This window comes from Hypanus sabinus, chromosome 4 (assembly GCF_030144855.1).
Source record: "Hypanus sabinus isolate sHypSab1 chromosome 4, sHypSab1.hap1, whole genome shotgun sequence".
Classification (NCBI taxonomy): Eukaryota; Metazoa; Chordata; class Chondrichthyes; order Myliobatiformes; family Dasyatidae; genus Hypanus; species Hypanus sabinus.
The window spans coordinates 169,108,906-169,173,472 of NC_082709.1; the positions used below are offsets into that span (position 1 = coordinate 169,108,906).

A 64,567-nucleotide genomic window follows, 5' to 3' on the forward strand; every position below is an offset into this window, starting at 1 on the left:
AGAGCCTGATGGTTCAGGCTGCTGTCACCCAAACAGTTCATAAAAATTATACCATCATCAAACAATTATGTAATCATCACCTAATAAGGAGGATGAATGGCATTGCACATCGGAGAAAATGTCACAGCAGTGCTCCAAGGGAACTTATTGGAGGGCTTGTCTACTGAGACAATATGAGCGGAACTGAGGAATAAGAAAGGTTGACATGTTAATGGGTGTATGTTATAGACTTCTCAATAGTCAATGAGATTTAGAGGAGCAAATTTGTAGAGATAGCAGACAGTTGCAACAAGAACAAGTTGTAAAAGCAGGTGATTTTAACTTTGTATATATTGACTGGGTCTCCATGCTGTAAAAGGACTTGATGGGATAGAGTTTGTCAAATTTTCAGGGAAGTTTCCTGAATCAATCTGTAGAGGTTCCAACTAGAGAGGGTATGATACTGGATCTCCTTTTAGAGAATGAAACGGGACAGATGACAGAAGTTGTGTGCAGGGTAACAAGTGTTCAGAATTATAATGGAGAAAGTAGGACTGGTCCTCAAGTTGAGATTCTAAATTGGAGAAAAACCAATTCTGAAGGCATCAGATGACATCTGGCAGGTGTGCTAAAGGACAAGCTGTTTTCCAGCAAATGGATACTTGGTAAATGGGAGGTCTTCAAAAGTAAAATTTTGAGAGTACAGAATTTGTATGTTCCTGTTAGAATGAAAGGCAAGGCTAACATGTTTAAGGAACCTTGGTTTTTGATGGATATTAAGGCCCTGGTTAAGAAGAAGAGGTGCATAACTTGTATAGGCAGTTAGTATCAAATGAGGCACTTGGGGCATACATACAATGGAAGAGAAGGGCCAGAAGAGGACATATGGTTCATCTGGCAGAGAAGGTGAAAGAGAATCCCAAGGGCTTATCTAGATATATTAAGGCAAAAGTATAGCAAGTGTCAACACTGATCCTCTTCTAGATTAGTGTGGTTAGAAACATAAAATAAGTATAGCGCAATACAGGCCCTTCAGCCCACAACGCTGTGCCGAACATGTACTTACTTTAGAAATTACCTAGGGTTACCCATAGCCCTCTATTTTTCTAAGCTCCATGTACCTATCCAGGAGTCTCTTAAAAGACCCTATGTATCTGCCTCCACCACCAATGCTGGCAGCCCATTCCACACGCTCACCATTCTCTGCGTCTCACTTCCAAGCACCTTAGAACTCTGCCCTCTCATGTTAGCCATTTCAGCCCTGGGGAGAAGCCTCTGACTATCCACATGATCAATGCCTCTCATCATGTTTTACACCTCTATCAGGTCACCTCTCATCCTCTGCTGCTCCAAGGAGAAAAGGCCAAATTCACTCAACCTATTCTCATAAGGCATGCTCCCCCATCCAGGCAACATCTTGTGTATGGTTTCTACTGGTATGTGGTTCATAACCACTTTGTATGTGGTTATCAATGCATGGAGATGGAAGAGATCTTAAATGATTTTTTTTTTGCATTTATATTTACTCGGGAGATAGACACAGGGTCTATAGAACTGAGGCAAAAGAGGAATGAGGGCTGGACCATATCTGGATTACAGAAGAGGATGTGCTTGCTGTTTTGAGCCAAATTAGATTGGATAAATCTGTAGAACCTGACAAGGTTTTCCCTCGAACCTTGTGAGAGAGGCTAGTGCGGAAATTGTAGAGATAATTAAAACATCCTTAGCCATGGGTGAGGTGCTGGAGGATTGGAGGATAGATAATGTTGTTCCATTATTCAAGACAGGCTATAAAAATAACTCAGAAAATTACAGGCCAGTGAGTCTGACATCATTTAGATTATTCTAAGTTATCATAAGGGAAAGGATATAAAAGTCTTTGAATAGACAGGATCTGATTAGGCATAATCAGCATGCCTTTGTACATGGTAGGTCATGTACTTGATACAGACAAGCATGAGATATGTTAGGACAGCTTTTGTTAGAACCAGATTATTTTAAGCACAAATGGAATTTGTCAGACAGCCCTAAGTTTAAATGCTGAGAAGACATTTTGAAGAACTTGCCACATACTTCAGAGAAAGTGGACAATTGATCTATCCATTCTTATACACAGGGGTATCACTATGAGTCATGAAGTGCTTTGGGTTGGGATTACTACTTCCGTGTAAAACTGGTTATTCTTCAATATGTTTGCAGGTACTGACATGTTAACATTCTGAGTATTTACTGGAAATCATGTCATATTTCCTTTCTTTGAAAATCGGAGAGATTTCACTTTCCAGTTCTGGTTTCCAAAATGCTCATCCAGTTTCCTTACCACCACATCTAGGTGTTCAACAGAAAGGCATGCAAAAAGGGTAAAGTGGCAGTAGACACGGGGGATTTCAATATGGATGTAGATAGGGAAAATCAGGTTGGCACTGGTTCCCAAAAGGATATTTGTAGAATGCCTCTGAGATGCCTTTTGGAGCAGCTTGTGGTTGAGCCCACGAGAGTGTTATGTAATGACCCAGGTTTGATTAGGAAGCTTAAGGTGAAGAAGTACAGTTGGCCCTCCATATCCACGGGTTCTGCATCCGTGGGTTCAACCAATCACGGATCAGGATCGAGGAAAAAAGCCCCGAAGTTCTCTCTTCAGCACTTGTTGTTTGATCATTGTTCGCCTCGTGAGCTGTATAACAATACAGTATAACAACTATTTACATAGCATTTACATTGTATTAGGAATTATAAGTAATCTAGAGATGATTTAAAGTATACAGGAGGATGTGCGTAGGTTATATGCAAATGCTACACCATTTTATATACGGGACTTGAGCATCTGCGGATGCAGAGGGCCAACTGTACTTCCAACTGCGCGGATTGGAGACTTCCTAGGGTATGGACTGACAAGAGGTGAATGTTTTTCTGGACTCAGGGGTAGTGGGAATTTTCCTGGACTTGGGGTCTGCCTATTGGCTCAACATGTCACTGCAGGAGCTGAGCCAGTCCATGCCTGCAACCCTCTTGGACGGCTGGTCGTTTGTTTCCAGGCAGATTCGGCAGCAGACATTGGCCTTGCAGATGAGGATAGAGGATCAGGTGGAGGACATTTCTTTCTCTGTCATTGACTCTCCTCACATACTGCTGATCCTCAGGCACCCATGGTTGTCCCAGCATAACCCTTCTGTGACTGGAAGGAAAGGAGGATCATTGTGTAATGCGCTGTAAGGTTTCACTGCTAAAGTAATGGTTTCTCTGTAGCAGCAATGTTATGTTATGACTAGAGATAACAGAGCTTTGGAATGTATGCTATCCTATGAGATGCATGTTGTTTCTTTCCTGTGGGTCTGGGAGCAGGGATTTGGCGATCTTTTGTCGGCAAGAGATGAAGAGAGAAGACGCAAATGGAAAGAGTTGTTAGACTGATGGACGGCGTGAACTAGGAGCAAGGGTACATTGGTCAACGGTGCTGGGAGGAGATCAATGGGGAACAAATGGACGAATCTGTGAGCTCCAACATGCACATTAGACTGTTTCATTAAAATGGGCTTTTTTATTTTTATTTTCTTTACTAAACCGATTTATAAAGTTCAATCATTTAATTGCATATGGTGTACAGTCTGATATTCTGTGGTTCAGATTTGTAACTGGGCAACACATCATGCAGCGTCCACACAAACAAGATTTCTCAGTTTGGCTGGGCCAGAGGCTGTCTTACCCTAGACGGACATGCTGGCTGAACCTGAGGGCAGCAATTGTGGGGGTATTGTTCCAGGATTGATTCTGTTGGGTGCTGTGTGATTGCCCTGAGCATTGAACCAGTGGGTTGTGTGTTTAAGTCTGTGCTGGTACGGATGCTGGTGCAGTGGAGTGGTGGTGTGCCTGTGTGTTACTGGTAACTAATGTGTGTATGTTGAGTAGGGTGGATATTCATACCCCAGATGAATTGTTAACTTCATTTTTGAGTATGGTTAAAGCTGTTAGCAAAGTTGTGGTTGTAGCGTGGAGGTGATAAAACGGAGGGTTCAGACCTTGTTTTATTTCAGGCTAGCGCTGACGTAATAGCAGTGGAACTGCCCACTTCTATCGGTGCCCCAGGTGAGGTGGGGCCATGGCCTGTCCATACTGTCAGGGAGGAGGGGAGCGTAGTGGAGCGGGCCGAGTCAGAGCTCGAGTGGGAGAGGAAACTTCAAAGACAGGGTTCTGTCGTTTCTGAGGAGTGAGGGGAAGGAGCGGTCAGATTTGGAATGTCTAATTAGTCCTCTTCCCTCAGTGAAAAGTGAGTATTCTGAGGCAGTCTTACTTCCTACAAAGTGAAACCTAGTATCATGAATGGCAGTGATGCTTCCCTTCTAGATGAGTCAAAACGTCTTTTATGCACGCTTTGAAAGGGAGAATAAAACTACCTGAATGAGGATACCAGCAGCATCTGGTGACCCTGTGATCTTTGTTTCAGAGGCTGACGTCAGAAGGTCTTTCAGGAACGTGAGCACTCACAAGGTGACATGCCCCAGTGTTGTACCTGGTAGGATCTGATAGCCTGCACCAACCAATTGGTGGGTGTGTTCAAAGGCATTTTTTAATGTTTCATTGCTATAGTCAGAAGTTCCCACCTGCTTCAAAAAGGCAACAATAATACCAGTGCCCAAGAAGAGCTAGGTGAGTTGCCTTAACGACTATCATCCAGTAGCCTCACATCTACAGTGATGAAGAGCTTTGAAAGGTTGGTCATGGCTAGAATCAACACCTGTCTCAGGAAGGACTTGGACCTACTGCAATTTCCCTATTGCCACAAAAGGTCGACAGCCAATGTGATCTCATTGGCTCTTCAGCTGGCCTTGGATCACCTGGACAATACTAAGACTTACATCAGGCTGCTGTTTATTGACTACAGCTCAGCATTTAACACCATCATTCCTACAGTTTTGACCAAAAAACTCCAAGACCTGGACCTCTGTACCTCCTTCTGTAACTGGATCCTCAACTTCCTCACCAAAAGACCACATCTGTGTGGATTGGAAATAGCACCTCTATCACTCTGATAATCAACACTGGCGGATCTGAAGGATGTGTGTTTAGCCCACTGCTCTACTCTATCAAAACCATGACTCTGTGGCTAGAGGCAGCTCAAATGGTGTTTATAAATTAGCTGACGACACAACTATTGCTGGCAGGATTTCAGATAGTGATGAGAAGACATATAGAAGCAAGGTTGATCAGCTGGTTGAGTGGTGTTGCAGCAACCACGTTGCAACAATGTCAGTAAGACCAAAGAATTGATTGTGGACTTCAGAAATAGTAAGACGAGGGAACACACACCCCTCCTCATCGAGAGATCAGAAGTGGAAACAATATGCAATTTCAAGTTCCTGGGTGTCTGTGGATATATCCTGGGCCCAGTGTATCGATACAATTACAAAAAGAACGGATGTATTTCATTAAGAATTTGAGATTTAGTATGTCATCAAAGACACACAAATTTCTATAGACTTACCAGGTAGAGCATTCTCACTGGCTGTGTCACCCTCTGGCATGGGGGCACTGCACAGGGTCAAAATAAGTTACAGAAAATTGTAAACCGAGTTAATTCCATCATAGGCAAAAGTTTCCCCAGCATCCAGGATGGCGGCATCCATCACTAAGGACCACCATCACCCTGGACTTACTTTCTTCTCATTGCTACCATCAAGGGGGAGGTACGGGAGCCTGAAAACAACACACACAACATTTTACGAAAAGCTTTTTCCCATCTCCTGTAAGATTTCTGAATGGACATTGAACCCATGAACACCGCTTTTTTCCCTCTTTTTGCACTACTTAATTTAACTTTCTATACGGTATATATGTGTATGGGTGTGTATATACAACATACTGCAATTTACTGTTTTAATTATTATGTATTATTTATTATTATATCTTTTTTCTCTTTTCTATTTGCACAGTTTGTTGTCTTTTGTACATTGTTTGTCCAACCTGTTGGGTGTTTTTTTTAATTGATTCTGTCACGGTTTTTGGATTACAAAAAAACAGATCTCAGGGTTCTATATGGTGACATTGATCAGAATCAGAATTAGGTATTATATTGCTGGCATATGTCAAGGAAGAACGAATCACCATCACAGCAGTAAACGTCCAGGAAGAGGTAACAAGTATGAAGAACCAGACATTACCAGGGCCTGGCATGATCCACGCCTATTGGCTGAAGAAACTAACAAGCTTTGCATACACGGTTGGCAGCTCGAATGAACCAGCTGCTTGAAGCAGCCTCCCACCCTAAGTGGATAATTCAAAGAAGGACAGTACTCATAATGAAGGATCCTCATAAAGGAGCAACACCATTAAACTATTGCCCTATAACCTTCCTGTCAACATGGAAATGAATCTCAGGGTTGTATATGGTGACATATATGTTCTTAATATTAAAATTTACTTTGAATTTGAATAAACGTTGGTCACTGTCTCTACAAGGGAGTCTGTCTTCCCTCTGTACTCAGGTTCCAACATTGCCAGCGCACATTGTGATGCACGTGTAGGGGTCCTGAACCTAATGTGAAAGAGTGATTGTATAAGGTGGTTACACTGTTTACATCACATTTCTCATCACAGTGTGCCATTATAGACAACCACATTGACATAATATCCTTTACTTACCTGTCAAGACAAGTCAAGCAGAATCTTACAATTATTGTGACATTCCTAAACACACTACTGAATGCGATAGTACTGGAAATGGTTTAGGGGAAGTCTACACAGACAAGACCAGGCATGTTGAAGTTTATGAGGAAAGGCTAAGGCTGGTTTTAATTTCTTTGTAATAGAGGAGAATGAAAGAAACTTGACTGAAATGCAATTTGAATGTCAGATGCTCTTTGATAAGTCATCACTGACAACGATAATGTTAAATACAAGAGATACTGCAGATGCTGGAAATCCTGATGGGAGACTTGCTCTAAAACATTTACTTTTTATTCTTCTCCAAAGAGGTACCTGAGCTGCTGAGTTTCTCCCGTATTTTGTATCCATTGCCCAATGATAATGGGTTAAACTAGAACTGGAGGTCATGGGTTAAGGGTGAAATGTGAAATATTTAAGGGGAACCTATTCATTCAGAGGGTGGTGAGAGTGTGGAACAAACTGCCAGTGGAAATGATGGAATTGGGTTCGATTTCAACATTTAAGAGAAATTTGGATATGACATGGATGGGAGGGATATAGAAGGCTATGGTCTGCGAGCAGGTCAATGAGACTAGGCAAAAAAAATAGTTCAGCATGGACTAGAAGGATTGAATGGCCTGTTACTGTGCTGTAGTGCTCTATGACTCTATAATATTCTTGCAGCAAATCTCATTTGTCACTGTGCATAGGAGTCTATAACTTGAATGGTGATGCACAGGAAAATACGAAACATTTTACCGTAACATTTGAAACTGTAGCTCTGTGCAGTCTGGGGTGAATATTGTTAATCCAGCTATTGTGTTTTTTCACATTGATATTTTTAGGAACCTCTCAGTGTGACCTGCCTCTGGTTGTTTGCTTGAGATCCTTATGATTGATGTGCATACACTGAAAGAATACACTCTTCTGCTCTTGTTGAAGCAATTGACCCTTATTTTTTTCTTCACAGTCTCAGCTCCTGTAGAAATATTTTGGTAGCTGATAGCCTTCTTTCAGAATGACATGTGTGTTTTCCCTCAATGCTGGCTATGTTTACACTTTCAAGGATGCCAACATTTATCACCTGAACCTGCCAGCAAAGCTCCCTTTGATTGACAGATATTGTGATTAACCTAGACACAATATAATGAAGCATAAACAAGACAATTATATTTTATGCACATGGGTGATATTCCTTCAGCTGGTCCCAGCTCTGCTCTTGGAGTCTGCTCACAATACACAGATACAAAGTGTCCTATTTATGTATTTATTGAGGATAAACCCTTTTCCCTCTCATGTATTCTTTACATGTCTTTGAGCCAATTCCAGGTACAGAGGAGGGCCACAACTTGTCCCTCAATCCCTTACAGTCAGAATGTTCAGAGCACCCCTTCACCCTTTAGTTCAGTAGTTTGTTATTATTTCCAGGGATGATGCTTCTCTAAGTGAAATTGAGGGAAAAGTTGAGGGGAAGGTTCAGGGAAATCAAAGCTAGTCTGCAGTCAGTACTGAAGATCAAAGCTTCAATCGAAAGTCCAGAACTCAAAGTCCATTGACCAAAGCCTGGATACTAAGAGGCTGGAGGAACAGAGGCCTGTCCTGGGGTTGGAGGACTGTTCATGTGGGTGAGGAAGAGGGCTTGTTATTGTTTTGTTGTTTGCTGTCCGTTTTGAACATTGTGGGTATGTTATTTTGCAGAGTTGGGATGTGAATGAGTGTTTTGGTGGATGGAAGGGAGGAAAGGGGCTTGTTTTGTTGCTGAAAATTGTGTGTATGCTCTAGTTGGCACCAGATATCTCTTCTTAGGTTATGTTGGTCATTATTGCAAATGACACATTTCACGTTATGTTTTGATGTACATGTTACAAGGCTGTGTCTGGGACTGCAGGACCTGAGTTATAAGGAAAGATTGAATATGTTATGACACTATTTCTTGGAATGCAGAAGATTGAGGGGAGAGTTGATAGAGGCTTACAAAATTGAGGGTTATTGATTGGGTAAATGCAAGCAGGCTTTTTCCATTGAGGTTGGGTGGGACTACAACTTAAGGTCATGTGTTAAGGGCAAAAGGTGAAAATTTTAAGAGGAACATGAGGGGAAACTTCTTCACTCAAGGTGGTGAGAGTGTGGAATGAGCTGACAGTGCAAGTGGTGCATGCAAGCTCAATTTCCATGTTTAAGAGAAATTTAAGTAGGTACATGGATGGTGGGAATATGGAGGGCTATGGTCCCAGTGCAGGTTGATGTGAGTAGGTAGTTTAAGTGGTTTCGGCATGGACTAGATGGGCCAAAGAGCATGGTTCTGTTCTGTACTTATTTTAAATGACTCTGTGATAAATAAATGAATCTGAATCTATAAAGATTAACTATCTATAATCCACTTAAATGGCACCAAGTCACTTGGCGTGATCAGCCTTGTTAGGGAAGAGACCAGCTAAAAAAATTAAGAACTACTGTAAAGCTGGCTAAGCTTTATTTTGAACTGGCAGATCAATATAAATGGAATTGTCATAATGGTGAAATCCATTCAAGGGTCGTTTAACTTTCTGTAACAAAATAACTTAACTTCTGATCAACTAGAGTTTCACTATCTGGGACTGAAAGTGAATGCCAATGGGTTATAGCCTGATAAGAACAATGTTGAACCCTCTTTACAGTGAAGAGACAATGAGATGTGGCAGAGCCCAAATCATTCCCAGGTTTATTCCATAGTTATTCAAAATTCTTACTGAGTTTAGTAACAACGGTAACACCGATTACTCAAGGAAAAGGACCAATGGCGATGGAAAGAGGGCTACCTTTGAGCTGATGACTAATAAAGACAAAGCAACAGTGAATTTTAAAGTCAATATGCTAATCTGTTATCATGTGGGTGAAATGTGTGGTTACACCATTCAAGTATTGCTCTTCAAAACAAAACACAGTTGATGGTGCTTTATCTAAATTACCACACAAAGTTCTAGTGGAGTTAGTGAAATCTCAGCTTTTACCTTTATGGATGATAAGTTTTTAATTGCAGCCCTACAAAGGATTCTTTCCCCTAATGTTCTAAATATACTTAATGACTAAGCCTCCATGATCCTCAACGGCAGAGAATTCTTTGAAGAAGAAAATTTTCGTCATCTAGGTGCCAAATGGCTTATCCTTTATTCTGGTTCTGACTCCTCAGTCAAGAGCAACATCTTTCCTGCTTCTGGATGGTCAAACCTTGTAAAAATTCTGGAGGCTTCAATGCAATTTCCTGTCATTCTTCTAATCTTTATATAATACAGTTCCAGTCTACACATCCTCTGGTTATACATCAAACTCACCATCTCTGAATTTTCATTCAATTCTCTGAAGGTAGAGAGAAAAATGTGTTCAATAGTCCAGATATGGTCTCACTGAGGTCCTCATCTTTATGAAAGACCAGATACAATTATCCCCTTAAAATCTCTTTGCATCTTTCACCTTATTCACCATCCCATTTAATTTTGCATCATCAGCAAACAGAAATTTGAGAATTATTTTTATTTGAACATAGAACACCTACAGCACAATACAGGTCCTTTGGCCCACAATGCTGTGCCGAACATATACTTACTTTAGAAATTACCTAGGGTTACCCATAGCCCTCTATTTTTCTAAGCTCCATGTACCTATCCAAGAGTTTCTTAAAAGACCCTATCGTATCCACCTCCACCACCGTCGCCGGCAGCCCATTCTATGCACTCACCACTCTCTGCATAAAAAATACCCCTGACATCTCCTCTGTACCTTCTGCCAAGCACCTTACAACTCTGCCCTCTCATGTTAGCCATTTCAGCCATGGGAAAAAGCCCCTGACTATCCACACGATCAATGCCTCTCATCACCTCTGTCAGGTCACCTCTCATCCTCTGTCACTCCAAGGCGAAAAGGCCAACCTCATTCAACCTATTCTTGTAGGGCATGCTCCGCAATCCAGGCAACATCCTTGTAAATCTCCTCTGCACCCTTTTTATGGTTTCCACATCCATCCTGTAGCGAAGTGACCAGAGCAGAGCACAGTATTCCAAGTGGGATCTGACTAGGTCCTATATAGTTGGAACATTACCTCTCAGTTCTTGAACTCAATCCCATGGCTGATGAAGGCCAACACACCTTCTTAACCACACAATCAACCTGTGCAGCAGCTTTGAGTGTCCTATGGACTTGGACCCCAAGATCCCACTGATCCTCCACACTGTTAAGAGTCTTACCATTAATACTTTATTTTGCCATCATATTTGATCTACCAAAATGAAACACCACATACATCTGAGTTGAACTCCATCTGCCACTTCAGCCCAGTTTTGCATCCTATTGATGTCCCGCTGTAACCTCTGACAGCCCATCATACTATCCACAACACCCCCAACCTTTGTGTCATCATCAAATTTACTAACCCATCCCTTTACTTCCTCATCCAGGTCATTTATGAAAATCATGGAGAAGGGTTTCCCAGAACATATCCCTGAGAAACACCACAGGTCACCAACGTCCGTACAGAATATGACCCGTCTACAACCATTCATTCTCTTCTGTGGGCAAGCCAGTTCTGGATCCACAAAGCAAGGTCCTCTTGGATCCCATGCTTCCTTGCTTTCTCAATAAGCTTTGCATGGGGTACCTTATCAAATGCCTTGCTGAAATCGATATACACTACATCAACTGCTCTGCCTTCATCAATGTGTTGAGTCACATTCTCAAAAAATTCAATCAGTCTCTTAAGGCATGACCTGCCTTTGACAAAGCTATGCTGACTATTCTTAATCATATTATGCCTCTCCAAATGTTTATATATCCTGTCTCTCAGGATCTTCTCCATCAACTTACCAACCACTGAAGTAAGACTCACTGGACTATGATTTCCTGGGCTATATCTACTCCCTTTCTTGAATAAGGGAACAATATCTGCAACCCTCCAATCCTCTGTAACTGCTCCCATTCCCATTGATAATGCAAAGGTCATCGCCAAAGGTTCAGCAATCTCCTCTCTTGCCTCCCACATTAGCCTGGGGTAAATCTTGTCCAGTCTTGCTGACTTACCCAACTTGATGCTTCCCAAAAGCTCCAGAACATCCTCATCCTTAATGTCTATGTAACATGCTGTAAGGTTTCACTGTTAATGTAATGGTTTCTCTGTAGCTGCAATGTTTGGCTCATGACTAGAGATAAGGGGTTTGGAATGCTGTTGTTCTTTCTTGTGATTCTGGAAGAGAGATTTTTGTGGTCTTTGGCCAGGGAAAGATGAGGAGAGAAGATGGGAATGGAGAGAGTTGGTAGACCACTGGATGGAGTGGACTTGGAGCGAGGGTCAGACGAAGTCGATGGTGGACGACCGGCTTATCACTGACCTCCAACTTTGCATAATAGGCCATTTCATAAGATTGGGCCTTTTTCTTTTTTTTCATTTTCTTTACTAGCCATATAATCAAAGTAAAAATTGTAAAACTTAGTCGTTTAATTGCATATTGTATACTGTTTGTTATTTTGGGGTGCTGATTTGTAACAGGGGACACACCTCACAGCATCCACCCAAATGAGATTTCTTAAGTTTGGCCGGGCTGGGGTCTATCATCCCTATATGAAGCTGCAAGCTGAAGTATGAGTTACATCTATATGATCAAGCTTTTCAGTCAATTGCAAGTCATCCCTACAATCACCAAGGTCCTCTTCCATAGTGAATACTGAAGCAAAGTATTCATTAAGTACCTCCGCTACCTCCTCTGGTTCCAAAAACATTTTTCCACTTGTTTGGTCCTATTCTGTCACGTCTTATCCTCTTGCTCGTCACATACTTGTAGAATGCCTTGAGGTTTTCCTTAATCCTGCTCGCCAAGGCCTTCTCATGGCCCCCACTGGCTCTACTAATTTCATTCTTAATCTTCTTCCTGCTAGCCTTATAATTTTCCAGATCTCTATCATTACCTAGTTTTTTGAACCTTTCATGAGCTTTTCATTTCTTCTTGATAGATTTATAACAGCCTTTGTACACCATGGTTCCTGTACCCCACCATCCTATCTCTGTCTCATTGGACCATACCTATGCAGAATGCCACTCAAATATCTCCTGAACATTTGCTACATTTCTGCCATACATTTCCCGGAGAACATCTGCTCCCGATTTATGCTTCCAAGTTCCCGTCTGATTGCTTCAATTAAATACCCCTTAAGTAATACTCCTTACTCCAATTAAATGCTTTCCTAACTTGTCTGTTCCTATCCCTCTCTAATGCTATCATAAAGGAGATACAATGCTCTCCCACTGAAAGACCTGACACCTGACCAGGTTTGTTTCCCAATACCAAATCAAGTACATTCTCTCCTCTTGTAGGCTTATCTACATATTGTGTCAAGAACCCTTCCTGAACACACCTCACAAACTCCACCCCATCTAAACCCCTCACTTTAGGGATATGCCAATCAATATCGGGGAAATTAAAATCTCCCGTTACGACAAACGTTATTATTACACCGTTCCAGAATCTATTTCCCTATCTGCTCCTCAATGTCTCTATTACTATTGGGTGGTCTATAAAAAACACCCAGTAGTTATTGACACCTTCCTGTTTCTAACTTGCACCCACAGAGACTCTGTAGACAATCCCTCTATGTCTTCCTCCTTTTCTGCAGTTGTGACACTATCTCTGGTATTATTTCCTTATTTCCTGTTTGTTCAAACTACAAATGTGTTGAAGTTAATCCACCTCCTCCTGACACTGTTGGCATTTTCCACAGCAGCTTTCTTTTTGACTAAGTCCATACTTCTTGTTAGCGTAATTATTTTTGTAAAGTAAGTCATTTTTCAAACTCAGTGGCGTAGCTTGTTTTTTGTACACTAGCGGGTGGCATGTAGCAGTTAGCAGGCAGTGTAATGCTTTACAGCACTAGTGATCAGAAGACTGGAGTGCCCTTCTCACTGCTGTCTGTGAGGAGTTTGTGTGTTTTCCCTTGACTGTGTGGGATTCCTTTGGCTGCTCCAGTTTCTTTCCATATTCCAAAGACATGTAGGTCAGGGTTAGTTGTGGCCATGCTCTGTTAGCACCAGAAGCATGGTTATAATTATGTACTGCTCGCCAGCACATCCTCGGATTGCGTTGGTCATTGACATAAAGATGCATTTCACTGTATGTTTCAATGTACACCTGATAAAACAAGAGAAATCTACAAGATTGGCTTTATTTAAGTTCTTCAGATATTAGGTAACAGCTGTCGGGACTTCCAAAGTGCTGCAATATTATCACCTCCAAGAACTCTGGCTGGCTCAAGCTGGAGCTGAGCCCAGCACTGAAAGTACAGAGATGTCCCTTTGAGGCGGGAAATGAAGTAATCTAGATTGCTCAACCAGAGCACTGACCTTACTCTCAGAAATCCTTCCAAAAATTCTATTTGTGCTTCACTATTATTCAATTTATTTCAGAAACGTCATACCTGTGAGCAATAAGATCAGCAGCTGGTGAAGAGTGAGACCCAGTTTGTTTGTGGGACCATCAATTTCCTTGTGAGAAAATCTGACTGTGTCACAGATTTGAGCAACTCAGAGAACTGAATGGCAATTTTAATTCTGACACACCCAGAGATCTGGTAGCATGGCATGCAAACTAAATGATGGGGTACGTTGAAATGTTTTTAATATTATTTTATATGGTTAAAATTATATTCTTGATACAGTTTTACTTTCATTTCTTTTACAAGCTAACTGATTGTTAATATATTGTTCAGCCTGCTGTTGTTTCCTTTGGCAGTTTGCAAACTGCTGCAGTGAATGGAGCAGACAGTTCAGCTGAGCCTGACACAGGAACTGAGCCAGGCTCTGTCCAGGCTGAGAGGCCAAGGATGTCTCCTATAGGTAGTCTGTCTTTGGTGAAAAGCAGCCAAGAATCTGGATTTCCGATGGCCACACACTGTATTTATTCTTCACTTTCTGACAGTTGATAATCTGTCCAAACACAAAGGGAAAAAAATGTTTTGATATAGAAGTATGAATTCTCTTCCTCCCTGGTCCCTCATCCTGACAAAGAGGAAGAGAAATCCAATCCTTCAATCGTTATTCCCTCAGAATTACCCAGCTTTCCTTTAAAACAAAAACAGAAAATGATGGACGCACTCAGGTAAAGTCCAAGTGTAAAGAAAAGAAACAAATTTATTGTTTCATATCAAGGAACTTTAATCAGAACTGAAAAAGTGAGAGGACAGAAGACCATGGAAGAAAGGGAAAGGGGGGGAGCACCAGAGGGAGGTGATGGGCAGGTAAAGAGATAAGGTGAGAGAGAGAGAGAAGCAAGAATGGTGAATGGGGAGGAGGGAGCCATTACTGGAAGTTTGAGAAATCGATGATCATGCCATTAGGTTGGAGGTTACCCAGACAAAATACAAGATGCTGCTCCTCCAGCCTGAGTGGAGAGGTGCAGGATGAAACTAGTAAGCTTCCTGCCTATCTCCTCAGTCTGGTCCCCTCCTCCTTTCCCTTTTTCCCCACGGTCTATGCCTGTTTTAAGATGGAGGCCAGGTCCCTTAGTCCAGAGATTTTGAAAGTATTTACATATTATTACAGTTTTCATTTTTCATTATCCTTTAAAGATCGCGAATCAATGGGTCAAATAGGGTCAAATCAATGGGTCTAATTCTGCTGCTATATCTTATGGTCTAATATGATCCACAGAATAAATACCTTTGGGCTCCTTTCCCTCCCCTAACAATCTAGACATCCTGACTGGGTATCTGCTTAACTAGTAAACACAAGAGGTTCTGCAAATGCTAGAATTTCAGAGCAGCCCAATGTTCTGGAGGAACTTAGCAGGTTAGGCAGTATCTATGGAGAGGAATAAATAGTTGACACTTTGGATTGAGACCCTTCATTGTGATTGGAAAGGAAAAGCCAGAGTAAGATGGTGGAGAATGGGAAGGAGTACAAGCTGGAAGGTGATAGGTGAATTTAGATGAGGGACAAGGTAAGTGGTGGAGTGAAGTGAGAAGCTGTGAGGTGATAGGTGAATTTAGATGAGGGACAAGGTAAGTGGTGGAGTGAAGTGAGAAGCTGGGAGGTGATAGGTGAATTTAGATGAGGGACAAGGTAAGTGGTGGAGTGAAGTGAGAAGCTGGGAGGTGATAGGCATAATAGGTATAGGGCTGAAGAAGGTGGAATCTGATAGAGGAGAGTGGACCATGGGAAAAAAGGAAAGCAGGAGGGGCACCAGACAGAGGTGATAGTAACCCTTCCAGTTTCATCTTGCACCTCTTCAAATATCTGCAGTAGCAGGGTCAGGATTCATGTACCTCCCATCCCATGGCTTAGACACTGCCCAAGACTGGCTCCATTGACTTCTACTACTTGCACCCTTCCCCTCTATATCTTTAAAATTAAGTTCCTCTTTGCTATTTCATGCTGCACTATAGATTCCAGTTGGCAGCCTCCGTATGCCTCTGAGCTGTAACCTCTAACCCAAAGTCAACATTAACCGTATCTTCACAGATTATTTCCTTTTCCAGAATCCAAAGTTCCACCAATTCTGGGAGTCAGAGTTAGGAATAGGAAATGCTGAAATATTCAGTAAAGTGGCTCAGGCAGCACCTGTACAGAATGCTTCAGTACTGTCTGTATGCGTGCTTGGTTGGTTGGTAAGTGGGTACGTAAAGGGCTTGTTTCCTTTATTCCACACTCTGACCTTTTACGTTGTCTCATCTCCCTATTACTTACCCTCCTTCCCTTTCTCCTATGGTCCACTCACCTTTCTTATCAGATTCCTTCTTCTCCAGCCCTTGGCATTCGCTATCTATCAAGCTTCACCTATCACCTTCCAGCTAGCCTTTTTCCCCTTCTTCTCACATTTTTATTCTGGCATCTTCCCGCTTCCTTCTCAGTCCTGATGAAGGGTCTCAGCCCAAAAAGTCAATTATCTATTTATTTCCCTAGATGCTACCTGACAGTTGAGTTCCTCCAGCATTTAGTGTGTGTTTCCCTGAATGAGACTTGCTGATTTGTTAGTAGAGTCCAGCTTGAAGTGTTCAAAATGATCACTTGTTAGTACTACAGAATATAGCTGCTCACCTTTAGAGTCTGGGCCACTGTGGAATCGTTCCAAAGAGTGGAAAACCATTTCCTATATGCCATCTGATAAACTCCCAATTAAAACCATTTCCTAATAAAGGGGAAATAAACTGGACAATTTTAGCAGCCAAACCTTTAGTAATCTTGAAGTTCAGTTCCAGACATTCTTTTATTTGGTTTGCCATTTTATCATTTCTTTCAACATCTTTGTTGAAATGTTTCACTTTGCTTAAGTAATTCCTCCATCAGCTTCCAGTCAATATGGCACTGAGCCTGTCGAGGTTGTGGCTCAGTATTAGCTGTTGGTTTTCTTGTCTCTACTCTCTAGCCTTCTCACCATTACCAGTCAGCAGCCTATCAATCTCGAGCTTAAATGCACCTAATAACTTTGCCTCTACTGCCCCCCAGTGGCAATGAATTCAATGGATTCATCCTCCAGCTGAAGAAATCCCTCTTATTTCAGTTTTAAACAGCTCCTTATTCTGAGGCTGCACCCTCTTAGACCAGGGGTTCCTAACTTGGGGGTTCAAGGACCCCTTAGTTAATAGCAGGGGTCCATGGCATAAAAACGGTTAGCAACCCTTGTCTTAGACTTTCCTGCAAATGAAAACATCTCCACATCCATTCTATCCAGACCTTTTAGTATTTGGTTGGTTTCAGTGAGATGCTCCCCTCATTCATACTCTATCCAGTAAGGGCCCAAAATCCTCAAAAGTTCCTCTAGGACATCTCCAGGGCATCTGTGGCTAGTAATGCTACTTTTTGGGTGCTGCATGATGAACAATGTAATTTGAAGTAGGGCTGATTCAGAAATGGTTCACGTGGCTCATGAAAGGACATGCTCAGTTGAATTTCCGGAGTGATGTGAAAAGCTGCAGAGGAGGTTATCATAGCTCTTCACTCAGAGAAGATTCCACTTTAGCCCTAACCCTGTGTACAGAAATAATTAGAAATGAGAACACTTCCCTTTTGAAGGGTTGCATAATGCTTGAAGTGACCAACCTTTTCCCTTTCATAGTCCTTTGGCAGTGTGAATCCTTTGGTGCCAACAAAGACCCAGTTACCCCGGAAAGCCATTTTCCGGATTTCCTTGCTGCCCAGCCCCTCAATGTATTTCTTGGCATCTTCTGTCATCCTTGGAATAAGCAGGAAAGGCAGTTATTCAATTATAAATACAGTATGAGTAGAAAGTAACTAATTGTCTTCTTAAGAACAAAATATGACTTTTCAAGATTTTTAGAGCATAGAACATTACAGCACAATACAGGCCCTTCAGCCTACAATATAGTAGTGACTTTTTAAACCTACTCTTAGAGAAATTTAACTCTTCCCTCCCTCGTAGCTCTGCATTTTTATATCAAGCATGTATCTATCCAAGGGTTTCTTTAATGTCTCTAAAGCATCTGCCTGTATCAGCACACCTGGCAGGGCATTCCACACATCTGCTATACATTGTACAAAAACATACCTCTGACATCTCTCCCACATCTATACTTTCCCACAATCATCTTATAATCATGTGCCCTTGTATTATCCACTTACGCCCTGGGAATAGATCTCTGACTGTACACTCATCCTTTGCCTCTTATAATTTTTACCTGACTACTTCATGCTGTGATTATTCATTTTCAAACTGCTTTAAAGATGTATTTTAGTAAAGCACTATCTGAGAAGGAATACAGTAGGAAAATCTCAAAATCAGAACGTACAAGAATAACTCAGATAACCTTTGACGCTGTTCCACCATTCCACAAGACTACAGTCAATTGCATCACTTTCCCTCTCATCTTCCAACCCCTGATTTCCACAGTGCCCAATAATCTAAGAATGTCAGTCTTGAATACAGTCAATGATTGAACAATTGGAACAGAAAATTCCTAAGATTTACAATCTCTTAATAAAATTTCTCTGCAACTCAGTTTTCCACTATCTCAAGGCCAAGTCCTTTAGTTTCTGGGAGAGATGGAGTCTGGATTGGAAATGAAGTGGATAAGAGAGGGTAAAAGGACAGAAGGGGGTTATCCTAGAGAAAAAAAGAGAGTTGGAGATGGGGGAGTGAGTTATCAGGGCAGCATTAGTGTAGCAGTTAGCGTAATGTTTTAACACCAGCCAGTCAGGTTCAATTCCCACTGCTTGTCTGTAAGGAGCTTGTACATTCTTCCCGTGACTGAGTGGGTTTTCCCCTGGGTACTCCAGTTTCCTCTCACATTCTGAAGACAGTAGCTTAATTGGACATATGGGTGTAATAGAGCTGTGTGGGCTCATTGGGCCAGAAGGGCCTGTTAATGTGCTGTATCCCTGAATAAATAATAGAGTTAGGGACTTCTTACCAAAGGAGTAGGCAGATTGCCTGAGGAATGCAAAAAGATTGAACATCATGGCTGGCCTGGAAACCATTAAAGTGTGGGATCAGAGCTACTAAGATGAGGTCTCCACTGAGGACAGAGAGTTCTGCACCAGAGAGGCTGGTAAAGACACAGCAGGGGTTAGGTCAGGATCAGAAGGGGGCAGTTAATTGGAGAGCTCACTGGAGGTGAGGTGGTGGTAGGAGAAGGACATTCAGAGGAGCAAGTGGAGGGTGAGGGGTTTGGAGGTTGTGCGTGAGATGGGGAGAGTGGGGGTTAGTGACGTGATCAGTGGCAGAGGAAGAGCAGTGGGGCCCCAGCATGGATACAGACAACACACACAAAATCCTGGAGAAACGCAGCAGGCCAGGCAGCATCTATGGAAAAGAGTACAGTCAATGTTTTGGGTCGAGACCCTTCTTCAGGATTCAGGCATTTGTTTTGGTCTGCCCAGCTTGGGAAACTGGCTTTTCTATAGCTATCCCTGTTAACACTCCTTTGAAATCTCTTCCTTCAACACAAATACAACAGTTCTTCTCTCCCTCAGCTGGGATAATTCCACTTCATAGGTTGTTTAGTTCCAAATCCAGTGAATCAATAGAGTGGCATGGTAAAGTAATGGTTAGTGTAATAATATTCCAGTGCCAGCAACCCAGGCTCAAATCCTGCCGCTGTCTGCAAGGAGTATGTATGTCCTCCCGGTTATCCTGTGGGTTTCCTCCCACATTCCAAAAGGTATGGGTTAGACAGTTAATTGGTCACATGGGAGTAAATGGGTGGTGTGGGTCTTTTGGGCCAGAAGGGCCTGTTACTGTTTTGTATCTATGCATAAAACAAATACACTATATTTACTCTAAGCTGCAGAGGCCAACTTTTCCTTGGGTATGGAAATCCTGTTTATTTCAGGCATATTTCTTTTTTACTGACGAAAGCACACTTGGGATTAGAATGTGTAGTGGGTCAGGATTTGTCAATTATTATGGAGCATATCAATGGGTCACACTGATCACAGCTTTATTCTTTAACTTAATCACACGGCATAGTGGCACCAGTGCTGGACTTCGGGGCAAGAGGTCCTGAGTTTGAATCCGGTCAGCTCCCTTACACACTCTCCATCCATACGTGGGTTGAGTGCCGAGCTAGAATCTTGACCTCGTTAAAAAAAATCCTGGATGCACTCTGCCAGGTTTCAGATGCCCAAGATACGCCGTATGATGAGCAATCACCAAAAAGATCAGTGCAAAAAGCTTGTCGTGACAGCGCCCCGATGACTCCACATACACACGGCAGGGTTTAGTTACACTCACCTGCTATAACTGTCATCAAATGTTGCCATGAAGATAAGCGAACCTTCTGGGGCTTTTTCGAGAAATTCAATCATGCGCCCTGAATTATCTGCCAGTAAGATGAAAGAAGCTACAAATTCAGTTAAAACATCAGCAAGCACTGGAAAGGCAAAGCAAAGCTTGGTCCTAATATAGTTCAATGCCCGAGATAGCAGAGGATGGATGAGATGAATTTGCTGTCATAAAAATTAATCTCAGGGTGCAATGAAATTCCTCGTTCACTTCAATCTTAGAGCAGATAGTATACACAGTAATAATACAATACTGTACAAGCACAAGACAACAGAACTGTACAAAATGGGAAATGAAGAGCATCTCATAAAGCAGTTAGCAATGCATTTGATGAAGAGCAAGTTCAGGTGTGGGTGAGGACTGTGAAATGGATTGGCAACATCTGAATCAATCTTATTCCCAGTCTATAACTCAACACATTCCTGAGTCCCAACAAAGGGTTTTGGCCCCGAAATGTTGACTTTTTATTTCCCTCCGTAGGTGCTGCTTGACCGGCTGATTTCCTCCAGCATTTTGTGCATGTTGCTCAAGATTCCTGGCATCCTCAGAATCTCTTGTGACTTCAACACACCCCTAGTTTAGATTTGTTGCTTATTATCTTGTGGGCTGGCAGCAGATAAAAATTGCAACAATAACTGTGAAATCTCAGTTCTTTGATAAACCTGGACTAAACTTGAGACCAATTCCACACCCTCAATGTACAATTGGCCTTCCAAACCAGTCAGTCATAAGAATGGTAAACACAAAGTACACTGCAGATGCTGTGGTCAAATCAAGATGTACAAAAAAGCAGGATGAACTCAGCAGGTCGGGCAGCATCCGTTGAAAGAAGCAGTCAACGTTTCAGGTCGAGAAGTGGCAGATGGAATATAGTGCTGGGAAGTGCATGGTCATGCACTTTGGTAGAAGGAATAAAAGTACAGACTTTTTTCTAAACAGGCAGAAAATTCAAAAATCTGAGGTGCAAAGGGACTTGTGAATCCTTGTGCAGGATTCCCTCAAGGTTAACTGGCAGGTTGAGTCGGTTGCAAGGGAAGCAAATATGATGTCAGCATTCATTTCAAGAGGATTAGAATATAAAAGCAAGGATATAATGTTGAGGCTTTATAAAGCACTGGTGAGGCCTCACTTAGAGTATTGTGAGCAGTTCTGGGCCCCTTGAAAGGATGAGCTGACATTAGAGAAGGTCCAGAGGAGGTTCACAAAAATGATTTCAGGAATGAAAGACTTGCCAAGTGAGCAGCTTTTTTGTAAGTCATAAGAATGGTTTCCAGTCGAATCATGAAGTGCAAAAGGCAGCCATTTAACCCCTTTTCCTGTGTTAACCCTTTGAAAAAGCTACTTAAATTAAGTCCACCATTCTGGTCTTTCTCCAGAAGAAAAGAAGCGATCACCTAATTTCCTTTTAAGTTCTGGTTTCATCAACCTTTCATTTGGTTTATTCCAGATCACACTAATCTATTTCCATAGAATAAAATAAAAAAGACTGCAGTTCTGGAATCCCTGACCTTGTGCTATGCGTTCGACCTATTAATGACCCTCATGATTTTATATATCACACCTCATTCTCTTACACTCGTGAATAAAGCCTAGCCTGCTGAACTTCTGTAACTCAGTCCCTTGTATACTGGCAACAGCCTGTTAAATCTTTTCTGCATTCTTTCCAGCTGAATGAATAAAATTGAAGACAACACCCTGAATGTGGTTTCACCAACACCTTGCACAACTGCAACATAACATCCCAACATCAATATTCAATGTCTGCCCTGTGATTGAGAGAGAGCCAAAAGCTATCTTCACCACCTGTCTACCTATGCCGGCACTTTCAATGATCAGGGATCAAGGACCAAATTTATTCACCATATACATTTACATGTATTGGGAATTTGCTGTGGTGTTTAGGTCAGGGTGTGGCATGCAACAAAAAAAAACAACATTCAACAATTATAATGATAAAGAATTATGTTTAAAAAAAAGTTAAACAATGGATTGGAATAATGTTATTCCTCTCCATGCCTTGTGGTGCATCAGCTGGTTACTTTGCCCTTTCTTTAGCATTTTGTCTGTGTTTTTCTCAAGGCCGAGTTGCTATCCCAGCACGAAGGAAAGCGTGCAAGGAGCCAGCCGGATTCAAACGCGGGACCACTCACCTTGAAGTCCAGTGCTGAAGCCACTACACCACCAGCCGGCTTGATATGGTACAAAATGTACAGAAATTCATAAATACCACCACATATTGAGAATGTAAACAACATTATAAAAAGTGGTTTAAAGTGTTGGGTGTAATAGATAGAGGGAAGTGGAGAGGGTGAACTAAGAAGTTTGAAGTAAATTTATATGTTCAAAAGTTCGCTTATTATCAAAGTATACAACTTTGAAATTCTTCTTCTTCTTTGAATTCTTTTTGAAATGAATGGCAGCATGATCATCAACTCTCAAATCCTTCCTCCCTACACAAAAATACAAAACAAAGTGCAACAGGCACATTGACCCCTAAATTCCCCTCCCTACACTCAAAAAAACGAGAAAAATAGGGCGAAAAATCACAGAATACAAAAAAGTCCATAGTCCGAGTCCATATTGAAAACACAGAAAACCTGGGTAACATTCTCCAGGCACAGTGGCAGGCTCTCCCCTCTCCAGCAGCAGAGTGATCCCCCCAGCGATCAAAAGGCAGTCTCCCTTCTCTGATAGCAGAGTGATCCACTGGTGATCAAAAGGAAGTGTCCCTTCTCCAGCAGCAGAGTGATCCCCCAGCGATCAAAAGGCAGTCTCCCTTCTCTGATAGCAGAGTGATCCACCAGTGATCAAAAGGCAGTCTCCCCTCTCCAGCAGCAGAGCGATCCCACCAGCGATCAAAAGGCAGTCTCCCCTCTCCGCAGCAGAGTGATCCCCCATCGATCAAAAGGCAGTCTCCCCTCTCCAGCAGCAGAGCGATCCCACCAGCGATCAAAAGGCAGTCTCCCCTCTCCGCAGCAGAGTGATCCCCCATCGATCAAAAGGCAGTCTCCCCTCTCCAGCAGCAGAGTGATCCCACCAGCAATCAAAAGGCAGTCTCCGCTCTCCGGCAGCAGAGCAATCCCCCCAGCGACCAAAAGGCAGGCAGCCTACACTCACCTTCCGCATTCACCTCAATGTTTCAATCTCCCTTGTCGCTTTAATTGGCGAACAATGGAAGCTTTAATTGCCAAAATGGAGTTGAACATTGGCTCGTGCCCTGTCCTGCAGCTTTCTTGCTGTGAGGCTCACGCGTGCTGCCTCTGCCTGTTGGCATCCTCCCAGAGACTGCAGAGCGCTGAGACACCCGAACGATCACCAAACTGCAAATCACTGGCTCCGACAGTTCCAGAAGCACATTCAAGATGAAAAGCAAATGTAAAAGACATGACAGAAGTGAAATATGTGGTTTCAGGAGCTATACAGAAGATGTCGACCGTGGGAGCATTGTACGCAGGTGTCATCATGACTGGATGTCACCCTATACAACCTTGAGATTCATTTTCTTGTGATCACTCGATAAATAAATCTATAATAGTAATATAATAGAATCAATGAAACACTGCACCATCTTGCAAATACAAAAAGAAAGAATAATAATACATTCATAAGCAACAAATATCAAGAACATGAGATGAAGAGCCCTTGAAAGTTTGAATCCACAGGTTGTGGGAACATTTCAATGATGGGGCAAGTGAAGTTGAATTAAGTTATCCCCTCTGGTTCAAGAGCCTGATGGCTGAGGAGTAGTAACTATTCCTGAACATGGTGGTGTGAATCCTGAAGCTCCTTTACCTACTTGCTGATGGCAGCAGTGAGAAAAGAGCATGAATATGCTGTAATAGTTGATCAGATTAATTGACTGGGGAAGGAAACTTTTAAAGTTTTGTTAAGTTTTTGTTTTAATAGCCCAGAAAGGAACTTCTGGAAAAGACCGTTTGCCAAGTGGGTAGTGGAATCAATTACTTTTGCTCCTCAGTCCATCTGTTCTGCATTGGACTAATTTCCCTGGTAGCACTTCATCCCCTTGCTTATCAAGAATCTGTCTACCTCTGCCATAAAAATAGTCAAAGACACTGCCTGAATAACACATTAAAGAAAATGCAAAAGAATTTCAAACCTCGAAGAAAAGGAATCCACCTTATTGCTCAGTTAAAAGGTAACTTTATTTTTAGATCATAAACCATTAAGATCATAAGACATGGAGCAGAAATTAGGCCATTTGGCCCATCAACTCTGTTCTGCCATTCCATCATGACTGATTTATTAACCCTCTCAACCCCATTCTCCTGCCTTCTCTCTATAACCTTTGACAGCCTTATTAAATGAAGAACCTATTAACCTTTGTGTTAAATACTTAGCCTCCACATTTGTCTGTGCCAATGGATTCCACATTCACCACTGACTAGCTAAAGAAATTCTTCCTCATCTCTGTTCCAAAGAGATGTCCTTGTATTCTCAGGCTGTGCCCTCTGGTCCTAGACACTCTCACTATTGGAAACGACCCCTTCACGTCCACTCTAGCTAAGGCCTTTCAATATTCAAAAGGTTTCAGTGAGATTCCCCCTCATTCTTCTAAACACCACTGAGTACAGTCACAGAGCCATCAAACACCCTTCATATATTAACTCTTAAGTTCCTGGGATTATTCTTGTAAACCTGCTCTGGACCTTCTCCAATGCCAGCACATCCTTCCTTAGATATGGAGCCTAAGACTACTCACAATACTCCAAATGCAGTCTGAACAATGCTTTACGAAGTCTTTTCTTTTTAAAAAAGAGCAGCGAACACAAGTTCTAGATTATTCCTCAAAAGAAGACATCCTTTCTGCATACATCGTGCCGAGCACATATATGACCTCATACAATCCTGTGCAAGTGTCCTTGGCACTTATATATAGCTAGGGTGCCTAAGGCATTGGCACAGTACTATATTAACTTTATGAACACAAATTTCATGACTTTAGTAAGTGATGATAAACATGATTCTGATGTAGGTCTCTTGTAGACTGAAAGTGGGAAGGGGGCATGGAGAGGGAAATCATATTTGGGAAAAGGGGAAGGAGCAGGAAGCACCAGTGAGACATTCTGTAATGATCAATAAACCATTCTTCAGAATCAAATGTCCTTGCCTGATGACTCAGGCCTGGGCGTACCTGCACCTTTGCCACCCTCCTATGCCCCACCCATGGAATTTCATCTCTGTCACCTGTTCCATGGTGCTCCACCCTCACCATTCCCAAAATCCTTTGCTCACATCAGATTTGCAAACTCGCTTTCTGCTCCACGATGACAAATACAGTACTGCACAAAAGTTTTAGGTACCCTAGTTTTTTTATATTATATATGTGCCAAAGACTTTTGCACAGTACTGTATATTATAATGAATCCAAATCTTTTGAAATTTATTACAGTATATAAGAAAGATACTATGGGTTAACTAATGAAAGTTTTAGTTATAAGGTGGCAACTGTTGATGCCGGAGTAGATGCTACACCACTGACATGATGGAGGGGCTGTTTGTCAGTAGTCCCACTTGATGCATGTGAATTTCCAAGGACATTTTTCCTCGGGTTATTATTATGAATGAAAATCTGTAGAATTTCTGAGAGATCAGTTTATATACTGTCAAATATTGAAATGCTTACATCGAGTGGACGTGGAGAGGATGTTTCCTGTAGTGGCAATGTTTAAGGCCAGAGGGTGCAGCCTCAGAATGCAAGAGTGCCCATTTAGAACAGAGATGAGGAGGAATTTCTTTAGCCAGAGGGTGGTGAATCTGTGGAAGCCAAGTCATTGAATATATTTAAAGCAAAGATTAATAGGTTCTTGATTAGTCAAAGGTTAAGGGGAGAAGGCAGGAGAGGGATAATATATCAGCCATGATGGAATGGCCGATGGGCCAAATAGCATACCTCTGCTCCAATGTCTTATGATCTTATACCACTAGAGTTATTTTTCCAGAGATCTTGTGGTTCTTCTGCCAAAGGACTTCAGACAAGTGGGTGAATCATAAAGGGAAGACTACCTATCACACATGGAATCTGATAAGGAAGTTATGGAGAAGAGAAAGGAAAGCTGGATTTAATTGTTTTTCTTACCTCCTTCGCAGAGGTCAAAAGTACCAGACCTTATGTACTTCCCTGTCTTGGCTGGCAAGGAGAAATGTGAAGAGAAATGGTTAATTTATTAAGAAAACTGCTTTCAAATAACTCTGTATGTAAAAGAGGTCAATGACTTCTTCCTTAAATACTCTGACCTTGATTGCCGCTCTTTGCTATCTGTAATTCCCGATTAAGTGCAGCTCTTTTTGTCAGGTAATGGGAGCCAAGAAGCAAGCCTGGGTTCACTTACAAATGATTGAATGATTCGTGCTTTTACTTCAGCTCTAAGACAGTCAAGATGCACGACCGCTCCTCCCTCCCTATCACCCTCAATATGGGTTGTGAGCTGAGCCGACTGCTGTACACTCTGCCCACACATGACTAATCACCCGAGTTATGACAATGTCAAATTTGCCCAAGACACGACAGTGGTGAGGCTCAACACCAATGATGATGAGACGGCCTACAGAGGAGGTAAAAGAGCTCGAGACCTTGTGCTAGGCAAATAGCTTCTTCTTCAATAACAAGAAGGCAATGGAGACAGTTATCAACTTCAGGAGAATTTGCATCACTGACATCCTTCTTTACATCAGTGGCAGAGCAGTGGAAACTGAACAGTTTCAAACTGGGATTGCACATTTTGCACAACCTCTCATGTTCCCAGGACAAACTGCATACAATCAGGAAATCTCACCAACTTCTGGGGAGGCTGAAGAGAGCTGGACTGTGCACATCTATACTCATGTTGATTTCACAATAGAGAGCATCCTGACATGCTACATCATTGCCTGGTATAGAAACTGTATTGCAGTGAACAAGAAGGCTCTACAAAGGGTAGTCCAATCTCCCCACTGCATCACTGGCACCAGACCACCTGCCATTAAGGATATATATACAGAATGGTGTTAAGAAAGGGCCAGTAACATCACCCACCCACCCTGTTCGGAGACTGTTTGACACATTCTCATTAGGGAAGAACCTACAATCAGTAGCATCCACGCCAGGATCACAAGACTCAAGAACAGTTACTTTCCCTAAGCAATAAGCTGATCAACACCTCTACCCACTAACTCACCTCTTCACACCCCCAACCACCACTAATTTATCATTTCCTGCCAGCCACCCTATGCACAGACACTCCTGTGCTTAGCTTTACTTTATGGACATACGATTAATCTATCTATATAAGCTATCTTATGTATTTATATTAATTCTGTTATTCTTATTCTTGTGGTCTTTATCTTAATGTTTTTTTTGTGTTGCAATTATTTCATTCTTCTTTACACTTGTGTACTGGAAATTACATTAAACAATCTTAAATCGTGAATAAACAATCTTGAACATCTATGATACATACTAAATCACATTGCTGTTTTTTAGTTTAATTCAGCCTAATGACAACTCACCTTCCACAATGGCAATATTCATGCCCCTGCCATAATTATTCTTCTCACCACCCAAGAGTCTGGTTAAGAACACATTCAAAAGTGAATTCATTAGAAATAATATACTGAATTTATGTAACATTTTACTTCACTCTTTGAACACCTTAAAGTCCATTACAGCTAATGACTTTCATACTATCATAAAGTTCAAATGATGATGTTTGTATGCTTTAGTGAAATCACCTCTCATTCTTCTAAACTCAGAAGGGTACAGGTGCGATCTGATTAGTCCTTCCCCTGTGGTCCCAAGAACTAAGATCTCACAAACTTTTGATGCAGGTACCACACAGAACAGGGTCTTGGGCCAATGATGTCCGTGCTTCAAAATGCACATCATCCATATCCCTGCATGTATGTACTGGCAGGAGATACAGAAGTTGCACATCACTAGGTCCTTTTACAGTATGTTATTCCTTCTTGTGCCTTGTAGCACATCCTGTGGCAAGCTTACTATTTCTTTGGCATTCTGGAACTCGGTTGCTAGCTTGATGGAAAACGTGCAAGGAGCTGGCTGGATTTGAACCTAGGATCACTCGCTTCAAAGTCCAGTGTGGATGCCACTGCACCACCAGCCGGAGCTGGAACAGTTAGAACCTTATAACCATCAGGCACCTGAACCAGTGTGGATACCTTCACTCACCTCAGCACTGAACTGACTCCATAATCTATAGACTCACTTTCAAGGGCTCGACAATTCATGTTCACAATATTATTTGTTTATTTATCATTTGCACAATTTATTCTCTTTTGCACATTAGATGTTTATCAGTCTTTGTTATGTATATATAGCATTTCATAAATTGTATTGTATTTCTTTATTTTCCTGCAAGAAAATGAATCAAGTTAGTATACAGTAACATATACATACTTTGATAATAAATTTACTTTGAACTTTGATTTCCTGCATATTTAAGATTTGAAATGAAAATAAAATGTTCTAGATTCATGGCCAGCCAGGCCATGAATGTGGACAATGAATGTAAGAAACTCCAAAACTATAATGGACACGTTGTTCTAAATCCTGCAGGATGGCGTGTGGAGGGGGGGAGGTACACGCATGGTGTTTCAGTTCAAGGACCTTTCATCAGATGAGCTTTTAAACTGAAAAATCATATGCTTAAGTGTTAATTTTGTTTCTCTTTCCACTAATGCTGACTGGCCTGCTGTATATTTTAAGCATTTTCTACTTTACATCTCAGGAATTAATCTGGTAAACCTTCATAATCATGTCTCTCTTTCAGAAGGGAGACATAACCTGTTCAGTACTTCAAATGCAGTCTCACCAGAGCCTGGTGGAATTAAATCAAGGAGTTTGAGGAGATTTGGTAAAGATAGCTTCTTCCCCTCCACCATTAAATTTCAAAATTGTTCATGAACTTATGAATACTACCTCACTGTTTGCACTATGAATTTATCATTGTTATAGTAATTTTTCTGTATTGCACTGTACTGCTACTACAAAACAACATATTTCACAATATACGTCAGTGATAATAAACCTGATTCTCCACTTCTGTATTCAAATCCCTTTGTTATAAAAGCTAACATACAGTACCTATAAAAAGTATTCAACCCCACCCTGCCTTTAAAATGACACAACAAATCTTCACGGGTGCAGCCAATTGGTTTTAGAAATCACGTAATTACTTAAATGGAGATCTGTTTTTGGAGACCTGTGTGCCGTCAAGGTGCTTCAATTTTTTTTTTATAGTAAAAATACACCTGCATCTGGAAGATCACAACTGCTGGTGAGTCAGTATCCTGGGTAAAATTACACCATGAGGACAAAAGAACACTGCAAATGATTCCCTGGAAAGGTTATTTATTGAAAAGCACAAGTCAGGAGGTGGACACAGGAAAATCTCCAAGTCATTGGAGTACATTTAAGTTAATCATCAAAAAATTAAAATAATATCGCACAGCTGTAAATCTGCCTAGAGCAGGCCATCCTCAAAAACAGAGTGACCATGCAAGATGGGAACTAACAGACCTTACAAATGTCACTCCACTCTTTAAAAAAAGGAGGAAGGCAGCAGAAAGGAAATTATAGATCAATTAGCCTGACCTCAGTGGTTAGGAAGATGTTGGAGTCAATTGTTAAGGATGAGGTGATGGAGTACTTAGTGACTCAGGACAAGATAGGACAAAGTCAGCATGGATTCCTCATGGTTAACATTTGAGGAACGTTTGACCGCTCTTGGACTGTATTCCTTGGAGTTTAGAAGAATGAGGGGGAACCTCATAGAAACATTTCGAATGTTGAAAGGCATAGACAGTGGATGTGGCAAAGTTGTTTCCTATGGTGGGGGAGTCTGGTACAAGAAGACATGACTTGAGGATTGCAGAGCGCCCATTCAGAACAGAGATACAAGAAAAATTTTTTAGCCAGAGAGTGGTGAATCTATGGAATTTGTTGCCACGGGCAACAGTGGAGGCCAAGTCATTGGGTGTATTTAAGGCGGAGATTGATAGGTATCTGGGTAGTCAGGGCATCAAAGGTTATGGTGAGAAGGTGGGGGAAATGGGACTAAAGAGGAGATTGGATCAGCTCATGATGAAATGGCGGAGCAGACTCGATGGGCCAAATGGCCGACTTCTGCTCCTTTGTCTTATGGTCTTATGGATTCTTTAAGGGAAAATCTTTCCTGACGAACCTGTTGAAATTCTTTGAGGAGATTATATGCAGGATAGATAAAAGGGATGCAGTGAATGTTATATATATAGATAATCAGAAGACCTTTGACAAGGTGTCACACGAGGTTGGTTAACAGCCCATGGTATTACAGGAAAGCTACTGGCATGGTCACCAAGTACTCTGTAAGAGTTCATGAGTCCAGACCTCAATCCAATTGAGAATTTGTGGCTGGACTTGAAAAGGGCTGTTCACTCAGGATCCCCATGCAATCTGATAGCTTGGGCAGTTTTGTAAAGAAGAAAGGGGAACAATTGCAATGTACAGAGTGCAAAGCTGATACAGTCCAATTTACAAAGATTCAAGGCTGTAATTGCTGCCAAAGGTGTATCTACTAAATACTGACTTCAATGGGATGAATACCTATGCAATCAATTATTTTGTGTTTAATGTTTGTAATTAATTTAGATCATTTTGTAAATACCTGTTTTCACTTTGACATAAAAGAGCATTTTTCTTTTAATCGTGTCAAAGAAAGCCAAATTAAATCCACTGCGATTCAATGCTGTAAAACAATAAAACATGAAAACTTCCAAGGGTGGTGAATACCTTTTATAGGCACTCTCATGAACTCTAACAAAGACGACAAGTGATTTGGGCTCAAGCAAACTCCACTATCTGCACGTTCCCTTTCAAGCTACGCATCATCATGACTTAGAAATAAACTGCAATTTCCTTGCCATCTATTGGGACTAAATCCTGGATCTCTCTCCCCAACATACATAAAATGCTGGAGGAGTTCAGCAGGTCAGGCAGCATCTATGTTATATTGATCATGCTGTTGAGGCTGAAATATTTATAGTGCGTGTCCAGTTAAAGTTTTGCTTCATCGTTATATCCTCAGAAAATTGATGTTAGAACATCGAATGTCAAGGGAGGTGGAGACAACTAATTCCTGCCACGTGTGTCTCACAAATGTTGTTTTATATACCAGCCCAATCATACCCACCCACCTGGCTTCACCACCTGTCACCTTCTACCTCGCCCTCCTTTCTCTCTCCACTACCTTTGTATTCTGGCATCTTACCCCTTCCTTTCCAGTTCTGGTTCGTAAACTGAGGGCCTACTATGTTGGTGCCAGAAGCATGGAGACGCTTGCAGGATTCCCTCAGACCATCCTTGGATTGCGTTGGCCATTGAAGCTAAAACAATGCATTTCACTATATATTCTGATGTTTCAATGTCTATGTGACAAATAAGGCTAATATTTAAAAATCTTTGATACGTGAAATGAACTGTTTGAATACTTCTCACTGTGAAAGTGAAGACCTCAAGTGGTGGCCAAGACTACTGGACCTTAGTTCTGGTGCTCTTTAAATATTAAAATCCTGGAATGCCAAAACTTGGCTGCCAATTAGTCTGAATCTATAAAGGGATCGCCCCAGCTATCCATATTCTGAAGAGTTACGAAGCTGACGTGGCCGGGTACTTTAAGGGTTATGGAAATAAAATGAGAAATAACTCACTGGCTATTTAGGTAGTGGTTAGATCGGGACATTTCAGATTTCAATTCTGGAGCCGTTCTGTAAGGAGTCAGACAGGCAGACAGACATGCTTTATTGATCCCGAGGGAAAATGGGTTTCTTTACAGCCACACCAACCGAGAATAATGAAGAAATATAGCAATATAAAACCATAAATAATTAAATAATAAGTTAATCATGCCAAGTGGAAATAAGTCCAGGACCAGCCTATTGGCTCAGGGTGTCTGACATTCTGAGGCAGGAGTTGTAAAGTTTGATGGCCACAGGTAGGAATGACTTTCTGTGACACTCAGTGTTACATCTCGGTGGAATGAGTCTCTGGCTGAATGTACTCCTGTGCCTAACCAGTACATTATGGAGTGGATGGAAGTCATTGTCCAAGATTGCTTGCAACTTGGACAGCATCCTCTTTTCAGAGACCACCGTCAGAGAGTCCAGTTCCACCCCCACATCATCACTGGCCTTACGAATGAGTTTTTTGATTCTGTTGGTGTCTGCTACCCTCAGCCTGCTGCCCCAGCACACAACAGCAAACATGATAGCACAGGCCACCACAACCTCGTAGAACATCCTCAGCATCATCTGGCAGATGTTAAAGGACCTCAGTCTCTTCAGGAAGTAGGGACAGCTCTGACCCTTCTTGTAGACAGCCTCAGTGTTCTTTGACCAGTCCAGTTTATTGTCCATTCATATCCCCAGGTATCCGTAATCCTCCACCATGTCCACACTGACCCCTTCGATGGAAACAGGGGTCACCGGTGCCTTAGCCCTACTCAGGTCCACCACCAGCTCCTTAGTCTTTTTCACATTAAGCTGCAGATGATTCTGCTCGCATCACGTGACAAATATGAGTCTTTGTATTTCCTCCCCCTGGGTGCTTCAGTTTCCTCCCATAGTTGCAAGACCTACCAGTTAGGTTAATTAGTCACTGTAAATTGTTCCGGGGCTGTGTGTTTGCTGGGTCAGTGTGGCTTGATGGGTCGACAGGGCCTGTATTCTGCAGTGTTGTAAAATAAAATAAATCGAGGTTAAAGGACCATTGCTCCTCTGATCTCTGCAGGAACAGGTTGATTGAGAACAGAGTAATTCAGCAGACTACAGATGTTGTTAACTATGGCACATTTCTGGGAAGCAAAAAGGAAGCTTTAACATATGAGGAACAAAAGCAACCTGGTCTGGATTATAAGAAAGATAAATACTGCATTATTCCAGTGGTCACCATCACACCCTTGTGTGAAGAGTGATTGAAATGGCATCTTACACAGTCAAAGCCAAGTTGCTCTCAAGAAATCTGATTTGGACTTATCACCGGCAAGTATTGTGAAATCTGTTAATTTAGCAGCAGCAGTTCAGTGCAATACATAATATAGAAGAAAAATAATAATAATAAATAAGTAAATCAATTACAATATATGCATATTGAATAGATTAAAAATAGTGCAAAAAAACCCAGAAATAATATATATTAAAAAGTGAGGTAATGTTCAAGGGTTCAATGTCCATTTAGGAATCAGATAGCACAGGGGAAGAAGCTGTTCCTGAATCATTGAGAGTGCATCTTCAGGCTTCTGTACCTCCTACCTGATGGTAACAGTGAGAAAAGGGCATTCCCTGGGTGCTGGAGGTCCTTAATAATGGGCGCTGCCTTGCCTTTTTGAGACACCAATCCTTGAAGATGCCCTGGGTACTTTGTAGGCTAGTACCCAAGCTGGAGCTGACTAAATTTACAACCCTCTGCAGCTTCTTTTGGTCCTGTGCAGTAGCGGACTCCCCCCCCCCCCCCCACCCATCACCCATGCCAGACAGAGCCTGTCAGAAAGCTCTCCACGGCACACCTCAATCAGAAGAAGAAAGGAATCACCAATACTTACACTTCATCTTCAAGGCAGATTTTTGGAGGTTTTTTATTTTCACTGCCGCTCAACACAAGGAAGGCAAAGGATCCTGAGGGACATGCTGTCCAATGGCCACACTTATGCTGTTTTGGGAAAGGTACTGCAAATATAACGGGGAATAAAGAGTCACATCCCTCCAAACACAGTACTTTCTAGTCTGAACTCCACTAAGCAGTATTTTTATTTTCTGGGGAAATTGTACACAAGTAGGGAGAATTGTATTCAGGAGAGAAGGATAATCAGTAATAGGAGTGGGAGTGTTTTGATCACTGGAGTCGAGTATGATGTTCTAAGTTATTCCTTTAATGAAGAATGCCTGCATGTGACTTTGTTTAACATGGGGAGGCTGTACAGTCCTTGACATGTCAGGGGTCAGGGTACAGGAGCATGGAATGCAAGACAACTGCCTTTCTCACCTTCACTGCCATTATGATGTGTCACCATCTTCCGCCAGCCCTACTGCTGAGGCCTTGGTTGGATTGCTCTTTTGTCTGGAACTTCCCCCTTGACATTACCACCATGGGTGACCCTGCCAGCAGCTATACTCCAGACAGCATCACTCCTGGGATCTCAGGAACATATAAACCTCTCCACAATGACAATGTGATGACCCTCGGAGAGGATACGAGATGGAGTATTAACTTAATTGCTTCGCATTTAGTTAATGTGCCTTCAGCTGCCAAGGTTCAGAGTCTGGATTTTTTTCCCCTAAACCTTTCTATTACCCCTTTAAAATATTCTTCAAAAGTTACTTTGTTCATCAGATTGCATAGGGAAGCAGAAGGAGGCTGAAGGAATGTCATCCACCCAGGACAGGGATGTCCAATGCATATCTATTTAAATGCCCTTCAAAAACAAAATCATGGAGGTAATAGAATACTATAGTTAGAAATAGACCCTTCGATCTACCTATTCTGTGTCAAACTATTAATCTGCCCAGTCCCATTGACCTGCACCTAGCCCATAGCCCTCCAAACCACTCCTATCCCCATATCGATACAAATTTCTCTTAAAATATTGAAATCAAACCCACATCCACCATTTCTGCTGACAGCTCGTTCCACATTTTAGAAACATAGAAAACCTACAGCACAATACAGGCCCTTCGGCCCACAAAGCTGCGCCGAACATGACCTTGCCTTAGAAATTACCTCGGGTTACCCCTAACCCTCTATTTTTCTAAGCTCCATGTATCTATCCAACAGTCTCTTAAAAAACCCTATCGTATCCACCTCTACCACCGTTGCCGGCAGCCCATTCCACGCACTCACCGCTCTCTGCGTAAAAAACATATCTCCTCTGTACCTACTTCCAAGCACCTTAAAACTATGCCCTCTCATGTTAGCCATTTCAGCCCTGGGAAAAAGCCTCTGACTATCCACATGATCAATGCCTCTCATCATCTTGTACACCTCTATCAGGTCACCTCTCATCCTCCGTCACTCCAAGGAGAAAAAGCCGAGTTCGCTCAACCTATTCTCGTAGGGCATGCTCCCCAATCCATGTAACATCCTTGTAAATCTCCTCTGCACCCTTTCTATGGTTTCCACCTCCTTGCTACCGTGCGGCGACCAAAACTGAGCACAGTACTCCAAGTGGAGTCTGACCAGGGTCCTATATAGCTGCAACATTACCTCTTTGCTCTTGAACTCAATCCCGAGATAATAAAGGCCAATGCACCATATGCTTTCTTAACCACACAGTCAACCTGCACAGCTGCTTTGAGTGTCCTATGGACTCAGATCCAAAGATCCTTCTGATCCTCCACACTACCAAGAGTCTTACCATTCATACTATATTCTGCCATCATATTTGACCTACCAAAATGAACCACCTCACACTTATCTGGGTGGAACTCCATCTGCCACTGCTCAGCCCAGTTTTGCATCCTATCAATGTCCTGCTGTAACCTCTGACAGCCCTCCACACTATCCACAACATCTCCAACCTTTGTGTCATCAGCAAATTTACTAACCCATCCCTCCACTTCCTCATCCAGATCATTTATAAAAATCACAAAGAGAAGGGGTCCCAGAGCAGATCCCTGAGGCACACCACTGATCAGTGACCTCCATGCAGAATATGACCCATGCAGAATATTGGGTCTCTATAATATAATCCCATTAATGTGGTCATCCCTTTCTTATTCATCAGTTCCACCCATATAGCTTCACTGGATGAACCCTTCAGTCTGTTCTATCTGAGCACTGCACTGACATTTTCCCTGACTAGTAATGCTACCCTTCTCCCTTTAATCCCTCCTGCTGTATCATGTCTAAAGCAACAGAACACTGAAACACTGAGCTGCCCATCCTGCAACCAAGTCTCACTAATGGCTACAATATGCTGACTCATGCCTGTGCTCACCTGCCTTTCCTGCAATTCCTTTGGCATTGAAATTTACACAACTCAGAGCACGAGTGCCACTGTGATCAATCTGACTTTGCAGGTAGCTTAACAGCATCTTTCCCCACAACCAAACCAGTATCTGCTCTGGCACTCTGGTTCCAGTCCCCCAGCAATTCTAGTTTAACCCCACCCTCCTGTGCAGCACTAGAAAACCTTGGCAATGTGCCATCCAGGAATCTCATTCTCGTCCACAGAACCTCCCATTTGTTCTCCTAACCAATGAATCCCCTATCTCTACAGCTCCCCCTTCCCTACTGGCCCACAGAGCCAAACTCAGTGCAGAGACCTGACTGCTGTGGCTTTCATCTTCTAGGTCATTTCCCCCCCCCCCACCATACCCCCCTCAACAGTATCGAAAGTGGTATACCTGTTGTAGAGGGGAACAGCCACAGGGGCAATCTGCACTCTCTGCCTATCCCTTTTTCTCCACCTGACAGTCATGCAGTTACCTGTATCCTGCATCTTGGATTTAACTACCTCCCTGCATGCCCTGTCGATCAACCCCTCAGCCTCTCGAATAATCTAAAGTTCATACAGCTCCAGCTCCTTAACACAGTCTGATAGAAGCTGCAGTTGGATGCACTTCTTGCAGGTATAGTCATCAGGGACACTGGAGGTCTTCCTGCCTTCCCACATCACACAAGAGGAGCATTCCACTATCCTGCCTGTCATCCCCACTGCTTTAACTGTGCAGAGAGGAAGAAAGAAAAATAGAAAGAAATTAATAAAGAAAAATTAAACAACAAGAAATTCTACCTACAGCTTCTGCCTCTCCTTACCAAAGCCACTACGAGCCAAAGCCTGACTCCCCACTCTAACATTGGCCCACTCATGCAATGGCTTAAACCTACCTTCTTTTTATTGGACCTTACCAAGTGCATAATTACACACACTCCAACATTCTCTTCAGGATCTGTGCTGCACAGAATGCCCCGACTGCCCTGCTCACTTCTTTTGAAATCTGTATCCCGCTACACAATCCAGTGTCTCCTTGGAAGCAGTGCTGTGCAGAATGTCCTGACTGTTCCCTCTCACTTTTCTCCGACATCTCTCTCCCGCTACACAATCAATCATCTCCTTGGGAACTGGTGTGCAAATTCCCTGGGCCCTAAAAGGTTTGATCATTGACTACTTTGAGCCTTAAGCCCCCTGTCTGATAACTCAATGGGCCAAGCCTGCCACCTAAACACCAGCAATATTAAGAATGCAATTCTTGCATTTCCTCACGTTGTCGCTCACCAGTTTTCAAACAGTATGACAAATTAACCAGTCCTTGTATTTGTTGCTGGATGAAAAGTGGTGGGTTAACTGGTAAATGGCCCCAAGTGTGCAGCTCAGTTGTGGGCAGTTCATGGGAAAGTGAAGAGAATGAATTGAGCTTACTTGGGATTAATGTAAATTGGTGCTTGATGGTTGGCAAGGGGTTGGTGAGCAGAGGTGCACGTTGGAAGGGAGTGCTCAGACCTTCTATGAAATGTCCTCCCAAGAGTGCAAATAGGATCTCAATTAAGCCCTCTCCCGACAGTCTATTGCCTTAAGAGTGCAATAGGTTGTCAGCTGGGGTTTAGCAACAACACTGCCAGAAAGAGCTTGCATAAGTGCTAATGTATTGGGAATTTCTACCCATGCCTAAGTGAATGAGCAAGTCCTGAAGTGTTTGTGTGGGTTCTGCTGATTGGGCTCTATCTCTGGCTGACTGAGGCGGGATTTGAACCCAGGTCATCAGTACTGTAGAGCGTTGTGCTAACCACTATGGTACTGTGCCACCCCAAATGCTCAGAATATAGTTAGTAGCTTTGAAATTTAACTGAAGGGGCTCATATTGTCCAGCCACCAGTATTTTTATGGGTGTAACTTTTACTGTAATCCATTGCAACAGGGACTCCAATAGATAATTTCCAGAAAGTACATATAAAAATAGATAAAAGAACCCCCCCCCCCCAAAAAAAAACAGGAAGAACCTTGTACTTTATAAAGTCCAAAAGCAATACAGTATGAATACAAGCCCTTGCCAATCATGGTTGCCCACTCAACTACAGCCAATTTCCTGCATTTGGCCTGCATCCCTCCAATCCCTGCCCCTCCATGAACCTATCCAAGTTCTTCTTAAATGTTACTATTGCACCTGCCTCAACCACTTCCTCCTGCAGCCCATTCCATATACTCACCACCATGTATGAAACTGCTGCCCTTCAGATCCCATTTTGATCTTGCCCTTCTCACCCTAATCTATGCCCCCTCAGTCTGGCCTCCCCTACTTGGGGAAAAGACAGTTACAATCCACCTTATCTATGCTTCTCATAATCTATAATATTTCTATAAATTCATTCTTCATCCTCCTACATACCAAGGAATAACACCATAAACTGGCTAACCTCTCTCTCTAATGCAAGCCCCTAGAGTCCTGGTAACGAAGGAGCACAAAGTGCAAAAGCAAAGAAGCAATGATAAATACAAATTAGCAATAACCAGATTACAAAGAGTGGAGAGGGACCATAAGAGATGAGGGACTTGATCTGCAAGACCTGTTTAATACTCTCAAGTATAGACTGGGCTTGTGCATTTATATCTGGAATCATGGAAAGCTGATGAAGATTTGTTGAGTAACACATTTATCCTGGGGTTCAAGGCATCTGTATATCTCTATTGAACTGGAAGGCCGAGTGCAGGGTTAAAGGCAAGAATCTTAGCTGTGTGCAGAATCGGAGGGATTTTGGGGTTCACATCCATAGATCCCACAAAGTTTCTGTGGAAGTTGAAAGGGTGGTTAAGAAGATGTACGGTGTGTTGGTCTTCATTAGTTGGGGGACTGAGTTCAAGAGCCATGAGGTATAACAGGGGTGCTGCCTGGATTAGAGAGCATGTCTTATGAGGTAAGGTTGAGTGAGCCAGGGCTTTTCTCGTTGGAATGAAAAAAAGATGAGAGGTGACTTGATAGACGTGCATAAGATGATTAGAGGCATAGATAGAGCGGACAGCCAGTTGTTTTTTTCCCCCAGGGTGACAATGGCTAATATGAGAGGGAAAATTTTACGTCGATTGGATGTAAGTACAGGGGGGATTTTAGAGGTAGGTTTTTACTCAGAGATGCGTGCGCTGAATATGTTGCTGGGGTGGTGGTAGTGACAGGCACATTAGGGACTTAAGAAACTTTTAGGCATATGAATGAAAGAAATATGGAGGTCTCTGTGGGAAGGAAGAGTAACTTTGATCTTAGAGCAGGTTAAAAGGTCAGCAAAGCATTGTGGGTCAAAAGGTCTGTGCTGTGCTGTTCTATGATCAAAATAACATGACACCAAGCCATTCCCTGTATTACACGCCCAACGTTACTGATGGACTACTGCATGATGGAACAGGCTTAAAGGACCCAGTGTGTTGTTCCACTGCTGCTAAACCACACTAGGGCTCAGAAGACCAAGGAACTCTGGTAAAAATGTTAAAATAATGGACATCTGAAAATAGTGAGTGGGAAAAGACTGTTCTTTTGGGCTACAATGAGAGACCTTTAAAACTGTTACAATAAGAATGAGGAGAGAGGATTTAGGAAGTTTCAAATCGCCAGCTGCAGTACAGAATTCATTGCAACAGGAAGCATTTGAATCAGAGGTCAGAAGATATTTTTCAAGACAAAATATTGGTGAAGTATTTAGTTCTGAGGATGATTTAAGAGCAGGGCAGTGGGATTAATCTCAGAATTGTGACATATTCTTCTTCTGCAAGAAATACCATGATCCTATCCCATCTGCATTGGTAGTCTGGGATGAATAATCAACCGCCACAAAGACCTTCTCTGAATGCTGGCCAAGAAACCTGGAATGTGCACTGCTGAAAAAGCTACAGACTAAACGATAGCTTTAATTTTACCTCTATGTTGGAGTTTCTGTCCTATCTTCTGAATCATGGTGAGGCTACGCCGTAGTGAGCCACTGATCATAGCGTCTGCTATTCCATAGCCAAGGTACCAGGCTGCAATCAAACTTGCCAAAAACATTGCATATCTGACAGGCCCTGTTAAAAACAGAAGTACCTTTAGCAAATTCAGAAGAACAAACTTTATATGAACAGAGGCACATTTTCTAAAAAGACATATTGTACTGAATTAGGAAGAGTTACCTCCAATCAGTTAAGAACACACTACGAAAGATTTAGAGTATCATCAGATCTCCACAAAACAAGCATCTGGGTAGTAGTTTCGTTATAACAAGACACTTCAATCATTTTATTTATTGTTTTTCTCTCTCTGTTTTATTGTGTTTCTATTAATCCTGCATCAGATCATTGTTTTCCTTTACACTCCTGCACTGAAGAGTTAAAAAAAAACACTTTTATCTTGAATTTTAAGGCATTGATTGCATTGCATTAGGTGATGCTCTAGGCAGTACACCCGAAAAAATGTACAGCAGCCTTGGGAAGTTTTCCCGGAATAATATTCAGACACAGAGATTAATGTTATTGGGAAATACTCCAGGACTGTAGTCATGAGCAGTTCTGATGGCCTGAAACATTAACAATAGACAATAGGTGCAGGGGTAGGCCATTTGGCCCTTTGAGCCAGCACCACCATTCAATGTGATCATGGCTGATCATCCACAATCAGTGCCCCGTTCCTGCCTTCTCCCCATATCCCTTGACTGCTATCTTTAAGAGCTCTATCTCTTTCTTGAACGCATCCAGAGAATTGGCCTTCACTGCCTTCTGGGGCAGAGCATTCCACAGATCCACAACTCTCTGGGTGAAAAAGTTTTTCCTCAACTCTGTTCTAAATGGCCTACTCTTTATTCTTAAACTGTGGCCTCTTGTTCTGGAATCCCCCAACATCAAAACATGTTTCCTGCCTCTAGCATGTCCAATCCCTTGATAATCTTATATGTTTCAATCAGATGCCCTCTCATCCTTTTAAATTCCAGTGTATACAAGCTCAGTCGCTCCAATCTTTAGTTGAATATTATTCCTCTCCACAGATCCTTAGCTCTTGCAGCAATTCTGTTGTTGTGTCAGATTCAAGCATCTAGAGTATAATTAGTTTTCCACTGTAGTCCATGAAATGGACATGGCAAGAAGGCAAGTGTATGGGGTTGAGTGGGATCCAGGATCAGCCACGATGAAATGGAGCAGACTCATTGGGTTGAATGGCCTAATTCTGCTCCTATGTCTTATGGAATTCAGATTAAAGTGTCCTTTGTCTGAATCATTAGACCATAAGATATAGGAGTAGGGTTAGGCTATTTGACCCATCGAGTCTGCTCCATTCAATCATGGCTGATCCATTTTCTCTCTCACCCCCTATCTTTTACCTTCTCCTCATATCCCTTCATGCCCTGACTATAAAACTCTGCCTTAAATATATCCAATGTCTTGGCACCACAGCCACCTGTGGCAACGATTTCCACAGATTCGCCTTTCTCTGGCTAAAGAAATTCCTCTTCATCTCCATTCTAAAAGGATGCCCTTCTATTCTGAGGTTGTGTCCTTTGTTCTTAAACTCTCCCACTATAGGAAACATCCTCTCATATTCATTTTTTTAAATCATTCAAGATATTTATTAGATAAGGTCTGGAAATAATGTATTTCCATTGATTGGGGATTGTGTGTCCATGAAGTCTCTAAATAAGAGAGAGGTAGGTCTTTCAAGAATAAGAATACGTACACAACGCTGGAAGAACTCAGCATGTCAGGCAGCATTCGCTGAGAAAAGAGTAGCCAACGTTTCGGGCCGAGATCCTTCATCAGGAATGGGGGGGGGGGAGAAGAGTGGGCTGAAGCCCAGTAATAGAGATAGGGGAGGGGGTAGGGCCTAGAGGTGCCAGGTGGAAAACCAATCAGAGGAAAGATAAGGGGGGAGGGGGAGGGGTTAAGCCTGAAAGAACTGTAGAGATAAAGAAAAGCAGAAAGTTGAAAGGGGAGAGAGGCAGAGAGGGACCTGGGATAGGGGAAGGGGGAAATTGGAGAATTCAATGTTCATACCACCAGGCTGGAGGCTATCCAGACGGTAGGTAAGGTGTTGCTCCTCCAACCTGAGTTTGGCCTCATCATGGCCACTTCAACTCTGCCTCTCATTCCCATCTAGATATGTCCATACATGGCCTCCTTTACTGCCATGATGAGGCCAAACTCAGGGTGGAAGAGCAACACCTCATCTACCGTCTGGGTAGCCTCCAGCCTGATGGTATGAACATTGAATTCTCCAATTTTTGAATCAACATTATCAAAAAAGTATTTCAGAAATAGCATTGATCTGACCCATCAGTGACAGAGACAGTGGTGACCATTTAGTAAACAACTATTTAATCTTATCAATTAAAGGTAAGAAATTAGCCTTAAATAAATCCTTATTTTTTTTGTAATTTTAACCCCTAAATATATAAAATTATCAGTAACCAACCTAAAAGGTAAACTTCCATAAATTGGAACCTGCATATTAAGGAGAAGCAGTCCTGATGAAGGGTTTCGGCCTGAAACGTCATCACCACCTCCTCCCATAGATGCTGTCTGGCCTGCTGAGTTCTGCCAGCATTTTAATTTTTTAATTTTTTAGTTTTTAATTCGCTCTTATTAATGTTCAGTTTGTAACCAGAAAAATTATTCAACTGAGCCAACAAGGATAGAACTGCTGGAATGGATTTCTCAGGATTACAGCAGGAGAAACTTATTGTTCATTTTTAAGAAGTACTATTTGCCCATCCTTTTGCGAAGCAATACTGTCTAGGGCCAGGAAGCCCATTTTTGACTTAACCAAGACTTCAAGCTACTCTGAAGAAAAAGCACTGCCAATGTTAAACTAAGCCTCCAGCCATCTGACCTGATCAATGCAGTTCTGAAAACATTATATGTAGATGAGGTTGTCACTAAGTGGAAAAGCCAAAAGGCATAGGAGCAGAATTAGGCCATTCAGTCCATCGAGTCTGCTCAGTTGGAATTAGGCCATTCGGCCCATCAGGTCTGTTCCAATTTTGATGTCAGGAGTGGGATTTGAACCCACACTTGTATTTATAAGCAATATAAACACTTATATTACTTATATTATTGTGTCACAGAGATGAAGACATAAACCCCATTCTTCAGGCTTGACCTGAGAAAGATCCCCTCCCGAGCTGTCTTTTCGTGCCAGATGGTGTGTTCCTCTGCAACTCGTTAGTATGGCTCTCTAGCTTGTAAAAATTGGAAGTGCTTGGAAATCCTGTGCAGAATTATTATTTCTCTAAGAAATTACTCCTCAGAATAATTTAAGATAAAATAACTGTAGTTATCTTGTTTTATTAGCTGGAACTATCTACATTCTTTGGTTTGGATAGGGTGCCACCACGCAAGATAGTGATTATTGATAGATAACCCTTCACAGAAGAAATTAACTAAATTAGTCTTTGCATTGATATATACTCAGTGACCACTTTATTAGGTATACCTGTATGCCTTGCAATCAGCCAATCACAAGGCAGCAACTCAATGCACAAAAGCATGCAGACATGTCAAGAGGTTCAAGAAGACAAATGTCAGACTGGGGAAGAACTGTGATCCAAGTGACTTTGACTGTGAGATGATTGTTGGTGCCAGAAGGGGGCAATTTGAGTATCTCAGAAACTGCCGATCTCTTGTGATTTTCATGCACAACAATCTCTAGAGTTTACAGAGAATGGTGTGATAAATGGAAAAAACATCCAGTGAACAGCAGTTCTGTGAGTGGAAATGCCTTGTTAATGAGAAAGGTCAGATGTCAGACTGGTTGAAGTTGACTGGAATGTGGCAGTAACTCAAATAACATGTTACAATAGTGGAGTGCAGAAGAGCATCTCTGATTGCCCATGTTAAACCTGGAAGTGGATGGGCTACAACAGCAGAAGGCCATGAATATACACTCAGTGGCCATTTTATTAGGTACAGGAAGTACCTAATAAAGTGATCATTAAGTATAATATAATCTCCCTAAATTAAAGGTACTGATACACACTATAAGACTTAAGGTCTTAGTACAAGTTTAAGACCTTAGAACAACTACTCTTAATTTGGGGCACTGGTATTGGTCCTTGGCATAAGGAAGTTTGGGAATGCCTAACCTAATGCTACGAGGGGTGATTGATAAGTTTGTGGCCTAAGGTAGAAGGAGTCAATTTTAGAAAAACTAGCACATTTATTTTTCAACATAGTCCCCTCCTACATTTACACACTTAGTCCAGGGGTCATGGAGCATACAGATCTTGGACCTCCAGAAAGTGCCCACAGATGGGTGATTGATAAGTTTGTGGCCTAAGGTAGAAGGAGATGAGTTATACAGCTCTCGTTAAATGCACATGCAGGTCAACTCTTTGAGTGATTACGCAGAAAGTTTGAAGTTAATAACTCATCTCCTTCTACCTTAGGCCACAAATTTATCAATCACCCCATGCTGTGAACCACTTCTGGAGGCCCAAGATGCTGACTTCTATAAAGAAGGGATCCGTATGCTCCACAACCGCTGGACTAAATGTGTAGATGTAGGAAAATTAAATATGCTATGTTTTCTAAAATGGACTCCTACTTTAGGCCATGAACTTATTAATCACCCCTTGTATTACAGCATCAGTGAAGCAGGTACAAAGTTCAAAAAAAGATCAAAGTTAATTTATTATCTAAGTACATATATGTCACCATATACAAACTCGAGATTCTTGTGTGCATACTCAAGAAATTCAACAAGCATAATGGAATCAATGAAAGACCGCACCAACAGGGCGGCAACCAGGGTGCAAAAGACAACAAACTGTGCAAATACAAAATGAAAGGGAAATAATTATAATAAGGCAATAAAAACTTTTGCTATAACCATATTAACATATTCTTTTGGCATTAAATATCTTGGTCTGAAATCAATTTGGAAAATTTATGAAGAAAAATAAGAACTGAAATGACAAAATTAAAAAGCACCGTATACACTTGAACACACTTAGATTAATACTACCTGCGACAGAAGGGGGATGAGAAATCACAGACATTAAAAAAAATAATACACACAAAATGCTGGTGGAACGCAGCAGGCCAGGCAGCATCTATAGGAAGAAGTACAGTTGATGTTTCAGGCCGAGACCCTTCGTCAGAACTAACTGAAAGAAAAGATAGTAAGAGATTTGAAAGTAGTAGGAGGAGGGGGAAATCCAAAATGATAGGAGAAGACAGGAGAGGGAGGGATGAAGCTAAGAAATTAAATCCACCATGATTCAATGTTATAAAACAATACAACAAGGGGGATACAGAGCTGGAGAAGGGAAAGGATCATGGGATGGGAGGCCTAGGGAGAAAGAAAGGGGGAGGGGAGCACCAGAGGGAGATGGAGCGCAGGCAAGGAGTGATTGAGAGAGGGACAGAGAAATAAAAATGAAATAAAAGAAGAAATAAAGGGAAAAAATAATAAATACATAAGTAAGTGATGGGGTAAGAAGGGGAGGGGGGCATTAACGGAAGTTAGAGAGATCAATATTCATGCCATCAGGTTGGAGGCTACCCAGACGGAATATAAGGTGTTGTTCCTCCAACCTGAGTTTGGCTTCATCTTGACAGTAGAGGAGGCCATGGATAGACATATCAGAATGGGAATGGGACGTGGAATTAAAATGTGTGGCCACTGGGAGATCCTACATTCTCTGGTGGACAGAGTGTAGGTGTTCAGCGAAACGGTCTCCCAGTCTGCGTCGGGTCTCACCAATATATAGAAGGCAGCACCAGGAGCACCGGACACAGTATACCACACCAGCCGACTCACAGGTGAAGTGTCGCCTCACCTGGAAGATCTGTCCGGGGCCCTGAATGGTGGTGAGGGAGGAAGTGTAAGAGCAGGTGTAGCACTTATTGCGCTTACAAGGATAAGTGCCAGGAGGGAGATCGGTGGGAAGGGATGGGGGGACGGGAAACAAATGGACAAGGGAGTCGTGTAGGGAGCGATCCCTGCGTAAAGGGGTCCCTGATGAGGGATGCTGCTTTCCTACAATAACACTCTGTGTAGATGGGCTCATTGGTGGGGAAGACTTTACCCATGGTGGACTGGCACTTATCCACTACTTTTTGTAGGATCTTCCATTCAAGGACATTTGGTGTTTCCATTTCCAGCTGTGATGCAACCAGTCTTTATACTCTGCACCACACAACTGGCAGAGGAGACATACAAGGATGTTGCCTGTATTGGGAACTCGGCCTTTTCTCCTTGGAGCGACAGAGAATGAGAGGTGACCTGATAGAGGTATATAAGATGATGAGAGGCATCGATTGCGTGGATAGTCAGAGGCTTTTTCCCAGAGCTGAAATGGCTATCACAAGAGGACACAGTTTTAAGGCGCTTGGAAGCAGGTACAGAGGAGATGTCAGGGGTAATCATTTTATTTATTTGCAGAGAGTGGTGAGTGTGTGGGATGGGCTGCCGGCAATGGTGGTAGAGGCAGATACAATAGGGTCTTCTAAGAGACTTGAACAGGTACATGGAGCTTAGAAAAATAGAGGGCTATGGGTAACCCAAGGTAATTTCTAACGTAAGCACATGTTCGGCACAACATTGAGGGACAAAGGACCTGTATTGTGCTGTAGGTTTTCTGTTTCTGTAAAGGTTTTTCAAAGTTTTAGATATCATGCTGAATCTTCGATCCCACCGCTATCTGTAAGGAGGTTCTCCCCACATCTACATGGGGTTCCTCTAGGTATTCCGATTTCCTCACACATTTCAAAGAGATCCGAGTTGATAGCATAATTGACCATATGGGTGTAATTGGGCAGTGAGGGCAGGTTGGGCCATTAGGGCCTGTTACCATGCTGATTCTCTGAATAACAGATGAATAATAATATCACACTGCTAGAATGAAGCTGAAGTCAGAATTTTAAAAATCAGCTAGGAGTCACAAAGGACACCTGTCTTTGGGCAATACAGAGAAGTACAGCACAGAAACAAGCCCTTCAGCCCACTAGTCCATGCCAAAACCATTTAAACTCATGCTGGCAGCTCGTTCCACACTCTCACAAACCTCTGAGTGAAGAAGTTTCCCCTCATGTTCCCCTTAAACTTCTCACCTTTCACACTTAACCTATGACCTCTGGTTGTAGTCCCAGCCAACCTCAATGGAAAAAGACAGCTTGCATTTACCCTATCTATACCCCTCATTATTTTGTATACCTCTATCAAAATGCCTCTCAATCTTCTACATAGTAAACAATACAGTCCTAACCTATTCAATCTTTCCTCATAACTCAAGTCCTCTAGACCCAGCAACATCTTTGTAGATTTTCTCTGAACTGCGTAATAATAGCAAATATAAAGTATCTATACCAGAATTTCCATTCCTGATGCAGGATTTTGTTCCAGAACATTGATAAGTCCTCCCATAGATGCTGTTCAATCTGCTAGCTGCCAGCCCCCTAAGCTGTGCGTGCACACACACGTTTTTCAACCAGCGCACAAAGGAAATTAATGTACATACAAAAGGTTAGTTACCTAAAATAATGTAATTAATAATTATACTTATTGAAAATAATCTTTTAACTAAATAGGCATCCGTTAGTCTCGTGAGACCATGGATTTGTGCCTTGGAAGGTTTTTCCAGGGCGCAGGCCTGGGCAGAGTTGTATGGGAGACTGGTAGTTGCCCAAGCTGCAGGCCTTTCCCTCTCCACACCACCGATGTTGTTCAAGGGAAGGGCACTAGGACCCAAGCAGCTTGGCACCGGTGTCGTCACAGAGCAATGTGTTGTTAAGTGCCTTGCTCAAGGACACAACATGCTGCCTCAGCTGAGGCTTGAACCAGCGACCTTCAGATCACTAGACCGGGGGTCGGCAACCCGCGGCTCCAGAGCCACATGTGGCTCTTTTACGTCTGTGCTGCGGCTCCCTGTTGCTTTGGGAAATAATTGGTTGTGGCGACCCTTTTCCTGGCACATCCGAACCGACTCACAAATTAGATAGCCTACGGGGGTTTGCGAGCACAGAGCTTTGGAGCCTCTGCGCCATGGGGGGCAGGTTGAGGGAGGCTTAAAAGTGAGGCTGAAGATTTCGAATAAAGTTTTTTCCTTCAACTGCAGTTACCGACTCTGTGTCGTAATTTTAGCGCTGCGTGTAGCACACCGCTACATGGTCAGTATTTAATTAAAATGTATTTTATGTTAGTTTGTTAGTTTTTGAAATGTAAATCTAAATTTGAAGATTATGGTGATCTTGTACAATCTAAATAAGACGTTGTGGCGACCCATTTCCTGACACATCCGAACCGGCTCACAATTAGCCAGCGTTCAGGCTAAGGGAGATAGCCTACGGGGGTTTGTGAGTACGTGTCTTTTGCAGCATCCGCGCCCATGGGGGGGCGGGTTGAGGGAGGCTTAAAAGCAAGGCTGTTTAGTTCGAATAAAGCTATCTTTGACTGCAGTTTACTGACTGCGTGTAGCACACTGCTACAACGTGTTTTTATCGCTGGCTGTCCAGAGGGAAGGTGCTGAAACGCTTTGTCGCGTGTCTGGAAGAAGTGAAAACTTTCCTGGGCAGCAAAGGGCTCACCTTTCCTGAGCTGGAACAGCCAGAGTGGCTGGAAAAGCTACACTTCATGGTAGACATGACAGCGCACCTGAACACGCTGAACACAGCTCTTCAACGGGGTAAGGACGTACAGCCCTGCACATGTTGGAGGATGTTTTGGCATTCGAGCGCAACTTGACGTTGCTTGCCAGAGATTTACAGAAAAGCACATTGTCTCACTTCCCCAATTTGAGAGAGTTCAAACAAGGTCACGACATGATAAATTCGGAGTATTTACATTCTGCAATCATCGCAATGCAAACATCGTTTGGGAAACGCTTCTGTGAGTTCAGAGAAGAAAAAAACACATTATCCTTCCCGGTCACTCCCCTAAGCATCGATCCATCCCTACTGAATACGACTGCATTGTCAGGTGTGAGTCAACCTGACCAAGTATGATAAATATTTTAATTGCCTATTATTTTACGTATATGAATATGTTTTCATTGTTCAGTGAAATAGTCCTTTTATTTTTCAGGTTGACAGCTGGCTGACGTTATTTTTGCTGCTGGCGGCAAATTTAAGTTTGGCGTTTTTCATAAATACAAGGAGGACTCAAATAGACGTTGAGTATTTTACTTAAAAGTAACCTTCAACCCAACGTCTTTTTTTCTGAGTTCAAAATGTTTTTGTTGCATGCAGAAATGTAATTTTGTTTTCTCTGCAGGAGTTCATCAATTTCATAAATGCAACACATTATAGTTTGTTTATACATAACATAAAGGCAAAACAAAACGTTGTATGCAGTGTTATTTCATTTTAAATGTCAAACGGGTTTTGCGGCTCCCAGTGTTTTCTTTTCTGTGGGAAACGGGTCCAAGTGGCTCTTTCAGTGGTAAAGGTTGCTGACCCCTGCACTAGACCAATGCCTTATCCACGCGCCTTTTAACTAAATGTTAAAATAACTGAGTGACTTAAATATATATGTTATTTTTTTGTTATTCTGTGCAGTTTTATGTCAAGTATTTTGTAAACCTACATAAACTGTGCCATGCGTGCATTCAGTGTGCGCATACTTCCGTCGCAGGAAAAAAATTTGCACAACATAAGATTTTTGCGCACACTGACCACTAAAAGTTAGAGGGAACGTAGCTGCTCGGGTGGAAATAATCCCATTCCCATTAAGGCAGTCCATCACTGCCTTCTCAAAGGCATCTAGAAATAGGCCTCGAAATGTTGGCTCATTCGGTGAAGCACGCATCCTTTGAATTTATACATCCATATATTATTGCAGAATTATTCTATTCCATTTATTTATTGGGATACAGCATGGAATAGGCCCTTCCAAACCTTCATGCCGCACCACCCTCCGTTCCCCCAATTTAGTCCTAGCATAATTATGGGATAATTTTCAATGGCCATTTAACCTACTGTTATGCCTGCAGCCCCCTCCTTTGTGAGAATCGCAAGATCACTGTTGGGTTGGGTCAGGAGACCCAGGAAATGAGAGAGAGACGTGCAGAATGTCTCGTTCCCCCGGTGATATAAAGCTACGGGACATGGCCATTGTCTCTGGAAGACAAATTTGTGGATTGAAGATACTGTGCTACGTGGACGCCCTCAGGCAAAGTGAGCTGGTTGAGGGAGGGATTGCATCACCCCCAACCTGATTGACATCTGCGACCCTCCGAGTCAGGATAAAAGAGGGTCTGTGGGAGCAGCCCCTCAGACGCACCAGAAGAAACGCTAGTGCTCCCATAATTGGGGAAGCCATTTGAAGGAGGCCACGTGCGTTCAGTTCCGTTGCTTGGGACTGGTGGCTTGTAACACGGAAAACGGCTTTTAGCTAACAACGGGGAAACCAACTCCCCGACTCAAAGGATTGGCATCATGAAAGTCCTGGGCAAGTTTAAACCGTCTCTCTCTTAAACCCAAAACGCTGCAGCTTGAACGAACTAACAGTGACTGTTATATTTCCATCGGACAATACATTATCCCCTAGACAACGACAGAGCTATTTCTTATTGATTATTATTATACCCGCGCTTTTAGATTTAGTATTGACGACGTATATTATCTGTATGTTTGCATTGATCTTATTTTTGTTCCCCTTTATCAATAAATACTTTTAAAAATAGTACCATCAGACCTCAACGGACCTCTCTATCTTTGCTGGTAAGTGACCCAGTTACGGGGCTTCGTAACAAAGTGCGAGTTCTCGTCTCAGGATTTGACACCAAATTGGGAGGCCAGTGAATCAGGCTTGTAAGTCCAAAACTTGGATCTGGTTACGCGGGTAGCCAGACGGGAAACCAGCAAAGATGGACGTGGGTGAATTTATAGACAATCCCACTCTGGAGGCGCTAGAGGCGGCCACCAAATCAGACTTGATAAGTTTGGTGAAGGGGTTAAACCTCGCAGAGGTGAGGTTGTCAATGAAAAAGCGGGAGGTGCGAAGGGCAATAACTCAGTATTATATTGGGAAGAATGTGTTTGCAGCTGAGGTATTGGAAAATATCCCTGAAAAGGTACCAGCTAGTGGGACAGCTCAGTTAGAGTTGGAGAAATTAAGGTTGGAACATGCAATTAAGTTAAAGCAGCTAGAGGCAGCTGAGAAGGAGAATGAACGAGCCAAGAAACAGAGAGAGAGAGAGAGAGAGAGAGAGAGAGGGAAAGAGCCGAGAGAGAGAGGGAGTATGCGCTCCAGCTAAAGGAGTTAGAGGTGAAACGAGAGCATGACAAGCGGTTAAAACAGCTGGAAGCAGCTGAGAAAGAGAAACAGAGGAAACATGACTTGGAGATGGAGAAGTTATGGCAAGAGCCACGAGTTCCGGGGTCAGACCGAGAGGAGCGGTTTAATGTTAGTCGAGAGTTGAAGTTAGTACCTCCGTTCGAGGAGACGGATGTTGATAGTTATTTCGTGCTTTTTGAAAAGGTGGCAGTGAATCAGAAGTGGCCCAGAGATCAGTGGGTGGCGCTGTTACAAAGTGTGTTAAAAGGGAAGGCACAGCGGGCATATACGCCGTTGGCCATGGAGGAGGAAGAGGAGGAGAGTTATGACATCGTAAAGGCGGCCATTCTCTGGAGTTATGAGCTAGTACCCGAGGCATATAGACAAAAGTTTAGAAATTTAAAGAAAGAGTGGAATCAGACGTATACCGAGTTTGCCTATGAGAAGGGGGTGCTCTTGGACTGTTGGTGCACCGCAGAGATAGTGGAAGAGGATTATGGGCGTCTCAGGGAGTTAATTCTGATTGAGGAATTTAAAGGTTGTGTTTCGGAGGATATCTGGATGTATTTGAAAGAGAAGCTGAATAAGTCCATCTCAGAATTTGCTAGGTTCGCAGATGAATATGCCCTAACCCACAAGACAAAGTTTTCCTCGAATAAAAGTTCCCAGAGAGACCGTGGGAATGATCGAGAAAGTCCGCCGGCTGAGGCAGAGGTCCCGCCGGGAGCTAGTGGTAAGGTTGAGGGGGAAAGGCCAGACGGCCAGAGAATTCCAGGCTTGACCTGTTTTAATTGTGGAAGGTGGGGGGGCATATTGCATCTCAGTGCTTTGCTCCGAGGAAAGAGACAGGAAAAGGGAAAGCAGCAGTCCCTATTGGATGTGCCGTGGTAATCAGTAAATCAACAAGAGAGCCCCAGGTAGACAGAGTACGAGAAGGGTCTGAGACACAGAACCGTGTCTGTGAGGGAGGGAGACACACCAGTTCCCGTACGGATCTGGAGAGACACGGGGACTGAGCTGTCGTTGATCAGCAGTAAGGTACTAGAGTTTGGTCGTAAGACGAGAATGGTAGCTGTGAAAGGAATAAGTAAAGGGACAGAAATGGTGCCCTTACATAAGGTCATTATGGATTGTGAGCTGGTGTCTGGACCAGTTGAAATAGGGGTGCGATCAGAATTCCTGAGAACTGACGCGGATATCCTTCTCGGTAACGATTTAGCAGGTCGTAAGGTTTGGGCAGCAATGACGATGACAAGCCGGCCGGTGAGTGTGGTGGCCCTGCCCCTAGATTCCAAGATCTATCCCGCATGCGCCGTCACTCGCAGCATGTCGAGAGAGGCAGCTGAGAACGAGAGCCGTTTAAATCCGGCCAGTTTCGATTTGGCTGAGACGTTTCTACTGACCCTGTACCACGAGGGTTTAGAGGGTGGTAAAACGAAGAGTAGTAAAGTGAAAGAGGGTAAGGGAGAGGAGGTAAATCTGCCCTTAGCGAGGAGAAAGGTTCTAGAGGCAGAAAATAAAGATGAGGAACAGATAAGAGCGGTTAAGAGGTCCAGAGTTGGACAGGGATGATCTGTCTGGTTTGGCAGAACTGTTTGAAGAAGTTGAGAATTCTAAAGGTGTTCCCGATAATGAAATGAGGGCAATCCTAGATGAAAAGGGTGCTCTTGCCTTGAAGAAGTCTGCTGGGTTGGCAGATGAGGTTGTTTCAGCCCGCGGGGTTGAGTTTACTCCGGAAGGGAGTTGCCCAGAGAGTAACTGGGAGGGTCAGGGGAACTTAGAATTTGAAAAGGGTACGGGTATTGACAGCCTGGGAGAGGCCAATGTCCCGTTTGAGTGTGTCCAGGATGGGGATGCACGTGGTACTGAACCTAGTAACGGAGCTCAGAAAAAGTCTGAGGTATTTGATTCAGTGGAACGAGACGGCCGTCCTTGTAGGTCAGATAGACTTGGTTCAGTGGAAAAAGGGTTAACCTTGGTACTAGTGGGAAGTGAGAGTTCCCAGGTGTTTGTGCTCAAAGGTGTGTTAAAAGTTAATGTGGAGCTCAAAAATGGGGAGATAAATATTATTATTGAAGGAAACAGGGAATATGTAGTTCCCAGATCGAATGAAGAAATTTTAAACCCTGCGGGTCGCTTACAGATTAAGCCGGGAGAAGGGGGGAGGGCGTGCTATTGTTATTCCAGAGTGTGGTGTGAAAAGGCAGAATTTGAAAGGCTGCTTGAACAAAGAGCTCGAACTGAAAGTTAATAGCCTGGAGGGTCCTGACGAGAGGGCTAGCCACCTGTGTAAAATTAAAGAATTGGGTGGAAATTCAGAAGATGGTCTAAGTTTGGGACACGGTGTTGATAAAATAATTCCTATGGAAAAAGCGGGTGAGAGTTTATTTTGCCAAAGTACCCAAGCTCCCCACGTGGGAACTATCCGAAAAAGAGGCAATGGTTAATGGGGCCACCATTTTTAAATAGCAAAGCCGGTTGTACAGGATTTCGACAAAGCATGTGAATAATAAAGACAACCCCATGGAAGCCTGCCTGTTAAGTTTGAAAATGACCGAAAGATTAGTATTTACATAAACTTTTGTAGATGCACGTAAGCTAAGATCACAACTCCTTAGTTTTGTTGTTGAAGGGAGGAAATAAAAATAGGTGGTTATTAAATTGAAGTCTGATGCTACAAGACTTTAGTAAGGTACAAGATGTTAAGATATTAAAGGAAGTGACACTGTAATCGTTAACTGTTTGGATGCTGAATTGAATGTATAAATGTATTACTCTGTAGTGAAAAGGAAAAGCTTTTGTATTGTGTTAGATTCCACAATCCTGTAAGACTCTGTACTACTTCGTTTTAACCGCTGATAAAAACGCGTTGAAGAAAGGGGATGTTATGCCTGCAGCCCCCTCCTTTGTGAGAATCGCAAGATCACTGTTGGGTTGGGTCAGGGGACCCAGGAAATGAGAGAGAGACGTGCGGAATGTCTTGTTCCCCCGGCGATATAAAGCTACGGGACATGGCCATTGTCTCTGGAAGACGAATTTGTGGATTGAAGACTGTACTACGTGGACGCCCTCAGGCAAAGTGGGCTGGTTGAGGGAGGGATTGCATCACCCCCAACCTGACTGACATCTGCGACCCTCCGAGTCAGGATAAAAGAGGGTCTGTGGGAGCAGCCCCTCAGACGCACCAGAAGAAACGCTAGTGCTCCCGTAATCGGAGAAGCCATTTGAAGGAGGCCACGTGCGTTCAGTTCCATTGCTTGGGACTGGTGGCTTGTAACACGGAAAACGGCTTTTAGCTAACAACGGGGAAACCCACTCCCCTGACTCAAAGGATTGGCATCATGAAAGACCTGGGCAAGTTTAAACCGTCTCTCTCTTAAACCCAAAACGCTGCAGCTTGAACGAACTAGCAGTGACTGTTATATTTCCATCGGACAATACATTATCCCCTAGACAACGATAGAGCTATTTCTTATTGATTATTATTATACCCGCGCTTTTAGATTTAGTATTGACGACGTATATTATCTGTATGTTTGCATTAATCTTATTTTTGTTCCCCTTTATCAATAAATACTTTAAAAAATAGTACCATCAGACTTCAACGGACCTCTCTATCTTTGCTGGTAAGTGACCCAGTTACGGGGTTCGTAACACTACCAACCGGTATTCCTTTGGACAGTGGAACACCTGGGGGGGTCACATATAAACTCCTTATAGACAGCGGTGGGAATTGAACCTGTGTCGCCTGTACTGCAAATCATTGTGCTAACCACTGTGGTACTGTGCTGAATATATACATACAGTACCTGTAGAATGTATTCACTCTCCTTGGAAGTTTCCATGTTTTATTGTTTTACAACATTGAATCACAGTGGATTCAATTTGGCTTTTTGATACTGATCAACAGAGAAGACTCTTTTGTGTCAAAGTGGAAAACAGATTTCTACAAATCTGGAACTTGAAGTCTTTATCTGCTTCAAGCCAGTATTTAGTAGATGCACCTTTGACAGCAATTACAGCCTTGAGTCTGTGTGGGTCAGTCTCTATCAGCTTTGCACATCTGGACACTGCAATTTTTCCCCATTCTTCTTTACAAAGCTGAAGCTGTTAGATTGCATGGGGATACTAAGTGAACAGCCCAGACACAAATTCTCAATTGGATTGAGGTCTGGACTCTGACTTGACCACTCCAGGACATTAACTTTGTTATTTTAAGCCATTCCTGTGTTTTAGCTTTATGCTTGGGCTCATTGTCTTGCTGGAAAACAAATCTCCTAAGTCGCAGTTCTCTCACAGACCGCATCAGGTTTTCCTCCAAGATTCCCCTGTATTTTGCTGCATTCATTTTACCCTCTACCTTCACAAGCCTGCCAGGGCCTGCTGCAGTGAAGCATCCGCACAGCGTGTTTTTGATGATGTGCACTGTTTGGCTTACACCAAACGTAGCATTTAGGCTAATGGCCAAAAAGCTCAATTTTGGTTTCATCAGATCATTGAACCTTCTTCCAGCTAACTCCCTTCTGGCAAACTCTATCTGAATTTTATTTGTATTTTTTTCCCCAACAGTGACTATCTCTTTGCCACCTTTTCATAAAGCTGCAACATGTGAAACACCTGGGCTACAGTTGTACACGCAGTCTCTCCCATCTCAGCCTCTGAAGCTTGTAACTCCTCCAGAGTTGTCACAGGTCTCTTGGTGGCCTCCCTCACTAGTCCCCTTCTTGCACGGTCACTCAGTTTTTGAGGACAGCCTGCTCGAGGCGGATTTACAGCTGTGTCATATTCTTTCCATTTCCTGATGATTGACCTGGAATATTCAGTGACCTGGAACTTTTCTTGTATCCATCTCCTGGCGTGTGTTTTTCAATAACCTTTTCACAGAGTTGCCTGGATTGTTCTTTTGCCTTCATGGTGTAGTTTTTGTCAGGATACTGACTCACCAGCAGTTGGACCTTCCAGATACAGGTGTATTTTTAGTGTGTTCTACCACAATCAATTGAAACACCTTGACTACACACAGGTGATCTCCATTTAACTAATGATATGACTTGATTAATTAATTAATGATGTAATGATGTGTAATAATGTGATAACCAACTGCCTGCACCAGTGATGATTTGGTGTGCCATAGTAAAGGGGATGAATAATTATCAATTATTATGTGTGTTATATTTGTAATTAAATTAGATCAGTTTGGAGATAGCCATTTTCACTTTGACATAAAAGAGTCTTTTACTGTTGATCAGTGCTAATAAAGCCAAATTAAATCCACTGAGATTCAATGTTGTAAAACAATAAAACATGAAAACTTCTGGGAGGGGTGCAGTGATTGGTTTTTATAGGCACTGTAAATCTGAACAGATAATTGGTCATTTTAAATTGTTCTGTGATTACTTTAGGCTATATATGTAGGCACTTTTCTACAGGCCAGCATAATGGTATGGCTGGTTCTCCACAATTGTGATGATCTATGTTCAATCCTAACTTCATTGGCACCAGACTTACCAGAACTTCATTCTGTAACACAGCTGTTAATGCAACGTTTCACAGCACCAGCTGTAAGATCGGGGTTTGATTCACACTGCTCCTGTAAGGAGTTTATACCTTCTCCCTGTGACCGTGTGCATTTTCTCCAGATGCTCTAGTTTCTCCCCATGTTCCAGGGATGTACAGGATAGAGTTAGTAAATTGGAGTCATGCTATGTTGGCACCGGAAGTGTGGTGACGTTTGCAGGCTGCCTGCAGTATAATCCCAGACTTTGTTGGATGTTGATACAAAATCGGCACATTTTATTACATGTTTTGATGATTGTGATAAATACAGCCAATCTTTGTCTTTGAATACAGATGTTATCAGAAAGTATGCAGAGAACTGTGTACCAAAGAGGTCAATCCAGGTTTTCCCCATACGGAAACCACGGACAAACACAGGGACCCAATTCCTACAGAACTTTTTTCCTTTATCTCAGTACATGTAACAATAATAGATTGGCCTATGTCTTGTGGCTATTCAGCCCTGCTTTACCATTCAATCATGCTGATCAACAGTATTTTCACTTCAACCCATTCTCCTGCTTTCTTCCCAAAACTTTTGATGCTTATACTAATCAAGAAACCTCCATTTTATATACACCCAATACTTGGCCTCTACCACCAACTTGGCAATGAATTCCACAGGTTCTCATCCTTTGGCTAAAGAAATTCCTCTTCATTTCTGTTCTAAAAGGATGTCCTTATGTTCTGTGGCTGTGCCACCTGGCCCTAGATGACTCCACCATTGGAAAGATCCTGTCCAAGTCCACTCTATCTAGGCCTTTCAATGTTCTAGAGGCTTTAATGATATCACCACTCATTCTGCTAAACTGCAGTTGAGTTTCAAACCCAAAACTATCAAAAGCTCCTCATATACATTGACCCTTTTGTTCTCAGGATCATTCTTGTGATCTTCTGAATCCTCTCCAATAAAAGCAAATCCCTTTCTAAGAAAAGGAGCCCAAAGCTGCTGAAAATACTGGGGACAATGCCTCATAAAGCTTCACTACCTGTGTGTGTGCAGTTCATACATTCTCCCTATGACTCCAGGAGTCTGGTTTCCTCTCAAATTCCAGACACCTGCAGGATAGTAGGCTAACTAATTGCCCTTTAGTGTGTAGGTGAGTGGTAGAAACCGGGGACAATACATGGGACGATGGGCTACAAATGATTCAACTGCTGGGAGAACAGCGATTCCGCGACACGCTGGAGGGCAATGGAAGTTGCTCTCCGGGGCCTTACACTCATGGTGGGCCGAATGATCTCCACCTGAGTATTTGCATGTCTGAGTAATTTTTAAAATGAAGAGAGATACCCGCACAAAGGTTGCTGGATGCCTTTGGTCAGATTGCAATGTGTGGACACGGGAAGTTTTACAGCGTGCCAGTGCACCACAATCCCCAATCCTCCGCACACATTCACTCTGTGGGGGAGCCTTGGCAATTAAACAACCGAGGCAACGCAAGGGGGGAGATGGCAACGTCCTTGCTCCGTCAGTATGCACGGCAGCAAACGAGAGGGGACTGCCGAGAGTTGTAAAATGGTCCGGGTAGAGGTGACCAGAAGTTGCTGAGGAGACAGCGGGGCGATTTGCGACTTACCACTCACTAGAACTCGCGGCATCGACTTCATTTCCGCGCTCAGCCGCCGCCGAGCCGCGGGCTTCGGTCTCTCCAAAGGGAGGTCGGGGATCGAAGACGACTCCTCGCCGAGCTGCGGCTGCCTCTGGGCTCCCGCAGGCAGTTTTCGTTTCTTGCTAGGCGCCAAAGAGGGGCGGGGCGGGGCAGGGTAACTGCCTCCCTGGTGCAGGAGAATGCCCCGTCGATGAGAACCCGAGCAGTAATTTAAGCTATGAACAATTTAACCGGGTGGTGGAATGATCAGGGTAAGGGCGTAGCTAATGGGCTGAGGAGACTCCTTCCACAGGATAGGAGGAAAGAGATCTCTGAGGTAATTTCGTACACCGAGGATAGTCAATGAGCTGCCAGAGGGAGTGGTAGGGGCAGGTACAATTGCAGCATTTAAGAGGGTACATGGAGGTGAGGGGCTTGGAGGGCAACCAGGTGAACTAGCAGGGCAATGCTGTTGTCAAAGATGGGCCAAAGGGCCTGTTTTCATGCTGTGGTGTTCTACCACCAGAACTCTAAGTCTGATGCAGGTTCGCGTCCTGAAACATCCACAGTTCCTCCTCTCCACTCATACACCGCTGAGTTTTCTAGAAGATTCTTACTTCCTTGTAAACGTCATTGAAGTCTGGGAGTTATAACAGAGATCCACAGCAGAAAAACAGGTCCTTCAGCCTATCTTATCCATACTTACCAAGAACCCTAGCTAGTTGGTCCCATATGTAACACTTGCCCCATATCTCTGTAAATTGTTCAGTGGGTATATTTGAAGTCAAAGCAGATAGGTTTTGGATTTGTAAGGGTGTCGAAGGTTATGGGCAGAAGGCAAGAAAATTTGTTTGAGGAGGATAATAAATCAGACGTGATCAAATGGTGGCGCAGACTCGGTGAGACATCTGGTCTAATTCTGTTCCTGGCTTATGGTCTTACAGTATAACCATATAACAATTACAGCACGGAAGCAGGCCATCTTGGCCCTTCTAGTCCATGACTCTCACCTAGTCCCACCGACTTGCACTCAGCCCATAACCCTCCATTCCTTTCCTGTCCATATGCCTATCCAATTTTACTTTAAATGACAATACCGAACCTGCAAGTAGTTATGGAAAGGGACACGACCGGTCCACGTGTTCAAGGTCTAAATTGGGGCAAGGCAAATTTTGACGGTATGAGACTACAGCTTGCAAAGGCTGTTAGGAATAGATAGTTTGTAGGCAGAGGAATTGCAGTGGGAGGGTTCAAAAGGTGAGGTAGTGAGAGCTCAAGGTCTGCATGTTTCTGTTAGTGAAGGGCAGGCTGGCAAAGGTAAGGAAACCTGGATGATGAGGGCTATTGAGGTCCTGTCTCGGAATAAGAAGCAGGCATGGGTCACCTACAGGCATCTGGAATTAAGTAAATCCCTGGAGGAGTATAAATGATGTAGAGGTGTCCTCAAGAAGGAAATCAGGAGGGCAAAAGCAGGAAGAGAAGATCAGGGAAAATCCAGAAATTTTATCGGCATGTTAAAGGAAAAAGAGTAACTAGAGAGAGACAATGGCACCTCAAAGATCAAAGAGAACATGCTGGTGTGGAGCAACAGATTCTCCCAACCAGGGGTCTTTTTAAAAGGAAAAGAAAAGATTTTATCAGTTAGTATGTGGTTCCTTGTCCTGTGAAACTCAGACCGAGTTCTCCTGTGCACCGTGAGTGATTTCAATTCTTCAGGACGCTGTACAGTTTGCCTGAGCTCTTGTTAGTTTTGCTGGTTAATTTCTGTGATAAATCTTTTGTTGGAGTTGCTGAAGCCTCTGTGATTCCTGCACTCAAGTTCGCTAGTGACCCTTATATGGGCAAGATCTTTAATGAACATTTCTCATCTTTTTTTCACCCTGCAGAAAGAGCTGAAGACTTTGGAACCAGGAAACATAAATGGGGCAGTTTTAGGAATGAACTGCATTACAGTGGAGGGGGAGGGAGGGCTGTATGCCTTAAAAGAATGAAGGTAGACAAACCTTTAGGACCTGGCCATGTAAATCTGAGTACACTGTGGCTGACTAGAGATTAAATTATGGTTTACAGTTTGTCAGGATACTGTAGTGAAGCCCTTTTGTGGCATATCTGGTCTTGGTCAGTGGAGGCTAATTCTACGAATTTACCAAATAACATTCTTCAGATTCAGATTCAATTATCACCGATACATTAAAACCTACAGTTATTTGCCTTAACAAGTAACGCACCCCAGATGTGCTGGTGGCAGCTTGCCAGTGTTACCATGCATTCTGATGCCAACATAACATGTCCACAATGCTCAGCAGGATCACAGAACACAACTAAACCAAAACACATTAAGCAACATATCAAAACAAGCCCCATTCCTCCTTCCCACCCACTCACCCACACACGTAAAGTCCTCCAACCCCAGGACAGGTGTCTTCAGCTTCCAGTGGACTCACAGATTTACATTTGTTTGATACCTCCAAAAGGATGTCTTTAAATCACCCAAAATAGAGAATGCCAACCCACGTGTGTTGAACCTCTCCCTATATTTTACCCCTCTAATCCTCCAATGTCAGTTTATGCTTCATAAACCTCAGTGTTCAAAACTGAGTGCAGTTAATCCAACACACACAAAATGCTGGAGGAACTGAGCAGACCAGGTAGCATCTATGGAGAGCATCAGTAGAGGCCGTCATTGGGTGTATTTAAGACAGAGAGAGATAGGTTCTTGATTAGCCAGGGCATGAAAAGGGTATGAGGTGATAGCAAGGGAATGGGGATGACTGGAAGAATTGGATCAGCCCATGATTGAATGGCAGAACAGACTCGATAGGCCAAATGGCCTTCTTCTGCTCCTACATCTAATGACCTTATACAATGTTTGAGGAGCTTTCCTAGCTGCCACATTTGGAAAAGTATGCCCTTCTTCAGAACGGAAGAACATGGTCTCGCTATCGGAGTATTGTGTTAATTATTGGCAAGGTATGAGCTGACAGCAGGAATGGATCCATTCTCATGATTCACATTCAGTGCATACAACAGAAGGTGAATTCCTGCTCTGAGTCACGACTACACTCAGTGACCACTTTATTAGGTATGGGAGCGGAACCTGGTGTGCTCTTTCATTGCCGTAGTCCATCCACTTCAAGATTCGATGTGTTGTGTGTTCAGAAATGCTCTTGAATGCAACACGTGGTTGTTTGAGTTACTGTCTTCCCATAACTTTAACCAGTCTGGCCATTCTCCTCTGACCTTTCTCAATCCAAGGGGTTTTCACGCACAGATTGGCCGCTCACTGGAAGTTTTCTTTAGTTTCTCGCACCGTTCTCTGTAAACTGGAGACTGCTGTGTGTGAAAAGCGTAGATCAGCGGTTTCTGCGATACTCAAATCCACCCGCCAGGCAACCACAGTCAGTCACTCGGATCACATTTCTTCCCCATTCTGATGGTTTGTATGAACAACAACAGTTGACCCTGTCTGCATGATTTTATACATTGACTTCCTGACGGATGATTGACCAATTAGATATTTGCATTAGCAAGCAGATGTACGGGTGCATTCATAAAGTAATCACTGAGTGTAGTTAAATCTATAGCTCCCTACACACCCATTTTCCTTTTCTGGGAAAGCATCTTAAACAACATAGAGGCCATCCCTGGTTAATGAGCGAGTTGCCCATTATTGTTCTCCATAGTTAGAAAAAGCTCAAAAATCACTCAAAACCACCACAGTTCAATGAAAGAACAATTGATAAAAGAGGTTAAAGAGAGAGGAACCTAGTTTTAGCCTGCACAGGAATTCTTTTGTGAGTGCACATCACACTGGTAAAATTAGTAAAATTACAGGAGTATGTTCATATGTAGGGCCGTTGATAAATTGGGCATTAGTAAATCAGGGACAACATGTAAACGTTTTCTGTGCATTCTTAAAACATTTCAATAAGACATCGGGGGGGGGGGGGTGCTTTCCCTTACCAAATAATCGTCTGCTTTTAATCTGAATTCCTGAGTTCACTGTTCCAATTTTATATTGAATGGAACGGTTTTGGGTAACTACATTTTTTCTCTGCAAAAATATATCTGTAAGTAATTACACACAAAATGCTGAAGGCACTCAGCAGACCAGGCAGCATCTATGGAGAGGAATATACAGTCAACATTTCCAGGGAGAACCTTCAGCAGGAGCAGAAAGGAAGGCTGAAGAAACCAGAATAAGAACGTGGGGGAGGGGAAGTATGTTGAAATGGCAGAGTAAACTCGATGGGCTGAATGGCCTGACTCTATTCCTATGTCTTATGGTCTTAGGGGAAAGCAACAAAGAAGAAAAAAGAGGAGAGTGGATCACAGGAGAAAGGGAAGGGGGAGAGGAACAGAAGAGTGGTGTGGGCAGGTGAGGAGAAGAGAAGGGGTGAGATAGGAGCCGGCATGGGCAATGGAAAAAGAGACGGGGGGGGAGGTGGAGAAATTCCCAGAAGTTAGAGAGATCAATGCTCATGTCATCACATTGGAGGCTTTCCAGATGGGATATGAGATGATGCTTCTCCAGCTGCAGAGTGACCTCGCTGTGGCAGCGGAGGAGGACGTGGACTGACATGTCAGAATGGAAATGGAAAGTAGAATTAAAATGTGTGGTCACTGGGAGATCCTGGAGTGAAGGTACTCTACAAAACGGTCCCTCATTCTCCAACAGGTGACATACAGGAGAATCTCTACATTGGGAGCCCCATTGTTAATATTACCTGGAGTTCAAAAACCTGAGATTCCTCAAAACAAGGCCAACATTTGTTGCACTTTCTGGTTGATACAGTTACTCAGCAGCTCCACACTTGAAGGAATCTCCTGCCTTTCCCTCATTGGAACTTGGTATTGTTCAGGCCCCATGCCCCCATGGCTGACTTGTAACCATTTTCCAGTGGAGTAGTAAACTAGTCATTCGACATTTCAGGCCGAGACCCTTCAGTAGGTACAAAGGTTTGACTGTACTCTTTTCCATAGCTGCTGCCTGGCTGCTGAGTTTCTCCAAAATTTTGTGTGTGGTAATCTGTTAAAAAGGCTTGCTTGTATTTACCCTATCTATATACCCCTGTAACAGATGCAGGTGAGTCTGAGCACAATTGCAGACAGAGTTGGCACGGTGGTGAAATTACTTCAAATTTTAACATTTTCAATTTTCAACAGTCAGGTGCACTCAGCACAATTGTCTTGCCACATTCACTGTTCAAATTCCAGCTAAAATATGCAGGCAACTTAAGGGTTCACAGAGGCTTCAGAAGATCCAAGATCTTCTCACAAAATCCAAGGCCTCAGGAGGAAATCAGGCAAGTCAGTCCACAAAACAAAGGGGGCTAGATCCCAGGTAAGTCTTTTCACAGCACTGACACAGGTAAATAAATCCACAGAGAGTGACAAACTCTAGCAGTTGACTCCAACAAGCAGAGTGAGTATCAAGACTGAGCAATTGGTAGGTGCAGCCATCACCCTTAAACAACTCTCAATCAGTCTCAGGTGTGTTTCAAGTCCAATAGAGACTCCTCCCAGTGATTGAGGTGAATATCCCCACCCAGACAGGTAACACCATTGCACTTGGAGGTGTCAGCGCCACCTGCTGGGCACTCGCGGTGTTACAACACTCCCCCCCCCCCCCCCCCCCCTCTGCTGCCGACATCAGGCTGGAAAAGTATGGCTGTTCAGTTTCAGTTGGAGGACTCGATCTGGCAGGCCCAACCAGTGGATCCTAACTCAGGCGGGGGCCCGCCAGGGTGCCTCTATGTTCCAGCTACTGTTGCCCCTGTGGTGCTGAAGTGGGGGCATAACTCACCTATGGTGGGGCACCCCAGAGTTCAGAGGACG

The 64,567-nt window shown here is 42.9% G+C and overlaps 1 protein-coding gene across 2 annotated transcripts; it reads right to left on the minus strand.

Moving 5' to 3' along the window:
• Nucleotides 1–14,221: 14,221 nt before the first annotated feature.
• On the minus strand, nucleotides 14,222–58,936 carry LOC132392397 (protein FAM3B-like). Of its 2 annotated transcripts, none has more exons than XM_059966223.1 (8): nucleotides 58,718–58,936; nucleotides 40,262–40,405; nucleotides 33,965–34,088; nucleotides 27,879–27,937; nucleotides 26,470–26,520; nucleotides 20,322–20,409; nucleotides 17,672–17,804; nucleotides 14,222–14,560 (listed from the first exon to the last, which is right to left on the minus strand). In XM_059966223.1, the coding sequence occupies exons 1-8, from the start codon at nucleotides 58,746–58,748 to the stop codon at nucleotides 14,465–14,467; spliced, it is 726 nt and encodes a 241-aa protein (XP_059822206.1). In that variant the 5' UTR covers nucleotides 58,749–58,936; the 3' UTR covers nucleotides 14,222–14,464. The 2 variants fall into 2 exon arrangements, with proteins under 2 accessions (XP_059822206.1, XP_059822205.1); XM_059966222.1 differs by having other exon boundaries at nucleotides 20,322–20,430.
• Nucleotides 58,937–64,567: the final 5,631 nt, after the last annotated feature.

Bases quoted from the DNA above. Each gene is read 5' to 3' on its own strand.
- LOC132392397 (XM_059966222.1), bottom strand. From the start codon at position 58,748: ATGAAGTCGATGCCGCGAGTTCTAGTGAGTG. The intron at 40,406-58,717 runs GTAAGTCGCAAA...TGTTTTTAACAG, and splicing joins GCCGCGAGTTCTAGTGAGTG to GGCCTGTCAGATATGCAATG. The intron at 20,431-26,469 runs GTAAGAAAAACA...CTGAATTTGTAG, and splicing joins TTTTGACCTCTGCGAAGGAG to CTTCTTTCATCTTACTGGCA.